Source organism: Pleurodeles waltl, chromosome 4_1, assembly GCF_031143425.1.
Source record: "Pleurodeles waltl isolate 20211129_DDA chromosome 4_1, aPleWal1.hap1.20221129, whole genome shotgun sequence".
Classification (NCBI taxonomy): domain Eukaryota; kingdom Metazoa; phylum Chordata; class Amphibia; order Caudata; family Salamandridae; genus Pleurodeles; species Pleurodeles waltl.
In genome coordinates, this window is record NC_090442.1 from 293398549 (window position 1) to 293470637 (window position 72089).

A 72089-nucleotide genomic window follows, 5' to 3' on the forward strand; every position below is an offset into this window, starting at 1 on the left:
AGAATGCAGGGGACTAAGTACCTCCACGCTATGAGAAGCTGTCAGTCCAATTCCTGGCTAGCTCACAGTGCCTCACCCAAAACCCTAACTTTACCCAGGTAGAAGGTGAATATGGCACCATAAACATGACACTGTGACTCCGAAGGAAGTTGGGGAAACAGATCTCACCCTTCCGTTGAATTACTCATGAACACCCAGGCAAAAACACAAGAGGGATACAAGATAAGTTTTCAATACATTTATTGAAACAATTGTTATCTTATATAGAAAGAATGAGCTGTTATAATTAGGGAGATGAAACAGAGCACTGTTACCAGTATTATGAACATTGTAAGGATAGTAATCAATCCAACCATTATGAGTGATTTCTAGATATTCCTACATAACCCTGAGTCTAGACTGAGAGCATAGTGTCTTTGCCCAATCTAAGGTGTTAGCCTTGAAACTGTGTCAGGTATCAACCTGTAGTGTGGATGTAGTGTACTGTAAATGACAATACTTTTGGGAGGCTTGAAGATTAATTAGCACCAGCAGAACTGCATGTTGAACACAGCATTCGTCCCAGGATTGTCACAGCTGGAGTGCCCCTTTCGGGTCAATGCACTATTTATATAATAAAAAACACACTGTGATAAAATCACAGCTCTGATGCAATGCTATGTCTAGATTTTAGAAGCTGTCTCCTGAACGAGCAACACAAACACTAAGATATAGTTTACTGTGCTCCTACTCTTGAACAGAATGTACTGATTATATATCGAGCAAAGGCTAACTAAAACAAGCAACTCATACAATGTATTCCTAGAATAATATCATGCACCAAAGTGAGTAAAATGTCACTGCTAAAAGTTATGCAACCAAAACATGTAAAATGTAAAATATAAAACAAAGCTAAAGAGGGAACTAACAAGGGCCCAAGAAGGCCTCACTACAACTTGGCAGGTAATTGATTCTTTTAAAGATATTGCAAGTTGATCACTAAACTAGGTTGTGGTAGCGTTTTGTTTAACCAAGATGTACAAATTCTAGTCAGTGCACTACAACAAGGATCACACTCTCCATGCTATGATAACGTCATAACACATTTTGTTGGAAAAGGAAACTTCATTTTCATGGACTCAGTATTTTATACTGACTTGTAGTGAAATTATTTCTGACTATGAATTTGAGTTTGTTTATTGAATTTGATGCATCCATTTTAATTTTGATTACTTTGACTCACATGAAAGTGTGGATTTGAGTCACCATCCTGCAGTTGGGAACCATTTATGAATATATAAATATCCAGTTCTTGTTGTGTCTCCCAACCTTCCATACTTGAGCAGTGCCTTGTTGCATCTAGAGTTAGCTGCCAAGATCGACACACAGGTGGAAACAGGTGGCTCTGAGGCAAATAATTTAGCCCTAACCTAATTGAAGTTCTTCATGTACTTCCTCAACTGTCAATGCTATAGGCAAAGGGAATCATGGACACCCAAACAGAATATACTGATTTCTCTGGGGAATCTAATACAAATGTAGGAGAGAAGTACAAGTAATGACTGTTCCAGAAGTAATGCTGAATTCCTACAAAACTAAGGCCCTCATTACAACAATGGCGGGTGGCAACCGCTGCCCGCCAAGTTGTAACCGCCGTGCCGCCGCCAATGCAGCCGCACTCCCGTGGTGCTCATTATGACATCCCCGCTGGGCCGGCGGGGGGAAACAGAGTTTCCGCCCGCTGGCCCAGCGGGGATGTGGGCCGCAACATGGGAGCCGGCTCCAAATGGAGCCGGTGGTGTTGCGGCCGTGCGATGGGTGCAGTTGCACCTGTCGCGCTTTTCACTGTCTGCAGAGCAGACAGTGAAAAGCCGCATGGGGCCCTGTCAAGGGGCCCCTGCACTGCCCATGCCAGTGGCATGGGCAGTGCAGGGGCCCCCAGGGGCCCGCGACTCCCCGTACCGCCAGCCTTTTCCTGGCGGTTCAAACTGACAGGAAAAGGCTGGCGGTAGGGGGACTTGTAATCCCCTTGGCAGCGCTGCAAGCAGCACTGCCCTGGCGGATTACTACCGCCGGGGCCATTGTGGCAGGTCGTAATGACCCTGGAAGCACCGCCAGCCTGTTGGCGGTGCTTCCGTCATTTCAGCCCTGGCGGTCCTGTACCGCCAGGGTTGAAATGACCCCCCAAGTGTGTTAGCGACAATGAGACCTTTGTCTACACCATGAAATTAAATATTGGTTCTTCTCTGTAATTAAAGATGGTATTGTACTAAAATATTCTCTATATATTGCACTTTTTTCTTCAAAATTTCATATTATGTTTGACATCTTGGCGCTGTATTCACTGAACTTATATGTGTTATTACTTATGCTATGAACAAGACAAGGAATTTGAAATTGTACAATAAAATATAATCAGTGAGCTCTAATGCTATTCCTCTCTTCAACAGAAAAACAGGGTTCTTGTGAAATACGCAATGTGGAAGACCTGTTTACACAGAAACATCAACCTACTTCATCTTCAATGATACTTATTATTATAAAATCCTCCTGTCTTTCTAATTCTAAGAACAAAGGCCTAAAAAGATCCACAATCTCCAGACAAGAAAACATCTTTTGTTTAAATGTAGATTCTTCTAGACGAGATAAAGGCCTTACAATTATATATGGCAGAAAAAAATAAAATACTACCATACTTTGATGATAAATGGTCCATTATTAAGAATAGTGACAGAGTTGAACAAAGAATGAGTGGCGTACATAGTGAAGTGATGAAAATTGTGAAACTACAAAAAAGAAGTTGATTATCTAAAAGAATAAGCAGTAGACTTGGAGAATAAAAATAGAAGAAACAATTGTCAAATGTATGGCCTTGCAGAAGAAGCAGAAGGCTGTTATTTCATTGCCTTTTCCAACTTCTTTTTGCCAAAGCTACTCAATGTTTCAGACACTACTTCTGTGAATATTTCAAGAGTTCATACATTAAGTCTGAAATCATAGCTGTATCATTTTCAAATCTAAACCTGAGAGGAGTTATTGTTTAGCTCTTGGAATATGCAAAGTTGATTAAAGTCCTTGATGCAGCAAAAAAAGGCCAGCTTTCTTGGCCAGGCCATAAATTGTTCTTTGTGCAAAATGCTGTGAAAATAACAGCTGACAAACATGAACAGTTCCATAATATGAAACCTTAATTGTGAGCTTTAAATATGATATTTGGTATTATCCACCTATGGTGTTTCAAAGTGACCTATAATGACAAAAACACAACCTACGGGGATCCATCCATGTTGATTACATTTCTTTTTGACTGTAAAGGAAAAGTGATAGAAACCTCTACATCTACTGTTAGTTGAATATTGATTATTTACGTAGTTAGATATATCTTATAATTGTACATTATAGTTTGACTCTTACCTAAAAATGAAATAATAATAATAATAGTTTAATCGTCTATTTATTATTTTGGCACTATTTCTATCACATATTTCTTTTTTTTGTCATGTTCAGGTCCTCGTGATTGTTGGGTGTAGGCATGTCCTCTTCATTTGTGGTCTCCCTGCCCCAAGTCCCTTCATGTCTTATTTGGGTATAGTTTGTAGTCACAATATTTATGACAAATATATGTTTCTGTATTTAGGATGTTTATCTTGCTATGTTACTCTATCATATTTTTCTCGTGTAGCTTCTGTAGATGCTTACTTTTTTCTAAAATTCAGGGTTATTTCATGGAATAGTAAATGTTTAAGTAATTCTATGAAGAGGTAGAAAGTTATAGCTCATCTCAGAAGCTTAAAGTGGATATAGGTATTTTTTACAAGAAACAATACGACTAGTCTTTAAAATTAAAAAGAGGTCAGGTTGGAGAAATATTTTCATCATAAAAAGAAGAATGGTACTGTAACTTTATGTAACAAATGTTAAGATGTTTCACTGCTTTCTTAGGTAACAGATACTGAGGATAGATGGATTGTAGTCAAATTGTTGATAAACAAAATACCAAGTGCTATTTGCAATGTATGCAGCTCTACTCATTCTGATATTTCATTTTAGCCTTCTAAGAAATTATTAGAATGTCAAGAAGATTACCTATCATTTGTGGGGATTGGCACCAATTCTTTAAACTATTCTTAGGCAGTAATTTGAAAGTTAGATGTATTCCCAGTAAATCTCAGAAAAAAATTACATTTGCTTTAACTCAAACCTTTTTCATAGATGCATGGAGACATTCAAATCCTCCAAATCCCACAATTAGAGAATGTACTTTTCATTTACCCATACACCACACCTAATCCAGAATCGGTTATATATTTTTAAATAATAGATTTTCATAAGCAGTGATACATGGTAAGTTTGAGGCAATTTTTTATATTAGACCACGCACGAGTGATGATGCATGTAGATTTTATCTCTTATCAAAAAAGCAAAGGTTGATTCACATTTAAAAATACTATACTACAGATCCTTTATCACTAATAAATTCCATGATTTTGCAATAGAATATTTTTAATGGCAATATTTCTCCATTTTGTGATACATACAATGTAGCCTCTCAGGGTTTTGGAATTAACTTTGTAACTACCAAAAATAAGAAAACATAGGTACACACAACAGATATTTTAGAAAATACGAAACACTTATAACATACATTTAGGGTTTAAAGTCTGAAGAATCTTTGAATGAATTGACTAAAACTAAGTTTAAATATAATAAAATGTTCACGTAGTTGCTTCCACTTACTTATTGAGAAGTAATTCAACATTTTATAGAGTTCAAAATAAAGCAGGAAAAGTACTGGCTAATTACTTGAGGGTCAGAAAAGAACATTATAAAATTGAATCACTGATACAGATGGCATTCAAGTTGCAGATATTTTAAAACAATTTACAACTTTTTAGGAGAAATTACATTCTTTCGGTATTTCCCCTAATCAGGATACTTCTAAACATTTAAATTCTATTTAGAAACACTCTTACACTAATGTTAATATCTGTAAGTTAGATAAATACATCTCATGTGATAAAAAGAATACTTATAGGCTTGTTTAAAAAAGGTAAGTATCCAGGCCCAGACAGCTTCACAGTTTAAGTCCACACACACTTGTTCTAAAATTCTAATGCCAAATTATTAAATTTCTCAATTATTTAAATATTTTTGGTTAAGCATACATATCTTTTCAGGAGGCTATAATCTGTCTTATTCCCATAGAAGGGGTGCCTCAAAATTATGCAAGAAAGATAGACCACAATCTACAGTGAAACGTAATTTGAAAATAATTGCTAAATTATTAGCTCTGTGCTTGGACCTTCACCTACCAAACAACATTGGAAGGGAACAATCAGGTTTTGTTAAAAGAAGAATATCTTCAGATAACTCTAGATTAGTGCTCTCCAAACTTTTAATAACCACATCCCAGTTTTTAGAACATTTTTTTGACCCACCTAGCTTTAATGGGCACAAGGCACCACACAGTCATTCACAGACAGGACATTTTCCATTGAAATGGCCACTAAATTAGCACAGACACACACTTTTACTGATAAAACTATATTGCACACTAATAATGTGTGGACATTAGGATACAGTAAAAAATGATCATTTGTGCATCACCAAGTGGTGTCTTGATTTGTTTTGATCCTAATAAAGTCTTTGCTTCCATCACATTTCAGAATTACACAAAACATGCTTAATTTTTGCTTTCCTAACTGCTCAATGTGTACAGTTCATTTACAGGTAATAACATGTCGTTTATTACAAAAAATGACATCCTGCAGCCTTCCCTTCAATGTTCTCTGTACCCCAGCATGATTGTCACATAATGTACTTTTCCTTATCGGACTGCAAAGGCAGAGGAGTTTGTAAACACCAATTCCCATGTTAAATTAATAAGAAGCAATTTGCCAGAAGACATAGCCTGACTTTTGGCCTCTGTCTTTGAAATGCAGAAAATGTGACAAGATAAATTCCACAATTTTAAGGCACCTTTATTTTTTGTTGATCTTACATGGCCCATCAAAAATCGGCTTGTGACCCACCAGAGGGCCATGACCCACAGTTTGGGAAACACTGCTCTAGATCATAATGTAATATTTTATGCAAATCTGTTAGATGCTCAGTTCTTTTCCCAGCTATCACTTTAAATGCAGAAAAATCAAATGACAGAATGAACTGCAATTTTATATTTCAAGCATTATGCCATGACTTTGGTTCCAAATGTATTAGATTAATTTGTTAATATATCACACCCATAATAAAGCTACTTTTTAAAACAAAGAAATTCTTCTGATTTCTGATATGTTTTTTCTATGTAGAGGGGTAAGCAAGGTTGTATCTTGTCATCTCTTTTTTTATTCGAGGTATTATGGCATTTCCTTCTAAAGTACGGCAAAATACAACTATACAAGGTTTTTATTATGAGCAAAATCAGTTGAATGTATGTGCAATACCTGTGGATGCTATTCCCTTTTTTATGTCTAATCCTAAGAGTTTCCTCCCAGAATTTTTAGAAGACGTTAATACATTTTATGATCTATCTGCTGAGAAGTATGACATTTTACCATTAAACACAATTTGTTCATATTTTTGTCTTTTGAAGCTGCAGGTTTCTTGTGAAATCTATCAAAATCAAATTTTTAGGGATACAGTTTACTTATAATATAAAAGAAACAGTTGAATTAATTTTGAAGTTATTTTGGATTGAATGTATGATTTGTATTGCACTATTTTGATCTTGGTGGGGTAGTTTAGGGTCTAATAAAATTATGCTAGTACCCTCTTGTATGTCTCATCTCTGATTCCAATACACATTCCTTTAATAAAAAAATTAAATCTGCTTTGAATGTCTGTAGCTCAATCAAGCAAAACAGTGGTGGTGTTAACGTTCCAATTGTTCAGGCATACTATAAATATTTTTTATTAGACAACTGTCTTATTGAATGCCAAAGAAGAAGAATGTTTTTTCCTTGATGAGCGTATACTGAGAAACCTTATTCACCCTTTCTCTTTTGAGCAGTTTCTTGTGCCTTAATGCAAACTATCTCATGGAAGCTTTCATATTCTTACGTATATAGAGTGTATTCAAATGAAGAGGAGATTCTTTATTCCATTATGTGGTATAGCAAAATTAACCTTAAAAATAAGTTACTTTTTTTGTTAAAATTATTGAAAGAAGAAGGGAATTAGTTGTTGTGTCAATTTGTTGAAAATAATAATTCGTTTTTTTCTGATTGTCAAACTAAATATTCACTTGCTATTCATTTTGAAAATAGATACTATTATCTGAAATCCATTATTTTATCTCTCATTCATAATAGTCATGATAATGAATAGAATATAACCTCATTTGTGCTTTTATGCTTTAAAGTGTCTATTATATGTAGACTATTATCTAATAATTCAACAACTAGATTTAAATCGTCCATCAAACTACTTTGGGGAAAATATTTTATTGTGGAATGGTAAATAGGATTTTGGTACAACTTATGACTAAGAATTTTAAAAAAATCTGAAGCAGGTAACATAGATCAGTCCTTTTACATACAGAATAGATTATTATCAATGCCTACTTCAAAGTCTAAATTCTTTCACAATGTTTCCATAAATTGTTAGTTGTATAATTCTATTGAAAGTGATTATTTTACAAGCTTTTAGCTGTCTTAATAACCATAGGTTCTGGGTAAAGGTCTGTAAAAAAATAACCAACATTGTACATGTTCTGGCTCTTTGAACTAACAAAATGCTGTGTAGAACTATTAATACGGTTACACAAAGCTCATAAATGATTACTGTTCATATAGTTCAAGCAATAAAAAGGCATAATACTATATTAAAAAGAGATCACAATCACCTGACAAAGGGGCCTATTACCAAAGGTAAATATGTCTATGAACCTAAGTTTATGATCAAATTCATCTCTTATATTCCAGCCAGAAATTTACAAAGTGATTTCTGGTAGACTAAAACATATTTGTGGGTGTGGAGATCTCCCCTTTAAACACAGATATCTCTACGGCTGTGAATCCCTCTCAATGGGTGGGAAATTGGAAATTCCAAGGCTTGGCTTACCTTGGAAGTTTGGCAGCACACACAAATTTGTCCACTCATGAGAGAATCAAATATTTAGTCCAGCACAGCACTGGTATTAGCTGTGAACCGTTATTTGAATGACAAACTAAATGCATCAGACCCAGATTTGCTCAGGGTACAGCAAAGTCCTTACTCTCTGGGGAACAATATTTTCCCTATAGAGGGAAAAACTAAATGTAAAAAGTGTATTTGTGTGGGAGTCCTAGTCCTCCTATATGAGTTGTCAACTATGGATAATTTCATGCAGCAGGATCCCACAAGGAAAGAAACATGACTTTTCCTTTGATACACCAATAATGCAAACAGGATGATAAAAATGAAACCTTTCTGGGTTCAAAACAGCAAAGGAAAGTGTCAGGGGATGGGAAATGGAAAGTGCTGGGGTGGCGACTCTCACTGGGGATGGCTATCAAGTGACATCGACTTTTGAACCATTGTTGTAGCGGGAGTGCCTTCCCTATGCTGTGAAACAGCCCCACTATTGTTTATGTTTTGTAGAACCTTCAGAGAAAACAATGTGCAAATTTGGAAGTTGCCAGAATGAACATCTTGAGCACTTATGTTGGATGGCAGAATTGTTAAACACTGAATTGGCACAGTGATATATTAGCACAGCGATATAAACTGTTTCTAAAAAATAGCACTTTTTAGCACATGTGGATAGCTCTAAGCTAATCCAATTCTTAAAAATTCAGCTAGAGAAACAGATAAGTGCCTTAAAAAGTATCAGTTCTCCACCTAAAGACAGGGAATTAAGCAGAGTACCTAGATTTTGGTTTGAAAGCAAATTACGGTGCACCCTGTATTCCCATGGAACTAGGGTAATGAAAGACATATAAAGATTGTAGTTCCAGAAAAATCTATTTGATGCAGTTGCACTGCGCTGTCATGAGAAGCACCTACTCTTTAATAGGAATTATCACTGTGCTGTATACATATGCATATTTAAGTACAACTAATGTCAAATTATGTCATTAGTGCTACTTAGTGCTGGTGGACTGTTGCCTGCCATATTAGGAGTCATTTGAGGATTCTGCCCATTTCTGGGTGGAAGTCTGACTCCGAAGAGGTGGTTGCATCGCCAGCGCCGCCAGGCCAGCAAGACTCTGCCTGCTGTACTACAAGCCGTAATACGGCTTGGCGGAGTCCTGCTGACGTAGTGGTGCTGGCAGTGCAAGACCGCCAGGACCCATCCCCTCCTCGTCGACCTCCTTGACGGAGAAGGTAAGTGGTCGTCCAAAAGGAGGGACGTCTGTGAGTGTGGGTGCGTAGGTGCGTAGGGTGGCGGAGTGTGAGTGCCTGGATGCGGAGGAGTGATTGGGGTGGTGAATGAGTGCGTGTATGCAACTGAATGTGAATGTTTGCGTGTATGTGCGTTTGTATGGGGGTGTCTGAGTGCGTATGTGCAAGTGAGTGGGGGTGTGTGTCCACATGTTTGCGAGTGAGTGGGGGTGTCTGTGTGGACGTATGTGAATGCATGCTTGCATGAAGGGCTGGGGTTGTTTGTAGGTGTGCCGATGGGCGGAGGTTGTGTGCATGTGTGTGGACGAGTGGGGATGCATGTGCCGGCGACAGGAATGGGGATTCCTGTCACCGGGTGTGTGACAGCCAGGGTTTTCGAAGCAGGGTGACCGCCACGGAAATCCTGGGGGTCTGCAGCACTGTAATCTGGCCGGCAGGCTGAGACCTACTGCCAGGTTGGAGATGCATACCGCTGGCTGCATCGGTGAGACCCCACCCGCGGGCCAGCAGGCACTGTGGAGATTTGGCATCTGCCAAGCCTTATAATGAGGGTCAAAGTTTTTTTTTTAAGTATCATGTTGGGTCTTGTTTTGGATGGAAAGTTTCGGGGTATCTGTCAAGCAGGGGCCGAGAGAAAGGGGGGAGTCAAAAAAAGTGCATTTCCCATAGAGATTTTTGACGTGACTGCAGCCCGAACTGCTAGATGGAATTACACCAAATTTGGCAGAAAGTTGGCTCTTGGTCCAGAAAGTGCCTTTTTTATTTGGTGTAAATCCATAAAGTATTCTGAGCTATTAAAAGAAAAGCAAATTTGCATATCTAAAGGTGCCAACACTTCTCAAGTCCTCCCAGTCGTGTGCAGAGATTTTATTGGATGCCAACACTTCAACCAGGAAATGTTGGCAGCCATTTTGGGATTCCCAAACAAAACGATAAAAAAAAGAAAAGGGGGCAGGGTAGGAATAGCCTTGGTCCAATGTTCCCCCAGGACCCTGACAGGGGCTAAAAAGCATTGTCTTCCTGTGGGCATGTTTTGTTATTAAAAATGAGGAGGGGTGCACGGGGCCCACTTCTTAGGGCTCTAAAAAGCCCTGGGACCACCACCCCTCCGGAGAAAATTGAAAATGGCATAAATATGTGGGGGGAGTGCAAGGACCTCCCCTGGGCCCTGTGGACCACCACCTCCCCAGGGCTACACAATAAAATGAATAGGGGGAGCCCTGAGGTAACTATAACTTGCGCCCTCGCCATGCACTGCTAATTACCCCACATATTACATCCCTCATGACATTTTCGATGACATCATTGATAATATCCCTGTAATATTTGCAGTAACATTATTGATCAGGACACTGTGCATGGTTGGGGCACTAGTTATAGTTAGTTTTGGGCATGAGCTATAGTTTCTATAACAGCTGAGTTTCTATGGTTTTATACATTTGAAATGTGAGCTTAACTGTCACGTCCCTCTAACCTTTGTTTTTTAAGTAAAATTAAGTTTATATATATATATATACATATATATATATATATATATCCCAACACACAGTTCTCCATATAGGGAACCCCAGACCCATGCAGGACGGCCTTGGCATCCGAGAACAGAGAATCTCAGTAATATACCACAGCACATACTTCTCCTCCCAAGAAAAGAAGAACGCCAATTCCAATTCCAAAGTTTCACAGGTCTTTATTCCACAAATATAACATGCAACAGATTGCTCCACTCTTGACGCATTTTGGCTCCAGGTGAGCCTTGATCATAGGTGAGTCTCTCTAATTTTACATGACCACATTATTTTAAAGACGCTGGTCATAGTTTTCGTTAAGCTGCGCATTGAGAACAGGTACAACAGTAACTCATGTTAAAGCAGCATAATGTCAGGGACCCTGACCCGCCTGCTTTCACTGTGAAAGGATGGGATTTTCCAAAATTGAAAACTAAGTAAATCATGGCAAGGGATGCAAGATGGAATATTTACATTCCGGTTGCTGAATCCAGAGGATTGATGGCGCATCTGAGAATTAAAGGCACTTATGGCAGGTTTGCGATGTTGGATGATCAGTGCATTGAGAATTGTTTGATTTGAAAGTGTACGATTGCAGTGCTAGTACATCAGTTTGAAATTGACATTATTCTTCTTTTACCTGCCACCTCCCCAGGGCTTGATTGTATTTGAATGTGGGGAGCTGTTTGGTCCCCCGCAGTCCTGGAACCACCACCTCCCCTGGGCTTCCTTCTATTTCAGAGCGGGGGCCACACAGGCCCCCTGTAACCCTGGTGACCACCACTTCCCTGGGGCAAACATGAAAAAAAAACTCTTTGGGGCTAAATTCAGAGTTCGAGGGGGCAGCGCGTCCCCTTCAAGGAGCCAATGAGGGCCCTGGGGACCACTACCCCCAGGGCTGGCTCCTGCAATGTCTCGGGGTGTCCATCCCCAGGACATAGCTGTTTGCTTTTGCTAGTGAGAGCTGTCAAACAGCTCTAACTTGCAAAACACAGAGTTTTCATCTGCCTTACCTGCATTCGAATATGTGTGCGGGGAATACAGATAAAAACATTGCTCCTGCAAGCAGGGAGTTGCTACTAATGCAATGCAGGCTCCTACAGGAATGTGGGGAGCCAGTCAGGACCGCAGGGCCTTCAGGCTCCCCCAGCGGCCCTGTCACTCTTTCTCTCTCGCTTCCATTCCATAGTGGGATGGAGAGAGAGAGAGAGAGAGAGAGAGAGAGAGAGAGAGAGAGAGAGAGAGAGAGAGAGAGAGAGAGAGAGGGAGAGAGAGAGAGAGAGAGAGAGAGAGAGAGAGAGAGAGAGAGAGAGAGAGAGAGAGAGAGAGAGAGACTGTCATTGCAATGGTCTTTCCATGCAATGACTGCAAAGCATTTAACTAGCAAGATGTTTGGGGTGACCAGAACAGATACAAAGCAGAACAGAGTCACTTCTGGCCTAATGGTCAAGGTATTGTACTGTCACCCAGCAGGCTGAAGGTTCAAATCCTAGTATTGCTTGGCAGTTTGTTTATTTATTTAATAGTGTTTTGACTGTTGAAGCTTTCTAGTGATGGAACATATATTTTTCTTTCCAATCACATGTGTGGGTTGACTATCATAGGTATGTCTGGAAGCATCAAAATAAGGTGTCACCTATGGCATAAAGGTTAGGGTCACAGACCCTCACACTCAAAGTTGATGGGTCTACTCCAGGTGTGTCCCTGATCATTTTCCCACTTTAATTTCTTTTAAACTTCAAAATTGTAAAGGTTCATACTGAAAGGTGATCTCACTCTTTTTAATTTTCAAATACATTTTTCTTTTCAATTTGTCCAGAAATATATCATTCTAAGTGTAGAATTCATCAAAGCCTAAACAATTCTCTATCTCACTGCCTCTCACTCTTTCTCTCTTAATTTCTCTTTTTCAATCTTTCTCCCACTCAGACACCCACTCAGACCCTTGTGCAGCCACTCACAGACTCACTCAGACTCTCACATACCCACTCACAGACCCACTGAAACCCTCAAGCACCTACTCACAGACCCACACAGCCACTGATAAAACCACTAAGACACTGATGCACCCACTCTCACACCCACTCTCATACACCCTCACACCTATTCTCACACCCAGAGAGACAGGCCACAGCGTGGGGTTGGGTGGTTAGGGAGGTTGGCCACAGGGTCTGGACTTAGCCTTGCAACCAACCCCTACCACTCACGGTGCAAGGCCACGTTGGGAGCAAGGTTGGGTGCTTATATGAGATTGGTATCAGGCCCTGCAGCCATCCGCCACTGCGCATAGCCAAAGGCCATGCATGGCGTGGTTGGATTAACATATAGTAATGAAAGTTACTATACATTAAAAAACCATAGAAATTCACTGAAAAAAACAAAGGTTACAGGACGCTATAGTTAGGAAATATAATTTAAAAAAAATTCAAATAAAAAGCAAAGGTTACAGGGACATTATAGTTAGGCTCACATTTTAAAGGTTCAAAACCATAGAAATTGACCTGTTATAGTTGGAGTTATCTCAAGTAACTATAACTCGTGCCCTAAGGTAACATAGCTTGTGCCCTCGTCATGCACTGCTAAATACCAAACAAATTATGGCACTCATGACACCTTAGATAACATCCTTGATAATGTCAATGTAATGTTTGAAGTAAAATTTTTGATGAAAAAACTGTGCATGTTGGGGGCGCAAGTTATAGTTACCTTAGGGCACGGGTTATAGTTACTTGAGATAACTATGGGCCTCATTGCGACCCTGGCGGTACAAGACCGCCAGGGCCAGGGGGCAACGGAAGCACCGCCAACAGCCGCGTTAAAGCCGCGGTCAGAAAAGGGAATCCGGCGGTTTCCCACCGGATTTCCCCTGCTTGGGCAGAACCTCCATGGCGGCGCTGCCAGCAGCGCCGCCATGGAGATTCCGACCCCCTTCCCGCCATCCTGTTCCTGGCGGTTTTTACCGTCAGGAACAGGATGGCGGGAACGGGTGTCGTGGGGCCCCTGGGGGCCCCTGCACTGCCCATGCCGCTGGCATGAGCAGTGCAGGGGCCCCCTAACAGGGCCCCAGGGAGATTTTCACTGTCTGCATTGCAGACAGTGAAAATCGCGACGGGTGCAACTGCACCCGTCGCACCCCTGCAACACCGCCGGCTCCATTCGGAGCCGGCCTCTGTGTTGCAGGGCCTTTCCCGCTGGGCCGGCGGGCGCTCCCTTGGCGGGCGCCCGCCGGCCCAGCGGGAAAGTCAGAATGGCCTCCGCGGTCTTCTGACCGCGGAGCGGCCATTTGGCGGTTCCCGCCAGGCGGGCGGCTTCTGCCGCCCGCCAAGGTCAGAATGACCCTCTATGACTTTAACAGGTGAATTTCTCTGATTTTATACTTTCAAAATGTGAGCCTAAATATAAAGTCACCGTAACCTTGTTTTTTTAAGGAAAGATATAGATATATGTATATATAGAAGCGTTTTTTGTTTTGCCAATAACTTTGACATCACTTGACGAATCTTCATGATGAATCTTCATGAAATTTTCAAAACTTATACTTCCGTCGGTTAAGGTGCTGTTTTGAAAGTTACGGGGTGATCTGTCAAGTGGTGACTAGAAAAAGGGGGATCCCAAAACACGCTTTTTCAATATTTTTTCAAAGGGATTTTGAAAATGGCTGCAGCAAAAACAGCTGGACGGAATTATACCAAATTTACCAGAAAGTTAGTTCTTGGTCCAGAAATCACAGTTTGTGATTTGGTTTAAATTTGCTCAATGGTTTTAGAGATATTAAAGGGCAAAATATATACATGTATCTAGGGATGTGGATCCTCCGTGGATCCAACTATTCCTGCGCTGATATCTGATTGGCTGCAAACACTTCAGCATTAGAAGTGTTGGCAGCCATCTTGGAACTTGGCTTCAGCTTAGTCCCAAAAAAACAGATAAAAAAGAAAAGGGGCCTGGGTATGGACACCCTGAGGCCCCAGCCTTGGTGTAGGGATCCCAGGGGACCCCACCAGGGCTAAAAAGCATTTTTCTAAAATCTTGGAAAAATCCATTGATCAATCAGTGGATTTTACCAAGTTTTTTTTGTTTTTTTAAAGGGCTGTCACCCACCCATTTTATTTATTTTGCCCTCAGGTGGCCCAGGTCCTGTGGCATTGGGGGCTTAAAAAAGGAGGGGGGCACATGGGGCCTTCCCTTCTAGGGCTTGTATTAGCTCTGGGGACCACCACCTCCGCGGTGATGATACTGAAATATGTGAGGGGGCCACGCGACCCCCCAGTGATCACCACCTCCCAGGGGCAAAACAGTAATTTCCAATGGGAGAGGTCCATACGGCCTCCCCCACAGCCCTAGGTATGCCACCTCCCCCAGCAGAACTGGGGACGACCACCTCCTCTGGGTGGGAATAAAATAATGAAGAGGGTCCATCGCGGACCACCACCTCCCCGGAGCTAAACTTAACATTGGAGGGGGGTCATGCAACCCCCTTTGGGGAGCCAATAATGACCCTGGGGACTGCCATCCGTAAGGGCCGGCTCCTGCTATGTTCCAGGGTGCCTACCCACAGGATATAGTTGTTTGCTTTGACTTGGCAGGGGGCTTGCCAGCTCCCACTAAGTCAGAACAAACACTCTGCTTCCAGCAGGAAAGAGTTGCCAAAGTGCTCTCGCCCACATCTCTTTCCCTGCCCGCTGTGATGTGGGCAGGAAAAGAGATAAAATGATGGCTCTTGCACACAGAAAGCTGCATGTTTAGCAGTTCCCTGTGTGCAAGAGCAATGCCTGATCCTGCAGGAGGCGGAGAGCTGGCTGGGACTGCGGGAGCCTTGAGGTTCCCCCTACGGTCCCATTGTACACTGGGTGCCTTGGGGAGCACCCAGGAGATATGGCTCAGCCATAAGCAAATGGAGGAGGGGGCCCTCCTCCCTGGCCAACTTTGGCCCCCAGGGACCCCATCCCCAGGGGCCTGGCCATGTTATCATAGCAGAAGTGCACGTTTAAGGGCCTGATTACAACCTTGGTGGAGGGGATTACTCCATTACAAAAGTGATGAATATCCCACCCGCCGTATTATAAGTTCCATTCTATCCTAAGGAACTGGTAATACGGCAGACGGGATATTCGTCATGTTTGTGACCGAGTAATCCCCTCCGCCAAGGTCGTACTAGGCCCATAGTTACCTTAGGCAGCGAATTATAGTTACTTTAAATAACTAACTATAACTGTTGAATTTCTCTAGTTTTGTATCAGTAAATTCAGAACCTAACTATAACGTCCCTGTAACCTTTTAACCTTTGTTTTTTTAAGTGAAAATAATATATATATATATATATATATATATATATATATATAAATATATATATATATATATATATATATATATATATATATATATATATATATATATAATTATAGCAACGCACGTTAGGACCAGCACGGATTCTCCATTTTACATTACACATTTCAGTTTGCAATTTTTTCTGATGATGACTTATTACACGGTTTTATAGTTATATTAAGAAGACACTGTACATGCAGCCTATTCCATGTACACATTGCCTCCATGCAGGCTGAGCACCCCATCCAAGGCTCGGCACACAGACAGCGATGCCCTTGTATCATGATTGTCCATTGGAGACAGCTTCAAAGCTACAAAAAAATCATTGCATCAGCCCTGCACCTCTGGCACAGTGTGATATGACCCGTGCTTTCATTATCTTAACTGCCTCTGTGCTACATTCAGCAGAGGAGCACTTCTGCTGGGATTATCCTGGAACGCGGTGCACTGTGACCGAGATGCAACCCTGCTGACTCTGACCTCCTTCCTACAAAGGATGATAGCCTGCACTGCATCAGACTTGCTTCCTAGTTCCCAATACATCATACCCAGGTATGAGGCTATCCCAATCAATCTGGCAGAGGGTGCTCCCACCTATGATCTCAAAAGTGTAGGTAGTAACAGATAGGTGCATAACAATGCAGTAACATTATTATGGTTGAATTCTTTAACTTTTCAAACATTCTTATAGTGCTGGTTACCATGCTTTGTTTTCTATGCCTAATGATCACAGCTCATGTGTTCTATACAAGAATATGATTGTTTCAACAAATGTTTGAAAATATGTTTTCGTATTTTCCTTGTGTCTTACCTTGGGCATGCAAAGTAACAATAAAAGGGTAGCTCAGTTTCCACTGTTTCCTAGGGAATCCAAGCAGGCATGTTCGAGGTTGCTGATTACAGCTGGTCCTCTGGTAAGTTTAGGGGTTCAGTTGAGGCACAGTGAGCTACCTAGGAAGGGTTTCCGCATTTCCAGATGGTATAGATGGACTGAGTCCCTATACCCTGAAGATTATGTTGCCCTGATACAGAGTCCTACTTAATTCGTAGGAATCGTATAATATATATATTTATATCTCCACACAAGCTAATGAAACAGATTCCATTCCAAAACATGTGAGTTTTGCACCTACAAAATGTGGTTTTCCCTTACATAAGTATCCCCAAGCATAAGTTTAAAACTGCTGGATAAAAATGCCCTGCATTTTAAAAGGCATGAATATCTTATGAATAACTTTCTGTCATTTGGTGCCTTTTCTCCTTGGTCAGTTGATCCTATGTCCATGGTTCAACAATGGGCAATATCCCTAAAGTATCAAAAGCTCTGGATAATTACAGAGAATTCTGTGCAGACAATGGAAAATACAAAAAATGTGCATCTGTCAATGAAATGCCGATTAGATGATGAAGTTAGTAAGTTTTGGGAGAAAAAGCAAAAAAAGAAAAAACAAGTAGCACAGCAGGAGAGATAGTGATGCATTATACTTAAGTGGACAGACTTTGCACCTTTCCACTTTCACTGATTTCTTCTCCAGCCTGTGATGCAAAATGAGGTTTTCACCCTCAAACGCCAATAGCTGGCAATGTCCAGGGGGTATCATGTGAACTCCAGGCACCCTATGCTATGGTGTCAGTAAATAAACATTCCCTAATCTTACTAAGTAGTTGACAAGAAATATATAGCCTCAGGGCCGGCTTTAGCGCTGGTGGGGCCCTGTGTGACAGTGTTTTTTGGTGACTTCCTACCCCATGACCACCTCCTCAAATTCACTCACTAACTACCAGCCGGCAAATGTGTCCCCATTTCTTCATAGCCCCCCTTTTATATACATTAATTTGTTTTAAAGTGCTTGTAAATGCTGCCCATACTAATCCACTCAGCTATCCACATAAAATATAGTTCTGTTCATTGCAGCAGGCACATTAACCCTCTACACTACTTTATGAGGAGTCAAAGCTGCAGCTAGATAAAACTCCCATCTTTCTTTCTAGCAGGAACATTAATCACAAGAGGTATCTTGACATTTTAATTGTTTTCTGAAGGCTGGGCGTACAAGGAATTTTTCAGCACGTGCTCTTGAATCACAAGTTTAGTAAGTTATTGCTAAAAACAGTGCCGCCCTGAGGTCAAAAAAAGTGCAGCCTTGAGGTCAGCGCCCCACAATCCAGGTCAGCACCTGGCGCGGCCGCACCACTTGCACCACCCTAAAGTCTTGCCTAAGGGGAGGGGTTCAATTTCCAGACACCCCCAGTCTTGCCTACGGGCTGGAAATGCTAAGCTTGCTTGCCCTGAGGTATGGGGGAATGTCCAAACTAAAGCTCCCTTCACATTATCGAAGACCAATGAATATTTTATTACATCCCTTACTACACTTAAATGTGAGGGTATTCTGTGTCCTTTGACCTCATTTGCATTGCTCAAGTACAGAACAGAATTTCATTATAGAGTTGGTGTTGCCCAAGAGTGGGTGGTAATTATTTTAGCCAGACCCATCAATACATTTGTGAAGTGTTGGTAAATGGATTAAATACCTCTTTGGTTACCCAAGGGTGGGGAGGAGAATCTTCCGCAAAGGCGGGCTGGGGAGGGGTTTAAAAAAAAGACAAAAATACAAGGAACTGCATTGGAATATCTAAAAGTCTATTCAGTCCCATTGTTCTATTTTATAAAATGGCACCAGAGCTACTAGCAGTTAGCCCACTCTTTAATCAACTGCACCACATTATGGGCTACTGAGGTCACAGATGTATTTTCACCCTGTGTCTATTTGCAAATAAGGTCGATGGTCTGGCTCTCCCATGTGCCTCTGCAGTTATGGGCGATGGTGAAGCATGGCAATTCACAGCTGCCCCTGCAGCTGTTTTGAAAATTCAAACATGGTGCAGGACAGCTGGTAGCTGTACCACTTGGCTTGTAGGATTAGAAAAACTTTACATCACACACGCTTCATACAAAGTCGATGAAACAAATATGCGTAAATCTCTATAAAATGTTACACAAGACACTGGGGAGTACAAGGTGTAGGATCACATCATCCATACTTATAGGCAATATATTTTAAAAGTGTTTGGTCTGGTAAAACATACCATAGTGGTTGGGGCTGGCTTTACTACTAAGAAAGTAGTTCTATTCAAACACATTTTAGCAATATTAGGCTAATGAAAGGCTGGGGGGAAAAGCATAACATTCTAACAGACACCATGCAGTTTGCATGCAGCTCTTTGATGACAGTTCATAGGTTACTGTGCTATATTAGGTTTGTAACGCATGAACTGCAGGTAAAGAAAGGACCTCTTTGACAAAACCAGTAACCCACCGAGCTAGCCACATAAAATACCGTTATGTGATCTGCATTGTACATGTTCTTTGCAGCAGGCATATTAACCCCGTGCTGTACTTTGTGATGAGTTAAAGCTATCACTAGACAAAACGGCATCACTCTCCAGCAGGAACATTAATCACCAGCGTTAGCTCGACATGTTTATTGTTGACGACATGTTTATTGTTGATGAGAAGCTGCTAGACACCCAGGGAACTCAGTAGCAAGTACCTTTTAAACCCATGAGGTACTTGTAAGCCCAGCACCCTTCCCCACACACAGCCCAGTACCAGGGGGGCACACTGGTCGCACTGGCCTACACTGGCCCTGTGTAGTATCCAGCAACTTATAGCCCCCTCTTGGAAAATGTGCAATTTAGTTTTCAGCAAGGCGAGGTGGCTTAAACTACCTCCCTAAAGCCCAAAAAGCTAAGTGGATAAATAAAGTTATACCCTGACGGTAAGTAATCCTATGGGTGGTAAAACACACTTAAGATATGCATATCTATAAAAAACAATAACTGTCCTTGAACAACTAAAATAAAGAGAGGTTAAAGTTGATGGGTGTGTAATATTGGCAACAGCACAATAACTGGGAAGTCATGAAATTCCCCAGTTAAAATATTACCTTAACATTAAGTGACACCCATTTGCTACACACTTAACCCTAACTACCTAAGACATATACTTTTCTAACATCTAACATGTTTCCAGAAACACTCACACATTTTTGTAACATACATAACAAATTACATCTATCAGTAAAACACATTACAAGAAACCCGTCTCGCGGGGCAATAAAGCACGTAGGGGCTACTGGGCCCTAACTGTGGTGGTTCAGGTTATTTGCTGCTAATATCCTGGGGGGAAGTATCCTACAATGGCTCTGCAAGTTGGGCTAAGTACAACCCTTCTGCTCTTGACTCTCATGGTTGGAAGGATGAGCAGTCAAAGGCTTCTATGGCAGGTACTGTGAGCATCAAAGATTTAGAACTCGATCAACCAAAAGAACCAATAAATCACAGGCCAGACCGGTGTTTCTCTTTTTAGAAAAAAAATGGTGTTTAATATTAGAGGGGTATGAAAACCTCACAATTAGATAGGTATCAGAGGTAAGGTTAAACAGTTTCACCCCCAGGTTTATACTGAAATGCTGCACCAGTCCTCGTGCCCCCTCACTGCTCTATGGTGTCTCCTTAGTGTCTAGGGCAATCCCTCCCATAAGCGGAACCAAGGAAAAATAGGCAGAGGCTCAAGTTTCACTAAGCAGTTGCTCAGGTCAACTGGTGAGTCAGTTTGCATAGTTCTTTAGCTCAAAAGTTTTACTGATAAGGATAAATCCATGTTGTAGTTTGGATTTGCTCACATTTACAGTAGCTCAGCATTGTTAATTTTCCTGTATTTCGTTTTTTGAAAAGCGTTTTTTCATTTTCTGCATTGTGTATTTCAGCCCCTGTGCCCTTCTGTATTCTGCTCTTCGTTTTGTGACAGATTGTTGTGCTCGCCTGTTTTTCCAGCCGACTCTCACCGGTCTCCTTTGCACTGCCACTGCGTCCTCTGAGGCCCCGCCCCCTCGTGCACCCATTGGCCCTTCCCACCCACCTCCCAGCTGCTACACCCACCCACCTCACCCTCTTAATTGTGGCCACTGCGCAGATGCGCGCAGCGGGCGCGCCACTGGTGCACCGGAGGTGCGCCAGAGGCAAGCCCATCTGCGCCCATCCGCACCTGGCCCGGGCCCAGAGCCAGTCCCCCTGGCCCCTTCTGCCCTGACCCCCGAGGCAGCATTACTCCTCCACCAAACTCCACGCCCTCAACCCAGGACAGCACCCCGCCTGCGCCTAAGCCAACCCCAAGCACACACACGGACCTTTCACATGTCACGCATGCCTCTTCTCCTGCCCCCCACAGACACCAACAACACTAACACGCTCCACAACAACACTAACACGCTCCACACCAACACTAACACGCTCCACAACAACACTGACATGCTTCTCAACAACACTAACATGAACCACAACAACAACAGCCCCCGCAATCACCTTCACTGCATACTCCTAAACACCCGCTCCGTCCACAAGTATGCCATCGAGCTCTGGGACTTGATCACAACACACTCCCCTGACATCGCCTTCCTCACGGAAACTTGGATGAACCCCTCATCAGAACCCGACATAGCCATAGCCATCCCAGAAGGCTACAAAATCTCTCGTAGAGACCGTATAAACAAACCAGGGGGAGATATCGCCATCATACATAAAAGCACCATCAAGATCACCACCAACACCCACAACACCCTAGACAGCGCAGAACACCTACACTTCTTAGTTCACATAAACGCCAAAACCACCCTCAGAGGAACCCTCATCTACAGACCACCAGGACCCCGCCCCCCTTTCTGTGACGCCATCGCTAATACCATCACCCCCCACGCCCTCACCTCCACAGACTACATCCTCCTTGGTGACCTCAACTTTCACCTGGAAAACACCCACGACCACAACTCCACAACCCTGCTAGAAAACCTCACGAACCTAGGACTCAAACAACTGGTCACCTCACCCACTCACTCTGCAGGACACACGCTGGATGCAATTTTCACCTCCAGCAACCACATAACATTCACACACACCACCGAACTCCACTGGACCGACCACCGCTGCGTCCACTTCTCCTTCATGAAACCCCCCACCCACCACCGACAACACACCACATCCTACCGAATGTGGGACAAGATCCCCATAGAACACCTGAACGCCAAGCCCACACAAGCTCCACCCCCCTCACCAACGACCTCAACACCGCTGCTCACAACCTCACACAATGGCTAACAACCTGTGCAGACTCCCTCACCCCACTGAAAAGTAACAACAACACCCACAACATCAAGACCGCCCCCTGGTTCACCACTGAACTCCAAGCCTCCAAGCGTGAATGCCGCAAAACTGAGAAAGCTTGGCGCCAAGAGCCCTCCATGAACAACTTCTCCACCCTCAAAACCACCATACGCAAACACCACCAACTCATCCGGACCACCAAAAGGGCTTACTACAAAGAACGCATAGATAGTAACTCACATAACAGCAAGGAACTCTTTGCCATCATCAAAGAGCTCACCAAACCCAAATCCTGCACCATCGATCCCTCTCACACACAAAACCTTTGCAAGTCCCTCTCCAACTACTTTCACCTCAAAATTCTAGACATACACAACAGCCTCACACCATCTGCACCCACCAACACCACCGACAAGACCAACAACACCACACCCCCCTACTCCAACCAACTTCACACCTGGACCCCTACCGACGATGCAGAAATCGAAAAAACCATGAACTCCATCCTCTCAGGCTCCCCCACAGACCCCTGCCCCCACCACATCTTCAACAAGGACAGCCCATCATCGCTCCCCAGCTCCGCGCCGTAATCAACAGCTCCTTCTATGCCGCCACCTTCCCAGACACCTGGAAGCATGCCGAAGTCACCACACTCCTCAAAAAACTGAAAGCCGACCCGGAAGACCTCACCAACTACCGCCCCATTTCTCTTCTCCCCTTTCCCGCCAAGGTCGCCGAGAAGATAGTGAATGCCCGTCTGTCTCACTTCCTAGTGGAAAACAATGCACTTGATGCCTCGCAGTCTGGATTTTGCAAGAACCACAGCACTAAGACCGCCCTCATCGCCTGCACTGATGACATCAGAACCAGAGTTGACAAGGGTGAGACTGTCACACTCATCCTCCTGGACCTCTCTGCAGCCTTCAGCACTGTTTGCCACCAAATCCTCTGCGCATGCCTTTTCGACACAAGAATCTGACACAAGGCCCTGGACTGGCTCACCTCCTTCCTGGCCGAAAGAACCCAGAAAGTCCGCCTCCCTCCCTTTCAATTCCCAGCAACCAAGATCATCTGCAGGGTTCCCCCAAGGGTCCTCCCTCACCCCTACCCTCGTCAACATTTACATGGCCCCGCTCGCCAACATCCTCCGCCCCCACGGAATCACCATCATCTCGTACGCAGACGACACCCAGCTCGTCATTAGCTACGTGCTACTGAGGTCACAGATGTAATTTCACCCTGTGCCTATTTGCTAATAAGGTCGATGGTCTGGCTTCCCCATGTGCCTCTGCAGTTATGGGCGATGGTGGAGCATGGCAATTCACAGCTGCCCCTGGAGCTGTTTTGAAAATTCAAACAGGGTGCCAGGACAGGTGGTAGCTGTACCACTTGGCTTGGAGGATTAGAAAAACTTTACATCACACACGCTTCATACAAAGTCGATGAATCAAATATGTGTAAATCGCTAGAAAATGTTACACAAGACACTGGGGAGTACAAGGTGTAGGATCACATCATCCATACTTATAGGCAATATATTTTAAGAGTGTTTGGTCTGGTAAAACATACCATAGTGGTTGGGGCTGGCTTTACTACTAAGAAAGTAGTTCTATTCAAACACATTTTAGCAATATTAGGTTAATGAGAGGCTGGGGGAAAAGGCATAACATTCTAACAGACACCATGCAGTTTGCATGCAGCTCTTTGATGACAGTTCATAGGTTACTGTGCTATATTAGGTTTGTAACACATGAACTGCAGGTAAAGAAAGGACCTCTTTGACAAAACCAGTAACCCACTGAGCTAGCCACATAAAATACAGTTATGTGATCTGCATTGTACATGTTCTTTGCAGCAGGCATATTAACCCTGTGCTGTACTTTGTGATGAGTTAAAGCTATCACTAGACAAAACGGCATCACTCTCCAGCAGGAACATTAATCACCAGCGTTAGCTCGACATGTTTATTGTTGACGACATGTTTATTGTTGATGAGAAGCTGCTAGACACCCAGGGAACTCAGTAGCAAGTACCTTTTAAACCCATGAGGTATTTGTAAGCCCAGCACCCTTCCCCACACACAGCCCAGCACCAGGGGGGCACACTGGTCGCACTGGCCTACACTGGCCCTGTGTAGTATCCAGCAACTTATAGCCCCCTCTTGGAAAATGTGCAATTTAGTTTTCAGCAAGGCGAGGTGGCTTTAACTACCTCCCTAAAGCCCAAAAAGCTAAGTGGACAAATAAAGTTATACCCTGACGGTAAGTAATCCTATGGGTGGTAAAACACACTTAAGATATGCATATCTATAAAAAACAATAACTGTCCTTGAACAACTAAAATAAAGAGAGGTTAAAGTTGACGGGTGTGTAATATTGGCAACAGCACAAAAACTGGGAAGACATGAAATTCCCCAGTTAAAATTTTACCTTAACATTAAGTGACACCCATTTGCTACACACTTAACCCTAACTACCTACGACATATACTTTTCTAACATCAAACATGTTTCCAGAAACACTCACACATTTTTGTAACATACATAACAAATTACATCTATCAGTAAAACACATTACAAGAAACCTGTCTCGCAGGGCAATAAAGCACGTAGGGGCTACTGGGCCCTAACTGTGGTGGTTCAGGTTATTTGCTGCTAATATCCTGGAGGGAAGTATCCTACAATGGCTCTGCAAGTTGGGCTAAGTACAACCCTTCTGCTCTTGACTCTCATGGTTGGAAGGATGAGCAGTCAAAGGCATCTATGGCAGGTACTGTGAGCATCAAAGATTTAGAACTCGATCAACCAAAAGAACCAATAAATCACAGGCCAGACCGGTGTTTCTCTTTTTAGAAAAAAAATGGTGTTTAATATTAGAGGGGTATGAAAACCTCACAATTAGATAGGTATCAGAGGTAAGGTTAAACAGTTTCACCCCCAGGTTTATACTGAAATGCTGCACCAGTCCTCGTGCCCCCTCACTGCTCTATGGTGTCTCCTTAGTGTCTAGGGCAATCCCTCCCATAAGCGGAACCAAGGAAAAAGTAGGCAGAGGCTCAAGTTTCACTAAGCAGTTGCCCAGGTCAACTGGTGAGTCAGTTTGCATAGTTCTTTAGCTCAAAAGTTTTACTGATAAGGATAAATCCATGTTGTAGTTTAGATTTGCTCACATTTACAGTAGCTCAGCATTGTTAATTTTCCTGTATTTCATTTTTTAAAAGCGTTTTTTCATTTTCTGCATTGTGTATTTCAGCCCCTGTGCCCTTCTGTATTCCGCTCTTCGTTTTGTGACCGATTGTTGTGCTTGCCTGTTTTTCCAGCCGACTCTCACCGGTCTCCTTTGCCCTGCCACTGCGTCCCCTGAGGCCCCGCCCCCTCGTGCACCCATTGGTCCTTCCCTCCCACCTCCCAGCTGCTCCACCCACTCACCTCCCCCTCTTAATTGTGGCCACTGCGCAGTTGCGCGCAGCGGGCGCGCCACTGGTGCACCGGAGGTGCGCCAGAGGCAAGCCCATCTGCGCCCATCCGCACCTGGCCCGGACCCAGAGCCAGTCCCCCTGGCCCCTGCTGCCCTGACACCCGAGGCAGCATTACTCCTCCACCAAACTCCACGCCCTCAACCCAGGACAGCACCCCGCCTGCCCTTAAGCCAACCCCAAGCACACACACGGACCTTTCACATGTCACGCATGCCGCTTCTCCTGCCCCCACAGACACCAACAACACTAACACGCTCCACAACAACACTAACACGCTCCACACCAACACTAACACGCTCCACAACAACACTAACATGCTTCTCAACAACACTAACATGAACCACAACAACAACAGCCCCCGCAATCACCTTCACTGCATACTCCTAAACACCCGCTCCGTCTACAAGCATGCCATCGAGCTCTGGGACTTGATCACAACACACTCCCCTGACATCGCCTTCCTCACGGAAACTTGGACGAACCCCTCATCAGAACCCGACATAGCCATAGCCATCCCATAAGGCTACAAAATCTCTCGTAGAGACCGTATAAACAAACCAGGAGGAGGCATCGCCATCATACATAAAAGCACCATCAAGATCACCACCAACACCCACAACACCCTAGACAGCGCAGAACACCTGCACTTCTTAGTTCACATAAACACCAACACCACGCTCAGAGGAACCCTCATTTACAGACCACCAGGACCCCGCCCCCCTTTCTGTGACGCCATCACTAATACCATCACCCCCCACAGACTACATCCTCCTTGGTGACCTCAACTTTCACCTGGAAAACACCCACGACCACAACTCCACAACCCTGCTAGAAAACCTCACGAACCTAGGACTCAAACAACTGGTCACCTTACCCACTCATTCTGCAGGACACACGCTGGATGCAATTTTCACCTCCAGCAACCACATAACATTCACACACACCACCGAACTCCACTGGACCGACCACCGCTGCGTCCACTTCTCCTTCATGAAACCCCCCACCCACCACCGACAACACCACCTCCTACCGAATGTGGGACAAGATCCCCATAGAACACCTGAACGCCAAGCTCACACAAGCTCCACCCCCCTCACCAACGACCCCAACACCGCTGCTCACAACCTCACACAATGGCTAACAACCTGTGCAGACTCCCTCACCCCACTGAAAAGTAACAACAACACCCACAACATTAAGACCGCCCCCGGTTCACCACTGAACTCCAAGCCTCCAAGCGTGAATGCCGCAAAACTGAGAAAGCTTGGCGCCAAGAGCCCTCCATGAACAACTTCTCCACCCTCAAAACCACCATACGCAAACACCACCAACTCACCCGGACCACCAAAAGGGCTTACTACAAAGAACGCATAGATAGTAACTCACATAACAGCAAGGAACTCTTTGCCATCATCAAAGAGCTCACCAAACCCAAATCCTGCACCATCGATCCCTCTCACACACAAAACCTTTGCAACTCCCTCTCCAACTACTTTCACCTCAAAATTCTAGACATACACAACAGCCTCACACCATCTGCACCCACCAACACCATCGACAAGACCAACAACACCACACCCCCCCACTCCAACCAACTTCACACCTGGACCCATACCGAAGATGAAGAAACCGAAAAAACCATGAACTCCATCCTCTCAGGCTCCCCCACAGACCCCTGCCCCCACCACATCTTCAACAAGGCCAGCCCATCATCGCTCCCCAGCTCTGCGCCGTAATCAACAGCTCCTTCTATGCCGCCACCTTCCCAGATACCTGGAAGCATGCCGAAGTCACCACACTCCTCAAAAAACTGAAAGCCGACCCCGGAAGACCTCACCAACTACCGCCCCATTTCTCTTCTCCCCTTTCCCGCCAAGGTCGCCGAGAAGATAGTGAATGCCCGTCTGTCTCACTTCCTAGTGGAAAACAACGCACTTGACGCCTCCCAGTCTGGATTTTGCAAGAACCACGCACTAAGACCGCCCTCATTGCCTGCACTGATGACATCAGAACCAGAGTTGACAAGGGTGAGACCTTCACACTCATCCTCCTGGACCTCTCTGCAGCCTTCAGCACTGTTTGCCACCAAATCCTCTGCGCATGCCTTTTCGACACAGGAATCTGACACAAGGCCCTGGACTGGCTCACCTCCTTCCTAGCCGAAAGGACCCAGAAAGTCTGCCTCCCTCCCATCCAGTCCCCAGCAACCAAGATCATCTGCAGGGGTCCCCCAAGGGTCTTCCCTCACCCCTACCCTCTTCAACATTTACATGGCCCCGCTCGCCAACATCCTCCGCCCCCACGGAATCACCATTATCTCGTATGCAGACGACACCCAGCTCGTCATCTCCCTCACCAAGAACCCTTCCACCGCGAAGACAAACCTTCAACCCGGACTCCTCGACAACGCCAAATGGATGACAGCAAGTCACCTCAAACTCAGCTCCAACAAAACAGAAATCATCATCTTCGGCCCCGGACAGTATGGGACGACTCCTGGTGGCCCACCGCTCTAGGACCACCCCCAACACCCTCCACCCACGCTTGCAACCTCGGCATCATCTTAGACTCATCTCTCTCCATGGCCCAGCAAATCAACACCATAACCCACAAATCCCTCCACAACACTGGACCAGCCTACCTCAATGAACGAGTGAACTTCCACGCACCCACTCGTCTCCTCCGCTCTGCTGACCTCACCCTCGCCACAATCCCCCGCATCCAACGCATCACCTCCGGAGGCAGATCCCTCTCCTACCTCACCTCCAAGACCTGGAACTCCCTCAACAGCAACCTACGCAAGACCCAGGACCACCTGACATTCAGAAAACACTTCAAGACATGGCTTTTTGAGCAGTAATCAGCATCTTTCCCCCTTCCCCCCCCACGGAGCCTTGCGACCCTACCTGGTGAGTAGCGCGCTTAATACATTTTTTGATTGATTGATTGATTGATTGAAGGCCACCCATCACTGTTACCTGCTTGGCAAAGGACTCAGTCTGGTGCCACTGTCTGGTGTGTGGGTCAGTGTACTTGATGCGCCTTCAGTAGTGTCTCTTCATCCATTCCAGGGGTCCCCACTTCTTTCTCTTTCTTGTGGACCTCTCCAGGCATTGTTTGGCAGGCAAGACTGGTGAGGGCAGCCTTTAGGAGATGTGGCCTCCGGTCTGGGCATCCTTGGTAAGTGAGGCCTCCAGGCTCTGTGTCCCTTGAAGGTATATCCTCTGGAATGGGGTAGACTTCCCACCTTGGCAGAAACTGATCCCTTGGGGTTCTGTCACATGTTGGCAGTAGCAGCACCAGTTATCTGGCTATAGACTTGATGTTTGATACTAGGTTATGCAATTACCCTGCATTGTGCAGTTCATACATAGAACGGTGCACAGTGAAACTAGATCATCTCTTGTCGTACAAGTCGATCCTGGCGATGCTCCCACCGGGTAGTCAGAATCCTTTTGGTGACACACATTGGGTTCAGTCTCTCCATCTGCAGTGCCAGGCACAGGCAGTCTCCTTTCATTTTCAGAGTGGGCAGGCAGGCTTCTAGGTGGAAGGGAGACCCTCTGTCAGGTGTCTAGCAGGGAACTACCAGGATGACTGGTCAGAGGACTAGCTAGGTGACACTGGGACATAAGTGGATACTGGTTTGTGTGTGGACTCTGAATACAAACAAAAGAGCACCAGAAGGCTGGTAGGGAAGCAGGATAGAAGCAGAGGACTGAAGCGTGTTGGTCTACAGAGAAAACACAAGTACATGCTACAGGAATATAAAGCAGGGAAATAATGGACAACCCATCAGAAATGATAGTTTGTCTGTTTATCAGAAATGAATTCTCTGTGAGGTGAAAAGATCTTATACAAAAGCAAGGAGCAGATTAATATCACATAGATCAGGGAGACACCCAGCAGCTCCTATGGAGAAAGTGCACTGGGGGTTCTACTGTGCTAAAGGCACACGCATTGGAATCTAACTGGCACCCTTGAAAGCAATAAAAATTTGGATAACAATACAAGACAGAACCACAGGGAACAGAACAAGGAACATCAGAACAGCCAAAGCAAGACTGGAATCAGGGTCGGGAACAGGACTAAAATTCTGAGAACCAGGCTATGAAAGTTCTGCACTCAAACAAGGCAAATCAGAAATATGTAGAGCACAGTAACACAAGGAGTCTGCATATAATAGGGCAGATCAAGAAGAGTACAGGCAGGAGACTATGAACTATGGTCAACACTGGAACAGATGTGCAGGAAAGCAAGGAACAGAAACAGGAGACTATGAACTATGGCTAGCACAGAAACAGAGATGCAGGAAAATTAGAGACAGAAAGAGATAGCCGAAATCAGGAAAATAGGTACAGGGGGAAAAGAAACTGAATCAAAGGCCAAGCCTGTAGTAACAGGAGCAGGGACAAAAAGCAAAAGGGGAATCAACAGATGTCAGTTACAAGCCGGTGCACTCTGCTCTCACAAGGCTGAAATAGCTAAATGGTCAGGGTCGGAGCACAGGTGTAGGGAGAGAAACAGGTGCAAATGGATGAAGCAGATACAGGGAATCAGAACCACCAATGAAGGGAAGGCTGAACGGATGCTTGTAGGAAGAAAGACCAAGGAAATAAGGACACACAAGACAGGGAATAGGAAACCTGGAAAGGAGTGTGGATCAGAGCAAACATAGAGGCGAGGCCAGAATACAGACATAAAGAGTTCAAAATAACCATAGGATCTAGGAACAAGTCTAGCAACCAAGAAACCACCACCAGGATGTAATCTAGGAAGGGTCTGAAAACAAAGGGAACTGCAAGGACCATGATGCATCAGGGCAATGAAATGGAAGTCTGACTGGAATACAAAATGTATCTGGCAAGACTAGGTGTAGAAGTATAAAACCTCATATGTAGCGTTGCCTAGTGGCAGGAAGGCAGAATCCTGACACTCACACCTTCTGCAGCAAGTTGCAAACTTCAGGCAATTTTCCCTCAGACCTCAGAAATTGGCTGTCATGCAGGCACTTGGTCTGGTCTCACAGCAGCGTTTCAAGTACTCTGTGGCTCACTACCTTCCTTGGTGAGGAAGAACGTGGAACTGGAGCAAGGTGAAGTGGTTTGGGTCCAATTTCCATACTCATTTTCCAGACAAAGGATGTGGATCTACTGTCTCCTGCCCTGGAACCAGTTTGAGGTAGTTCCCTTTCAAATGTAATTTTCAGGCTGTAATGCAGGCATAACATTTGTGCAAGGTGATGGCTCTCACAGCAGGAAGTGACGATGCTGGCTCCACGAAGGTCAATCCAAAACATGGGCACAGTGAAATGTGAAAACTGTGCATCAGACTGCCATCAGCTTTCTTGAACTAGCAATTAGCGACAGATAAACTCTGCTTGGATTATAGTACAGGTGATTGCAAATGTCCTAATTGGTTTGGTTACCCAACTGCATTCTTGGCAACTAAAAGTGCTCACTGGTTTTATTGTGACTCAATTAATCATCCACCATGGTTGCTGACTGAAAAATCTTTTTGTTCAAAAACATTCACCAAAGTGGCACATTCTTGTGCCATAACATATGCATGCATGCCCCCTGGACTTACCAAAGTTACCCAAAGGCTAATCAGGGTCCAAGACAACTACAATTGCATGGCTGAAGTCTTGCAACCACAATAACCATGCAACAACTCAGTGACCTCGCCATCCTCACAGCTGTGCCACATGCAACAAACCTCAATTAATTTGCAGCCAACAATACTATCTCTTTGTAAAGTATTTTCCCATATTTCACACACAAGTTTATGCACATACCTATTTTGCACATACATGATGCCCCAACAATTTGAGATGATGCCACTAAAATCCAGCCATCTAAGATACAAAAGTGAAATATCCCGGATTAGTTGACATGGAAATACCCATGTCACAATGGACACATTTCAACAATGTACAGATCAAAAAGTGACACCTGTGCCAATAGAGTCAAGGAGGTAGTATCAATGGCACTGAGATGTGCCTCACATGTGTCATTGAAAGGAACAATATTGACATCAGGTCCAATATGTCAGGGAGTGATGTCTCCAGAATACACACAACAATGAATCAGTCAGCCCCAGGATAGTCACCACAAATGTCTGACACCCATTACAGTGACATCTGGGTGTGTATGTGGTACAAATCTGTATCTTGCATGTTGGAGAAACACAGAACTTGCAAGGAACAATAGAAGGGCCCCAACCTGTTGTCCAATGAGAAACAACATCACTATCCACATCCTAGATGTGCCAACTCTGGTATCTGTCTGTGAATGAATGCCTGAACCCTGTCAGGATACTTCAATTCGATTGATTCAGTCCCGACCCGAGCTACTCACAACGAATATTAATCCTTCGTGCTGAGTACCCCGGAGGGGCAAAGGGGAATGGGATGGTAGAGAGACTGCCACAGAGATGATGAACGCCAGTACTCAGTCTGCCTCTTCACATCTAAGATTGGATACAGCACCTGCAAGAGTCACAGTCGCAATTACTAGGGACATACAACATCAGTTTTTCACTTTCTACTCTCAACACTTAATTCTCTTTAATTCTATTATTTCTTCACTCACCCTGAGTTCTCTGTAGCCTTGCTTCTCTCTATAAATGATAGCTCTTCTTAAAAAAAATGCTTATTACTGATTCTGGAAGAACTTCTCAACCTTTGTTAGAGATTGGTTTTATGTTGCTATATATATATATATATAGTTGGTGATAATGCATTCTTCAAATCAGCTGATGTTATTTAATTTCTCCTGTCTTATTGTGACTTCTGTCAATACTTGTATTTGTAAATGCTTGTTTATTAAAGTTTGTTTCTCCTTTCTTACTTCGACATTTGTTGATAACTTGTATTTGTAAATGCTTGTTTAGTACAGTTAGTTTCTCCTTCCTTACTTCGACATCTGTCGATAACTTGTAGTTGTAAATGCTTGTTTATTTAAGTTTGTTTCTCTTTTAAACTCTATTTTGGTTTATTACCATTCAATTTGTAAATGCTTATTTGTTAACAATTCGTTTCTCCTTTAAACTTGGCCTTTGTTTATAACCTTGACATTTGTAGATACTTGCTCTTTTAAAGTTTGTTTTTTCTTTGACTTTAATATCTTAAACAAGAACCTTGTAAACATAAGGTTAATTCATACATTAACTCTGTAGCCTTGCCGACTTCCACGGGAACGGTCTACTATCAAACTCTTCGAATAAACCTTGACAATATTTATCCGTTTTCTGTAATATAATCTTCAAATGTAATTTTACATCACAGGAGTTTCTGTTCTGAAGCGCGCTCTCTCTCCACACAGCTGATTCCTGTCAGACCTCAGTTGAAGTGCAAGGCTTCCAGCTGGAGAGCTCGTAACCTAGCAACCAACCGATTGCAAGACTAGAACTGTAACTAACCTTCAGGACTCACAGCGGCCATCTTGGATCTTCTCTTCTTGATTCTTCCTTTGAAATAAGCGCAAGATTACTCTGCAAACCTTCTTCCAGTTTGGGCTTTGCTGTCTCCACTGAGGATATCTCTTTGCTTTTCTCATGCACTTCTTTGATTTGAGTTGGCAAGTTTGTGTGGTCATGACAGTACTCCCCCTCAAGGAACAGTTCTCCAATTTAGGTTTGCTTGGGTAGGTTCTATGAAAGTTTCTCACTAATCTTGAAGCATGTACATACTCGTGCGGATCCCAGGATCGTTCCTCTGGACCATAACCTTTCTAATCAATTAGATAATAAAGCTGGCCATTACGGATTTTGGAATCTAAGATTTGATTGACCTCATACTCTTCTGCAGAGCTAATCTGGATAGGAATTGGAGGGGAGTTTTGACGTAAATTTGGAGGACTGTTCTTTAACAAGGAGACATGGAAAACAGGATGTATCTTTAGATGAGCTGGCAACTGCAATTTAACTGCCACTGGATTGATCATCTTGTAAACTTTGAGTGGGCCTATAAATCGTGGCTGAAATTTGCGATTTCCTTTGAGACGTAAATGACGAGTGGATAACCAAACTTTGTCTCCTTTCGAATAAATGGGGCTCTCTCTTCTTTTTCTATCAGCCTGAGTCTTATATGAGTCTTTTGCTTGAATTATGTTTTTTCTAGCCCTAACTAACGTGGTCTGCAAATCCCTCACCATCTCTTCTACTGCAGGCACTGAATCATCTTCTTTACCCAACATTACATTAGGATGTCTACCATGGTTCAGATAAAAGGGGGTGAACCCAGTGGTGGAATGAACAGCATTATTGTAAGCAAATTCAGCTGCCCACAACAACTCGGGCCATTCCTTCTCTTTATCGAATAAATTGAGTCTTAAATACTGTTCTAACTCTTGATTCACTCTCTCTGTTTGCCCATCGGTTTCAGGAGGGTAACTGGTAGAGTAACGAGAATCAATTCCTAATCTTTTACTAAAGGCCTTCCAAAAGCGAGAAACAAATTGGGATCCCCTGTCTGAAACTAGAATTTTTGGGATACCATGGGCGCGTACTATGTGTTGTGTAAACAACTGTGCAACCTGTGGGGCTCGAGGGATTTCTTTCAAAGGAATGAAATGCGCCATTTTAGTGAAAGTGTCTACAAAAACTAGGATAATGTTAAAACCTTGGCTACTAGGGAGGTCCACTATAAGATCCATAGTAACAGTATGCCAGGCATAGGGTGCAGTGGGCAAAGGTCTTAACAGACCTTGTGAAGCTGTTCTATTTGATTTCCCTCTTTGACATTTGTCACAAGTTGACACATAGGGGGTCATTCTGACCCTGACGGGCGGCGGAGGCCGCCCGCCAGAGTTCCCCCCTCCGAAATACCGCTCCGCGGTCGAAAGACCGCAGAGGGTATTCTAAGTTTTTCCCTGGGCTGGCGGGCGGTCGCCAAAAGACCGCCCGCCAGCCCAGGGAAAAACTCCCTTCCCACGTGGATGCCGGCTCGTAATCGAGCCGGCGGAGTGGGAAGGTGCGACGGGTGCTGTTGCACCCGTCGCGTATTTCACTGTCTGCCAAGCAGACAGTGAAATACTTGTAGGGGCCCTCTTACGGGGGCCCCTGCAGTGCCCATGCCGATGGCATGGGCACTGCAGGGGCCCCCAGGGGCCCCGCGACCCCCCTACCGCCATCCGGTTCCCGGCGGGCGGACCGCCGGGAACTGGATGGCGGTAGGGGGGGTCGGAATCCCCTCGGCGGCGCAGCTAGCTGCGCCGCCTTGGAGGATTCCAAAGGGCGGCGGTACACTGGCGGGAGACCGCCAGTGTTGCCGGTCCGACCGCGGCTTTACCGCCGCGGTCGGAATGCCCTTGGGAGCACCGCCGGCCTGTCGGCGGTGCTCCCGCGGTCCTCCAACCCGGCGGTCATTGACCGCCAGGGTTGGAATGACCCCCATATTGTCTTATCTGAGTTTTCATTTTTGGCTACCAAAATTCTCGTTGTATTAGATTTTGAGTCTTTTGAATTCCTTTGTGTCCAGCCAATTGATCGTCATGATAAGCCTGAAGAATTTTTTCTTGCAGCTCCACAGTCGGAACATACAGTGCACCTTTAAAGTATGGCAAACCTTTTTTGATTTCTCTTCCTTGGCCTTCTTTGGACCACTTCAGCATTCCTTGGAATGTTAAGTTTTCTTGAATTTCTTTGGTTAAATTTTCATACAATATGGCAGATATGAACTTCTCTTGTGGAATAATCAATTATTTTTCTGGAGGCTCTTTAACTGCACCGGTATCAATTCGAGATAGAGCATCTGCCTTCCCATTTACTTTTCCTGGTCTGAAAGTGATAACACAATCAAAGTCTGCAAAATATAGGGACCAACGCAGTTGTCTAGCTGTTAGAGTTCGAGCTGATTTTAAAAACTGTAAATTTCGGTGGTCCGTGTAAACGGTCACTTTATGCTTAGCTCCCAAAATGTAATGCCTCCACTCACGAAAAGTTTCTTTGACTGCCAATAGCTCCTTATCCGCAATTGAATAATTTATCTCTGGTGGTGTTAATTTTCGAGAGAAATAGGCCCCTGGATGTAATTGACCTGTATCTTTATGACGCTGGGAAAGGATACCTCCTATGGCAACATCTGAAGCATCTGCCTCCACATAATATGGCTCATCTGGATTGGGGTGGAGCAAGATTGGAGCTGAGACGAAGGAATTCTTCAAAAAATTAAAAGCATTTTCAGCTTCTTTTGTCCACTCAAACTTCACTCCTTTCTTCAACAATCGAGTAATGGGTGTAACTGTTTGAGAAAAATTGGATATGAATCTTCGATAAAAATTAGCGAACCCCAAGAAACTCTGGATCTCTTTGACATTGCAAGGAGAAGGCCAATGTTGCACTGTCTTTATCTTGGCAGGATCCATACTAACTCCTTCTGGTGACAAAATGAATCCTAAGAACTCAACTCGCTCCACATGAAATGCACACTTCTCCAATTTTACATAGAGATGGTTTTCTTGCAACCTTGTGAGGATGGATCGAACATGGGAAATGTGCTCCTGTAGATTGTCGGAAAAGATTAAAATGTCATCTATATAAACCACGGCAATCCGGTCGAAGAATTCTCTTAATATATCATTAACGAAATGCTGGAAGGCAGCGGGAGCATTGCATAACCCTTAAGGCATCACTTGATATTCAAATAATCCGTATCGAGTCCGAAAAGCGGTTTTCCATTCATCCCCTGAAGCCACTCGAATCAAATGATATGCTCCTCGCAGGTCCAATTTGGTGTAGATTCTAGCATTCTTTCCTTGATCTAATAAAACTGACACTAAAGGCAGTGGGTATCGATTCTTGATGGTAACCTGATTGAGGGCTCGATAATCAATGCAAGTTCGAAGACTCCCATCCATCTTTGGTATGAAAAATAGTGGGGATGACACTGGAGATTCAGAAGGACGAATAAAACCATTAGCAAGATATTGATCCAAATACTCCTTTAAGTGTTGATTCTCTGCTTCGGTCAATGCGTATATTCTGCTACATGGCAATATCGCACCTGGCTCCAGTTCAATTTTGCAGTCGTAGGGTCGATGTGGTGGCAATTTCTCAGCCTCCTTTTCATCAAAAACGGCGACTAAATCCTCATATTCTTTTTGGATTTCTGCTGTCTTTAGTGCACAGATCATTGAAGAGTGTGATGATAAACAGGCCGCTTGGGACTTGGTGGACACTTCCACTCCATCATGAAAGCAATTCTCTTTGCAGTAAGAGGAATTCATCTTGATCGTTCTTTTGCTCCAATCAATTTGTGGATTATGTTCTGTAAGCCAGGGCAGACCCAAAATGAGTTGAAATTGTGGAGCATCTATCAAATTAAAGATTATCTGCTCCTGATGTCCACCAAAACCTTGCATCTGAATTGGTTCGGTCTCATGGGAAATGGGTCCTGAAGAAAGATTGGTTACATCCACAGCTCTTACTACTTCCAAAGTAGATTTCTTGATAAATCGAATACCCATTTTATGAGCGTATTTGATATCACAGAAGTTGCCCGTAGCTCCAGAGTCTATCATAACTGAGATCCCTTGAATTTCCTTCTCAAGGGTCTTAACTGATACTGTTTGTACCAAATGTGGCGCTGCGGTTTGTAAGGTATGCGCCACTCGTTGATCTAAAGGAGTTGTCTTGGGTTCTGCTTTCTTCAGGGCAACTCCCTCTACTGATGAAGCTGGCCTTTTCCCAACTGAAGAGCTTTGGGTTTCTTGGGACAGTTTTTAACAAAATGCTCAGATGCACCGCAATATAAACATAGTTAATTCACTCTTCTTTTCTCTTTTTCTTCCTTAGATAAAGGACCTCGGATGGAACCAATTTGCATTGGTTCTTCTATCGTTATCCCTTCTCCGGCTCTCGTATGATCATTTCTTACACGATCAATTCTCAGGGGAAATGGTCGATACTCTCTTCTCTTTTCTGCTCTTCGTTCAGTTAACCGGTGGTCAATCTGTAACAGAAGATCAATTAACTCCGAAATTTCGGTGGGTCTATTTGGAACTTGTGCTAAGGCATCTTTCAATTCATCTCTCAGTCCACGATAAAATATGGCGGCTCTTTTTGACTCCGGCCAGGCAGTCTATACAATGAGTTTATTGAAATGAGCCAGATAGGCTACTAGATCTTTATTACCTTGCCTGATTTCCAGTAGTTCATTGTCAGTGGCTTTAGCTGCAGTTCGCTGATCAAATATTCTTAAGAACTCTTCCTTGAAATTTTGGAAATTATATAAAACAGGATCATTTCTGGAAATTATTTGCATGGACCATGCGGCCGCATCTCCTGTCAGATAAGACAATATAAATGCCACTTTGGACTGGTCTTCGGAAAAAATGACTGGTCTACATAAAAAATGCAATGAGCATTGGGTCAGAAAAATCTGCGCCTTATTTGGATCCCCACCAAAGCGCTCGGGTTGAGCCAAAGGAATAATAGGGGAAACCGCATGAATTACTTGAGTGGATATACCTGCAGACTGTGAAGGGCTAGGGATTTGTGAAAACACAGATTCATTTGATTTAGCGGTGTTCCCTAACTCATTTATTCGCTGTTTTATTTGGACTGTTTCTTCTATGGTGTTATTTAATTGTTTCTGTAACCCTTCCAAAACGGTGGCTAATGCTTTTATATCAATTCCTTCTGCCATTCTGCTCAGGAGGAAATCTGTTTTTTTCCCTAAAATTAGGGTGATGGCACTTCAATCTGTCAGGATACTTCAATTCGATTTCCTCAGAAGCAGAAGATAACTCCTCAGTCCCGACCCGAGCTACTCACAACGAATATTAATCCTTCGTGCTGAGTACCCCGGAGGGGGAAAGGGGAATGGGATGGTAGAGAGACTGCCACAGAGATGATTAACGCCAGTACTCAGTCTGCCTCTTCACATCTAAGATTGGATACAGCACCTGCAAGAGTCACAGTCGCAATTACTAGGGACATACAACATCAGTTTTTCACTTTCTACTCTCAACACTTAATTCTCTTTAATTCTATTATTTCTTCACTCACCCTGTGTTCTCTGTAGCCTTGCTTCTCTCTATAAATGATAGCTCTTCTTAAAAAAAATGCTTATTACTGATTCTGGAAGAACTTCTCAACCTTTGTTAGAGATTGGTTTTATGTTGCTATATATATATATATAGTTGGTGATAATGCGTTCTTCAAATCAGCTGATGTTATTTAATTTCTCCTGTCTTATTGTGACTTCTGTCAATACTTGTATTTGTAAATGCTTGTTTATTAAAGTTCGTTTCTCCTTTCTTACTTCGACATTTGTTGATAACTTGTATTTGTAAATGCTTGTTTATTACAGTTAGTTTCTCCTTCCTTACTTCGACATCTGTCGATAACTTGTAGTTGTAAATGCTTGTTTATTTAAGTTTGTTTCTCTTTTAAACTCTATTTTGGTTTATTACCATTGAATTTGTAAATGCTTATTTGTTAACAGTTCGTTTCTCCTTTAAACTTGGCCTTTGTTTATAACCTTGACATTTGTAGATACTTGCTCTTTTAAAGTTCGTTTTTTCTTTGACTTGAATATCTTAAACAAGAACCTTGTAAACATAAGGTTAATTCATACATTAACTCTGTAGCCTTGCCGACTTCCACGGGATCGGTCTACTATCAAACTCTTCGAATAAACCTTGACAATATTTATCCGTTTTCTGTAATATAATCTTCAAATGTAATTTTACCTCACAGGAGTTTCTGTTCTGAAGCGCGCTCTCTCTCCACACAGCTGATTCCTGTCAGACCTCAGTTTAAGTGCAAGGCTTCCAGCTGGAGAGCTCGTAACCTAGCAACCAACCGATTGCAAGACTAGAACTGTAACTAACCTTCAGGACTCACAGCGGCCATCTTGGATCTTCTCTTCTTGATTCTTCCTTTGAAATAAGCGCAAGATTACTCTGCAAACCTTCTTCCAGTTTGGGCTTTGCTGTCTCCACAGAGGATATCTCTTTGCTTTTCTCATGCACTTCTTTGATTTGACTTGGCAAGTTTGTGTGGTCATGACAAACCCAAACACATGTGATGTCAACATCACTGCAAGTCACTCCATGATGCATAACAACATTCAGGGAACAATCCAAAAACATTAAACATGTGCAGTTTAAATGACGTTGACAACAGCAACAACACCAATACCCTCAAAAACCTCACCATAATAGGACTTAAACAACTGGTCACCTCACCTACATACATCGCTGGACATACGCTTGACGCCATTTTCTCCACCAGCAACAACATCACCTCGACAACACTTCCACACTTCATTGGACTGACCACCACTGCATCCATTTCACCATCACCTCACCGACCTTCTACCTCCGCACATTCTGAGCCCAACGCAGAAAATGGAACCAGATTACTGAGGAACAGCTCTCCAATATCCTCACCAAGTCACCCCCGCTCCTCACCGCAGATGCTAACATCTCAGCACAGAACTTCCACCAATGGATCTCCAAATCTGCCAACACCCTAGCACCTCTCCGTAAGACCTCAGCCAAACACCACCTCAAGAAGGCCAGCTGGTTCTCCCCCGCACTCCAGGACTCCAGGTGCAACTGCAGACAGCTAGAAAAAAGATGGAGGAACAGAAATTCCTCAGAAGACTTCGAGGCCATGAAAGCTGCCACCAAATCCCACCACCACCTCATCGGAGTCACCAGGAAAGCTGCCCTGCAGGACCGTATCAGCGCCACTGCTCAAAACACCAAAGAGCTCTTCGCCATGGTCAAAGAGTTTGCCAAACCCCAATCAGAAACGGCAAGCATCCTTCCATCTCAAGACCTCTGCAATAAGATAGCCAACTTCTTTCACCGGAAAATCAAAGACATATACGCCAACAATCCCCCAGATCCGACCCACCGAACCACCACAGACGCTGTACCGCTGGACCTCCCTCACCACAGACGAGACCTTCACCATCATGAGCAGCATCCACTCCAGAGTCCCTACGGACCCCAATCCTTTTCAACAAGGCCAACACCTCCATCGCACCTGAGCTCTGACACACCCTTAGCTGTTCCATAGAGACAGCCACCTTCCCAGAGGACTGGAGACACACCGAGATCTGCCCACTCTTGAAGAAACTCACAGCAGACCCCCTGGACTTCAAGAATTACTGGCCCATCTCTCTACTGCCTTTCCCAGCCAAGGTAATTGAAAAGGCCATCAACAATCAGCTCCGTAAGCACATCAAGGACAACAACATCCTGAACACCTCCCAATCAGGCTTTAGGAGCATCCACAACATGGGGACCCCCCTCCTCGCCGCCACTGATGACATCCACTCGCTTGTTGACAATGGACATGCAGCAGCCCTCATCCTACTGGAACTATCGCCCACCTTTGCCGCGGTCTAACACCGTTCCATGAAGCTGGCATCCGCAGAAAGGCCCTACAATGGATATGCTCCCACCTTACCTGTCAGAACCTACGGAGATCAGCTGCAGAGTTCCACAGGACTCCTCATTGAGCCCCACACTTCTCAACAACTACATGGGCCAGCCCGCATCCATCATCAGGAACCATGAGCTGAACATAGTCTCCCATGCTGAAGATACCCAGCTGATCATCTCACTGACCGAAAACCCCACTACTGCCATGAAGAATTTCCACAACGGGATGGAAGCCGTTGCCGCCTGGATGAAGGACAGCTGCCTCAAACTCAACTCTGACAAGACCGAGATCCTCATCCTGAGACCATCCACATCAGCCTGGGATGACTCCTAGTGGCCACCAACCCTTGGCACCCTCCCCACCCCAACAAAGCACATACACAACCTCAGCTGCAACCTGGACTCATCGCGCTCCATGACCCGCCAAGTCAACTCAGTAGCATCTTCCTGCTTTCACACACTCTGACTTCTCCGGAAGATCTACAAATGGATCCCCCAAAGTACTGCCGCAAAACCATAACCCATGCCCTGGTTACCAGCAGACTCGACTATGGCAACATCCTCTATGCCGGTACCACCCAGAAAAAACGGAAGAAACTACAGCACATCCAAAACCCCTCCGCCAGACTCATCATGGACATTCCCAGCCACAAACATATCTTCAATCACCTAAGAGACCTCCACTGGCTTCCTATCAAGACAAGAATTGACTTCAAGCTTCTTGTCCACACTTGCAAGGCCCTCCACCACCTAGAACCCACCTACCTCAACCACCGCATCACCTTCTACTCCCCCACCAGACAACTCTGCCCTGCTCAACAAGCACTAGCCACCGTACCCCACATACAGAAGACCTCAGCAAGTGGAAGATCCTTCACCTACCTCGCAGCAAAAAGCTGGTACACCCTGCACCTCAGGCAGTCACCATTGCTACCTCAATTCAGGAAGGACCTTAAACCTGGCTCTTCAACTGAAGTTCAGAGGACATTCCCCTTAGTGCCTTGAGACCCTTACGGGTAAGTAGTTGCACTTTATAAACTGTGATTTGATTTGCAGTGCACATTTTGACAAGATGCCACATCAAGCCATAGATATAGAGAGAGTAGCTCCACCATCTGGGCCTACCTGTCATGTCCCTCATTGCTACTGCAGTCCTACATGACACATGAAGGTATATGTCAGACAATAAACAATGCTGACACACTCCTGTCTGTGGCACAACATTAAATGGGGCAACATTGTAAATGTTTTCCATGCACATATATGTGAGGGAATACATACATCATCCCATCAACAAGGGTAGAACTTGCATGAAATTACAGAATAAGTATGTTTCCTAAAGAGAAAACGACACGTGCTGACTTGTAGGAACAAGGAATGTTGGCTACAGTTATGGGACATAATTCTACTAAATGGACATTCCCCAATTTTCAAGGGAAAGCAGTTTGCTACATCTGCAAACAATTAACCTTTGAACGATGTCACATCTATCCTGGGTACAAACACATCACAGACTGCAGTGAGGCACCAGCACACAGCATACACTGAAGATAACTTACTTCTGTGTGGCAGATGTCTACATACACAGATGCCCAGACACATGGGACAGGACAGTGATCCATAACCCACTTAACTTTTGTCTGTGACTTTCAGGGGAAGTGATCTGTGGATGATTAATTACACCCACTACAACAGCAAAACGTACACAAAAGATGATTGTACACAGCCATTTGTGGTCCCTGCAGAGAAAGCTGTTTGAGGATTCTCCCAGGTTTGAACCAGTTCCCAGGTTCAGAAGGCAAGACACACCAGTCAGATACACATGACATGCCAACACAAACAATCGCCCATCTACTGTGTGATACATGACTCATACCTAATCGTCAGGGGGAGCAGTCAGTACCCCCCTCAATCACCTGACAATGGGACAGGCAGTAAATTGCTGTCTACTCACCCCCTTGTGGCTGGTGTGCTGCCCTCAAAACTACATCCAGCTCGGGATACACCACCACCAGAATGCATGTCATGAGGGGGGTTATGATCCGACGGGCACCCCACCCATGTTGGGAGGACAGCCCCAGCTGGGCCTCTGTGATCTTCCGGGCCCAGCCTCTCAGGTCCTCCCACCTCTTTATCTTAGTTCCCCGGAATATGTGGTAAGGAAACTGCAGATTGTGAAGAATGCAGCAGCTAGACTCCTTACGAACTGTCCTAGACATCTGTCTGCCAAGCCGGCTCTTGCAGCACTCCATTGGCTGCCGATCAAACAGCGCATACATTTTAAATCCATGTGTATCACCCATAGAGCTCTACACAACAGAGGCCCACATTTCCTCAGAAAGCAAATCTCCATTTACGCTCCTTCGAGAAACCTGAGATCATCTTCTACTCGGCAGATTCATTTACCCCGTGTCAATAGATCATGGGGAGGAAACTCTTTCATCATTAAGGCTGCCCGTCTCTGGAATGCCCTACCTCTTGAGCTCCGCCATGAACCTTCTGAATCTCTTTTTAGGAAGAGGTTGAAAACCATTCTCTTCAGTCGCTAGCCTATCCTTCCTGCTCTTCTCAAGTACTTTCCTGTACCTTCAGCGCTGAGATGCCCTAGGGTAGCTACGCGCTCTATAAATGCATAATAACTCAAAACTAAAAAACTATGGCCCTCATTCTGACCTTGGCGGGCGGCGGAGGCCGCCCGCCAAAGTCCCGCCGTCAGGTTACCGTTCCGCGGTCGAAAGACCGCGGCGGTAATTCTGACTTTCCCGCTGGGCTGGCAGGCGGTCTCCTTCAGACCGCCAGCCAGCCCAGCGGGAAAGAGGCTTCCACGATGAAGCCGGCTCGGAATCGAGCCGGCGGAGTGGAAGCTGTGCGACGGGTGCAGTTGCACCCGTCGCGTATTTCACTGTCTGCGCAGCAGACAGTGAAATACATTTAGGGGCCCTCTTACGGGGGCCCCTGCAATGCCCATGCCAGTGGCATGGGCACTGCAGGGGCCCCCAGGGGCCCCGCGACCCCCCCTACCGCCATCCGGATCTCGGCGGTCCGACCGCCGGGATCTGGATGGCGGTAGGGGGGGTCAGAATCCCCGCGGCGGTGCAGCAAGCTGCGCCGCAGCGGAGGATTCAATGGGGCCGCGGTACACTGGCGGGACCCCGCCAGTGGTGCCGGTCCGACCGCGGCTTTACCGCCGCGGTCGGAATCCCCATTGAAGCACCGCCGGCTTGTCGGCGGTGCTCCCGCGGTCCTCCGCCCTGGCGGTCAAAGACCGCCAGGGTCAGAATGAGGGCCTATATGACCAAACAAATGAGTCACGTATCATAGGTTCCAAGGATTCATCACACTGTCTGCACTGTAGAACTACCTTTTATGCAATAAGCCTGCACAGAACAATTATGACCTGGGTGTTGATGTCAACAGGGCTCTGGGAGTAAGGGACCTGTCAGGGGTGAGAGACACACATTGACAGTGATGCCAAATACACATTATTCATAGATCATTGGCTCCCCACTAAAACCATTTACATACTCATCAGAGAAAGAGCCTCAATAAACTGCATTTTATCACAGTGCCTAGATTGGTTCACTTAACAAGATATAAAGGGATACAGGGAGTGGGCACAATGGGCCAGATGTAGGTAGCGAAAAAATAGCGAGTCGGAAATTGCGATTCAATGCGAATCACAATTTCCGACTCGCAAAATGGGATCCAATAAAAAAAGTGACACCAAATTGCGACTCGCAAATGATGTTGCACCGCATTTTGCGAGTCCGCTTCTAGTGAGGTCGCTTTTTGCGACTTCGCTAAAAGTGAACTCGCAATTTGCGAGTCAGGTGTCGCAAATTGCGACTGGCCCGCAAATTGCCTGCAGGTGCAGCATAACAGTTGGAAAATACACTTCCTGGCTCTTGCTGATGACATCAGCACCAGGAAGTAATCAAATAGACCTGGGAGGAGGGAGGACCACACCCTTTCCAAACTGTAGTGCAACACCCAGGAGAGAGGAGCTGCTGCTACTATGGAGGACACAGGCAGTGCAGGGAGAAAAAGAAAACTTAAGTTTTCTGAGAAAGTACTTGAGGTGCTAACTGAGGACTGCTGCCAGCACCATGACAAACTGTTTGGCAAAGCAGCCCTGAGTGTCCCAGACACTGAGAAAAAGAAGATCTGGCTGCAAATCCAGGACCGGATCAATGCCATTGGGGTGAGCCACCGCACCCTGGATGAAATAAAAAAAAGGTGGTATGACCTGCGCTCCAGGACAAAGGAGAGGGTGGCAGAGCGGCTCAGGGAAATGAGGAGCACAGGAGGAGGCCCATCCACCGTCCCTCCACCCACAGCCATGGAAGAAATGGTGGAGTAGACACTGGAGCCTGAGGCTGTTTCTGGAATGGGAGAATTGGACAGTTCTGCGCCAGGGACATCCAAAAGTGAGTACCTTGAAACATGCATTCACACCTACAAATGCAGTATCCACACTCTCCCAGTACACAGCAGCAGCAACAACCAGACTAGCTCCATTCAAGTCTAGCAACCACTAGAATGGTGCATTATGGGCAATGTAGTACAGTAGTCAGAATATAGGAACATTTTTATTATGAGGCATACAACAGATGTGAGAGACTGACAGTGTATTCCCTATGTCCCACAGGTCTCCCACACCACGCCTCCAGCAGCGACAACATCCAGAGAGGAGACAACAGGCCAGAGGCAGTGCAGGAGGCTACAGCAGATATTCCAGGGCCCAGCAGGACACCACCACAGTCCCCTCTGGAACAAGAGCCAGAAATGGTGGAAGCTCACACGACCCCTGGTCCCAGCCCCACAGTAAGTCTCCCAGAGCTAGCAGCACAACCACGGCGCAGACACAGACGCCGAGTTCTGGCGGTGCCCCAGGAGGAGATAGGGGAGGCAGCAATGTCTGGAGTTGAGGCATCCCTCCTTAACGGTCAGCGCCTGCAAACAAGACAATTGCGGTCAATATCAAGTGCTTTGCACAGACTGGAGAACAACATGACCCATGGCCTGGCGGATGTGAATTCGCAGTTCACTAGACTCAATGACAATGTGGGTGATCTCACTCAGGCCATCCGCCAACTAGTGACAGAACTGGTGGCTGATAGATGCAGCGCAAGGCACAGGGAGCGCCACCTAGTCGCATGCTTTGACCGCATTGCAGCGTCCATTGGGCATCTTGCTATGAACACTACTGGCCTGTCAAGACGGACCGTGAGTCTACAGGTCGAACTTACCCACTTTGCTGGGGATGTGGCACAGGGAATAGCCTGCATCAGCCACGCAGTGGACATGTTGGAAGCCAGGCAGTTGGCAAGGGGCACAGGTGAGACCCCTCAGGACAGTGAGGAGGGGTCCACAATCAGCAGTGTGTCTGCAAGTGACTCACGTGTGCTGAGGAGTGCAAGTGCACGTCAGGGGTCATCAGACCCACCTGGGATGAGCCATGCTGGGCGAACAAGGAGGAGGGTGTAGGCCATGAGACAGCATGACTCATGAGACACATGATGTCAATATGTCCTCCTAAAAATTGGACATGTACAGCACCTTACAGACAGCAGTTTTCTTTCAACATTTAGTACACAAATAAAAAGCTTTTGTTTGTTTCACTACACAACTGGGCTCTGTTTGTGTGACATCAGTGAGTGTGGTGACAGTTGCCACGTACCTGCCAAAGTATTGGGTTGCAATGTGGTCCCATCTCTGTCTGCCTTGATTTGCAATGCTTCTATCCCCAGGCTGGCGATGTGGTAGCTCTTGCTCCTCATCCTCCGAATCTGTGTCTTCAGGGGTGAGATGTAGCCCACGTCTGGTGGCAATGTTGTGTAGGATTGCGCATGCGCCAACAATCTTGAATGCTGTTACTGGGGCATACTGGAGCGCACCTCCACTTCTGTGGAGGCATCGGAATCTTGCCTTTAACAGTCCAAAGGTCCTCTCAATGACAGTTCTGGTACGCCGATGTGCATTGTCATATCGCCTCTCATTCTCATTGCCAGGTGTTAGATATGGGGTAAGTATCCATGGTCTTAGCGCATATGCACTGTCACCTGTTTGGCAAAAATAAGCAATGTTAGCTGGGCATGGATGGTTTCTACAGTGACCTGTATGTATGGCTTCAGGGTGTATTCAGCAATACCTAATAGATATCCGTCTCCAAACTCCCCACGCTCTAGGCGTTGGTGTATCCCACTGAGCCTGAATATGTATGAATCGTGTGTACTCCCTGGAAATTTGGCTACAATGTCAGTGATGACATTATGGGCGCCGCATACCACCTGGATGTTCAGTGAATGGGTACATTTCCTATTGCGGAACACATATTCCAGATTTGCAGGAGGGCAGATTTGTATATGTGTTCCGTCTACACACCCTATTACATGAGGGAAGTTGGCAATTCTGTTGAAGTCCAACTTGGTGCTGTTAATTTCTGCCTCATTCCTGGGTAGGTATATGTATCTGGACATGTGTGTGAGTATGGCATCTAGGAAACATCTGAAGAATCGTGAGAGTGCACTTTGGGATACCCCACCCGCCACAGCAATCAATCAATCAATCAATCACTGCATTTGTAAAGCGTGCTACATACCCGCGAGGGTCTCAAGGCGCTGGGGGGGGTGCTACTGGTCGAAGAGCCAGGTCTTGAGGAGTCTTCTGAAGGCCAGCAGGTCCTGGGTCTGTCGTAGGATGGTGGGGAGAGTGTTCCAGGTCTTGGCGGCGAGGTAGGAGAAGGATCTGCCGCCGGCAGTGGTTTTTCGGATGCGGGGGACTGTGGCGAAGGCGAGGTCGGCTGAGCGGAGGCTTCGGGTGGGGGTGTGGAAGCTGAGTCGGTTGTTGAGGTAGGTGGGTCCGGTGTTGTGCAGTGCTTTGTGTGCGTGGATCAGGAGCTTGAAGGTGATCCTTTTGTTGACGGGGAGCCAGTGCAGGCCTCTCAGGTGGAGTGTGATGTGGCTGCGGCGGGGACATCGAGGATGAGTCGGGCCGAGGCGTTCTGGATGCATTGGAGTCGTCTCAGGAGCTTGTTTGTAGTTCCTGAGTAGAGGGCGTTCCGGTAGTCGATTCTGTTGGTGATGAGGGCCTGGGTAACGTTTTTTCTCGTGTCGAGGGGGATCCATTTGAAGATCCTGCAGAGCATACAGAGGGTGTTGAAGCAGGATGCGGAGACGGCGTTGACTTGCCTGGTCATGGAGAGAGTGGAGTCGAGGATGACCCCCAGGTTGCGTGCGTGATCAATGGGTTCTGGGGCTGTGCCTAGTAACGTGGGCCACCAAGAGTCGTCCCAGGCTGATGGGGTGGGTCCGAGAATGAGGACCTCAGTCTAGTCTGAGTTCAGCTTCAGTCTGTTGTCCTTCATCCAGTCGGCTACGGCCTTCATTCCTCGGTGGAGGTTAGCTTTGGCGGTGTGGGGATCTTCGGTGAGGGATATGATCAGCTGGGTGTCGTCGGTGTAGGAGATGATGTTGAGGTTGTGTTGTCATGCGACGTGGGCGAGGGGGGCCATGTAGATATTGAACAGTGTCGGGCTGAGGGAGGATCCCTGTGGGACGCCGCAGATGATCTCGGTGGTTTTAGAGCGGAAGGGTGGGAGGCGGACGCTCTGGGTTCTGCCGGAGAGGAAGGATGTGGTCCAAGCCAGGGCCTTCTCTTGGATACCGGCGTCATGGAGGCGTGCTGATAGGGTGCGGTGGCAGACCGTGTCAAAGGCTGCTGATAGGTCCAGGAGGATGAGGGCGGATGTTTCTCCTTTGTCCATCAGGGTCCGGATGTCGTCAGTGGCGGCGATGAGGGCGGTCTCGGTGCTGTGGTTACTGCGAAAACCGGATTGGGAAGGGTCCAGGATGTTGTTAACTTCGATGTAGCGGGTCAGCTGTTTGTTGACAATCTTCTCGGTCACTTTTGCCGGGAAAGGGAGCAGGGAGATGGGCCGGAAGTTCTTGAGGTCCTTGGGGTCCGCCTTGGGCTTCTTCAGAAGGGTGTTGATCTCGACGTGCTTCCAGCTTTCTGGGAAGGTTGCTGTCTCGAAGGAACAGTTGATTGTTTTCCGGAGGTGGGGTGCGATGGTTGCGCTGGCTTTGTTGAAGACGTGGTGAGGGCAGGGGTCCGATGGGGATCCGGAGTGGATGGAGTTCATGGTTTTGATGGTGTCTTCGTCGCTGACGCTGGACCAGACGGTCAGGCGACTGGTGCAAGTGGTAGTCGCAGGGGTGGTGGACTCGGTGGTGGGTGCGGGGGGGGTCGGAGTTGAAGCTGTCGTGGATGTCGGTGATCTTGCGGTGGAAGAAGGTGGCCAGGGAGTCGCACAGGTCTTGAGATGGCGGGATGTCGTTGGTGTTGGAGCTGGGGTTGGAGAGTTCTTTCACAATGCTGAAGAGCTCTTTGGTGTTGTGTGCGTGGTCGTCTAGGCGGTCCTTGAAGGTGGTCTTCTTGGCGGTCCTGATGAGTTGGTGGTGTCTGCGGGTGGCGCTCTTGAGGGCTGTGTAGTTATCTGGTGTTCAGTCGTGGAGCCATTTCTTCTCCAGCTTCCGACAGGTGTGCTTGGAGATCCGGAGGTCCTTGGTGAACCAGGCGGCTTTCTTGTTGGTGTGGTTGGTTGTAGAGGTCTTGAGAGGGGGGCGAGGGTGTTGGCGCAGTCGTTGATCCACTGTGTGAGGTTGGTCGCAGCGGTGTCTGGGTCGGTGGGGTCGGTGTGTGGTCTCAGGGCGAGGGCGGTAGTCAGTTGGTCCTCGGTGACCTTGCCCCAGCAGCGGCATGGTAGCTGTTGGGTGCAGTGGTGTGTGGTGGGTTTTCTGAAGGTGAACTGGACGCATCTGTGGTCGGTCCAGTGTGGTTCGGTGGTGTGGTTGAAGGAGACGTGGGGGCTTGCGGAGAAGATGGGGTCCAGCGGGTGTCCAGCGGCGTGAGTAGGCGTCGTTACGAGCTGTTTGAGTCCGAGGTTGGCGAGGTTGTCGATGAGGGCGGTGGAGTTGGCGTCGTTGTTGTTCTCGAGGTGGAAGTTCAGGTCCCTGAGGAGGATGTAGTCCGTGGAAGCGAGGGCGTGGGTGCTGATGACCCCCTGATAGCTACCCGAGGCCAAGAGGTGCAGTGAGCATAGCACTTGCACATGTGTGGGGATGGCGCTGCCGCGCATTGTCTGTCATTGAAGCTGCGGATTGAGTAGTTCAATTAATTCTAATATTGCTGCACTGCTGAGTCTACATTTGTCATATATCTCCTCCTCAGTTTGTTGGAAAAGTGTCTGCCTGGTTCTGTATATTCTCTCCTGTCTCTGGCTCCTCCTCCTCCTCTGCTGGGCGGCGTGGACTCTCCTCCTCCTTGCTATCACATACAGTTCAGCCATTTTGAGTAACCCAGATGCCTTCTGGGTCTCCTTTGATACTTTGGTTCTGGTTACCACCTGCTCTGACTTAGTGGTAATTTGGGTGAGCAAAATGGGCTTTTTGCGACTAGTCGCAATTTACGAGTGGCTTTTTCATATGGTTTGCGACTCGCAAATTGCGACTTCCTCTTTGCGGGTCGCACAATGAGGTCGCAATTTTTGCGAGTCAGTAATGGCTTGCATCGCAATTTGCACTTCGGAAATGTGATTTTTGCATCCCATTTCCGATTTTGCGGAGTCGCAAATTGCGAATCTGGCCATTTGCGACTCGCAAAACTTTGATACATCTGGCCCAATGTCACAATTGCATAGTCAAAATGACTCAACATCAGCTTAGACTTGGACCCATACTGTGAGATACATTTGACAGGCCCTGGTCTCAGCAGGCTGAGCAGACAGAACCTACATGGAACTCCATTTCCATCACTTCCATGCATAACAGTACGTCATGTAGCCAACAACAATTTGGGATGTGTTATGCATGTCGCAAGCTGAAGGGCAGAGTGAGTCAGGATATGCCTTTAAAATAACAGTTTAGTAAGGCCAGATGTGGTTTGAAATCTCAGTAGCAACATACATATAGCTCACTTGACACACACCTGACACATCTAACATGCATACACGGCTCATGCTGTCATGAAAATACATGTGGTATCCCATTGACAAAGTCCATGTTTCAAGTGATGTATGGGGATGGCTGTGATATTACCTCAACTAGTTTTCTGCTTCCAACATAAGGTACAACAGGGTACACTCAAAACAGACACACACATCAAAGTCTAAGAACTCAACATCTGGCACTGAACACAGTTACATGCACATTGGCTCTCCCATTGATGCCACGCCGACTCCACATCCATGGCCTTGACTTTACATTCTGGCACACATGGTCACAATCTAGCCTGTGATGAGGGAAAATGTGGTAAAGTACAGTGAAAAAAGTGGACATGAGGTACTTACCTGCTCCTCTGGTGCACCATAAAGCTGTCCATCAGCTCTCCATCAGCCTCTCCAGCTCCTCCAGGGAGAAGGCAGGGGCTGTATCACCTGTTGGACATGGCATGAATGCTTCCAGAAGCGATTCACAACAGCTCAGGTCATGGAGGTCTTGCTGGCAGCAGTATCAGGAGTCAAGTGAGGGATTTTTCAGAACATGGTGGTCACATCTGCCACATACACAGCTGTCACCACTGGGGGACACAGCCACTAGCCTGACACCGCCACTGGCAATAATGTTAAGTTATGGCTGTGTCCGCAGCTGTAACCATGACGACTTCTGCCGCTGGTTGAGGGAGGTTCCTAATGTCCAGTGGAGAAGGTCAGGAAGTCGCCATTTTAGAGTCATGAAATGTGGTATATGGCTAAGAAAAATGTGTCAAAACTCAGACAATGTTGTTAATACCAATGATAAGTGCTTGTCTTGTCCTGTCATGTGGGTCCTTCGACTTGGACACCATTTTAGTACATTGCTTGGCGCATATGACAACTTGATTTGTTGCATAGCCCCTCCCCCCAAAGGTAATTTAAGTCCTGGGACATCAAGTCACAGTCAGAGTGGCAAGTATCATGCACAAATTGTTGCTGTTCAGATAGATGATGTGTACACATTTGTGGCAAAGCAAGGGGGAAACATGTTGATTCTGTGTCATTAACAGGGTGATGTGTGCTGTGTATCATGTCTTCAACTTATGACATGCCTTGTCACAGTTTGTCATTGACATGCGTAATGTATGTTGCAAGGGACAAATTGAGTGATGGCTAAATGCATTACTTGTCCTACATAGGTACCCAGGGAAAGGAAGGATCAGACATCTTCCTGCCTACAGTCCACTGCCACACCTTCAGGCCACGGAAGAAAGACATATTATCCAGATCTACCGTCTGAATGGGCAAACAATCATGAATCTCTGTCATCAGTTGAAGCCAGATATGATGTCTGCCAGTGGTCATCCAAAGAGCATGCCACCCATTACACAAGTCATGGCAGTGTTGCACTTCTTGGCCACAGGGTCCTTCCAAAATACAGTGGCCCTATCTGCTGGGATGTCCCAGCCTATGTTCAGTCTTTTATTGAAAGATGTACTCCCACAATGCTAAAACACCTGGACGGCTGCATCCCGTTCCCTCAATGTGAGGGTTTCCCCCATGTGAAGGCTGACTTCTATGGTTTGTCACACATCCCATGGGTTTTGGGAGCCATTGATGGTACACATGTTGCCTTAGTTCCACCACATGGCAATGAACATGTCTATCGTAACAGGCAGTACTTCCATTCCATCAATGTCCAAGTTGTTTGTCCGGCGGACCTCTACATTTCACATGTCTACCCGTTATCCGGGTTCAATCTATGATGCCTTCATCATGCAGAACAGCGCAATTCCATAGCTGATGTCACAACTGTACCCAGAGAGGGCCTGGTTGGTTGGTATGTCAGATATGTCATGTTTCTTTATATGAATGTCAGCTGCAAACGTTTGGATGAGAGAAACTCATAGTTGCACATATGTCCCATTCCATTACAGGGGACTCTGCTTACCCAAAACATCCATGGTTGTTGACACTGGTGAGGAACCCAACTATGCCAGGGGAATTCTGCTTTAACTATGCCCATGTAAGAACAGGACATGTCGTGGAGCGGTCTTTTGGGCTCCTGAAACCAGATTTAGGTGTCTAAACAAGACAGGTGGAGCACTCCTCTACTCACCGAAAAAGTATGTAAGATCAATGTGGCCTGCTGTATGCTCCGCAACATTTCCCTGAAGAGAGATATCACATATAGCAAGCAGAACCACCGGATGAGAATCTTGAAATGCCAAATGAGGATGGCAGTGATGAAGAGGAAGGTGGAGACTTGCGGGCAGATCTCATCAATCACTACTTCACTTGAGTGTAAATATGCAATGTTGTGTGATTACTGTGAGTGTATGGTGAACTGTAGGGGTCAGGATGTGTTGAGTAGGGTATTGTTTTCCAATAGACAGGGGATCTCATGTTATGCAGTATACAGCCAAGGTTTGCTTGCTAAGTCAGACTTTGAAATGTTACTACCTTGATGATCTGCTTTGTTTGTGTCAGTCTCATTGCAATGTGAGTGGATCTACTGAAGTTTCATCTGAGGTTTGTGTCCCTTCACCAGGACATTCTCATGCGGGCATTTCAGGGTTGTGACAATGGCAGGTAGCTGGTGCTATTCTGACATGTGAAGTGGACATGGATTGAGGCAGGTAATGTTGGTCACAGATATGGGGAGTATGAGTCCGTACCAAACCAGCTTGGACAGTGGGTGGATGAAATTCGGAAGTGCACAATACACTTAATTGGTGTGGTAAGTTGGTCCAATTGTCTCATATGTGTGATCATATGGCCTTGAAACGTGTCCTCCATTACAATCCATGCATCCTCCCTTCACATGTGTTGACAATGATCCTGTATGAACTTTGTCTAGAAGTTGATGTGTTTCATCATTGCAGGTGACAGTGCCTATGCCACAAAACTGACATAGGATTGTGTCATGCCAGCAGATGCTTGCTCATTGTAATAGAATGGACCTATGATCAGAGACTGTTGTTCTGCCCTCTGTCTGTTCCATGACGTACATTAATTTGGCATACATGGTTTTGGTATGTGATAAGGCTCTAGCTAGTGACAACGTACACTAATGTGTTAGCCTATTATACAGGACAATATGTGACAAAGCCCTTTGTTCTGTGGTCTGGGGGACAGTACCTTTTTGATATCAAGCCTGACTCATGATAGTTCTGCTATTCTTGGCTATGGCAGTCCAGACATTTTAACAGCCTATGTGCCATACTGTGCAATAAGAGGTTTTGTGTGACCAAAAACGTGTGTCATTGTGTTGCTAATTGTCCTCATCATGACACTACCTGAGACATATTCCTCCTTCCATTACCATCTTATGTCTTCCTCAGAGCATCACATGGGTTTACAATTCAACCTTTCAAAATGTTGAGAAAATGGTAGGAGACAGTAGTTTTGTGACATATTGTTTATTTACATATGAACAGAACATAATTGTGAGACTCAACAAAAAAGTAAAGTGAAGTGATCAGTCATGGTGGACGAAATCAAATTAGTAGCTGCCACAACAGTTGAAGTCCAAAGTCCAGTGTCCTACTACTATGGAAATGGAAAGTGGTCAGAGAACAGTCAACAGAGTGGCACACAAAGGAGTTCACTCAGGAAGAGGTCATTGGTTGATGTCTTGCCATCCGCACCTCCTGGAGCCTTGGGTGGACGTCCCTGTTTGTGAGGGGATTTGCTGCTACAGAGGCAGGAGTGTCTGAGGCAGGTCCTTCCCCTGACAGGGCCTACGTTCCAGTGGCTGCCACAGATGTTGAAGGGGGCTGGTGTTGCTCACGGTGCCTGATCAGGGTACTACTGATCTCCCTGAATAGAGAGGCCAGGATGGTGTTGGTGGCCTCCCACTTTTCCAGAGGTCCCTCATGGAAGTACCTCTGGAGCTGATTCATCTCCCAGAGTTCCCCAAGTACCTGGTCCATCACACCTTGGGATTGTTGGTGGGTTCCAAAGACTTGGCTGATGGTGTCCTAGCGAGGACCATCCCTAGCAGCCTCGTGCCACAGACCCACACCATCCCTCCCACGCACCCTACTCCCAGGTGCCTGCACCGTTGGTGCAGCTTGCTGCCTACCACTGGTTCCAGGACCATCATTGTCGGACTCAGAATCCTGGACTGGGGGGCACAAGATGGTTGTCACAGTCCTTGGGACACAGGTTTGGGAGCGACTGGCTGCCTGAGATGTTGAAGCAACAGGGATGGAAGGAGTTGATGTGGTCTCGGTGAGGCTCACTGGTGTCATCTGACCAGGTTGCCCGGATGGGCCAAAAACCTTCCTCAAAGTCCAGATGTCCAGGACAGCTGTCCTCACAGAGGGCTTCATCCATGGGGGTAGTGGCAGTCTCTTCAGTGGTCTTGGTATTCGCAGTGGTAGCTAGACCTGTTTATGTGAGAAATACAATATTAAAGGCTGCATTGTGACACCTACCTCCAATAGTAAACAGTGACATTTGGCTAAGCCATGTACAGTTTGGATTTGCATATTCCCCTTATGTGACAGGTACACATGCTATCGGTTGTATGGATCTGACATTTGGGTAACATACCAATTCCATTTCAGTCAACTAGCTTCAAAATGTCTGAGTTTATTAGCACTTGGAAGGATGGCAATAGACTAATTTATTGCCAGCTGTGCAGGCACAACAGTGGCTGGGCAGGATGTGCTATAGGTCATTTGAAGACCTAGTTGACTGTTATGCAGGTAGAACCAGAAACTTGTTGTATATGTGATAGTTGTCATCATTTGGTCAGTGTATTGTGAATGTGTCTGCCACCATTCCCATTCATATGATGCATCTTGGGGCCTTTGATCTGTCTCAATTTTTCTTTTTCCACACAAGTTGAGCCGTCCTTCCTGTCCACAAAATGTTTATCTTGACATAGCTACTCAAGATGGATCTAGGTGTTTAGCTACATACCAGAGTGTACCATGATCTCTATCTTGGTCCCTCCCAGGTGCGTGAACTCTATTTGTGAGTTCACAGACAGAAGCACGATGTCATATGGACACTGGCCAGGTTATTGCAGTTGCAGGAACTGGCCCTCCCGGGATCTACAGTCATGTTACTCCAAGTACTACTCACAGTACACAGATGCCATCCTCTCAGGTGAGTGCAGTTCAAAGGCTGAGTAGAGGAAGATGGGTCATTGGAGCAGAGGATACTGTTGTAGCTGAGTGGAATGACAATAGCAGGACCTCCTGGCCTTCTCAGTCCTGTCAGTGCCTGTCCTACCCACACACTATACAGATGTCATCCAATATACATTCCAATGAGGAGTTGACAAACAACGTAACTTTGAGTAGAATACACTGTTCTGGTTTTAGTAATGGTGGAACAGTGTCTGCTGGAAATTGTAGTGCTGTCAATCCCTGTACTACACACACTATACAGAGATGTTGGTGTCCCAGGTGGTTCTAGTTCCCATACAGAAGTCTATGGACAGGTGGACACTGGGCTGCCGAGTGAGTTGACACTGAAGTTGGCAAAAGCTGATCAGTGAGCATGCATGACAATACATTTTGTTGATTTTTTGTTGTTGTGAGTTACCCGACTCCACACCCCTAGGTTTTCCTGTCAAGCCCACAGGATGCAGGAAGACCAAGACCTTCTCCTCCCAGGATGTGAGTTGTAAGGGCGGAGGTGGGGGACTACCGCCAATCTTCTGGACATGCAGCTGATGCCTGGATGTCATGGAATGGACCTTCCCCCTGAGGTCATTCCACCTTTTCCTGATGTTGTCCCTTGTGCGAGCTGAGGCCTAGAGCATTCACTCTGTCGACTACCCTTTGCCACATTTCCATTTTCCTTGTGATAGTAGTGTCCTGGACGTAGGCTCCAAAGAGATGTGGCTCTACTCTTATGATTTCACCCACTATGACTCTTAACTCATCTTCAGTGAAACAGGGGTTTTTCTGGGGTGATATGGTAGTGGTGATAAAAAAAAACTAGTAGGTGGTGGGAATAAACAGGTGACGGGTAGTAAATGGACTAGAGAGGTGCAAATAGATGTGATAGGAGTGTGTTGAGAGTGTGGGAGATGTGCTTGGTGAAAGTCAGAGGGGTGCCTATTCTACTGTATGGTTTTAACTTTTTTTGATAATGCACTCTGGCTACAGTGTGTTGTGGTGTGTGAAGGAGTGTGTTTTACAGTGTGCTTTGAAGGGGTGTCGGGTGTGGCAATGTGTGTCAACTCTGTTGTCTTCAATTCCATCCAAAGTGGTGTTGTGTATTACTTTGTTGACCTCAAACCATTGTGGTTCTGACTGCCACTGCGACTTTGTACTTGCAATAGGTTCAGTGGTTGATTGACGGGTTCTCGGTGCAAGTGGTCAGACCACCTATTTCCTGTCCTCTAAAGTAATTGCAGTGTTGTTTTTTTGGCTGGCTTTTGTCCATCCTGCCCATGTAACTCTGTATGACTGCCAATATGGCAGTGTTTTGGTGGCCACCACTATGGTGGTCTGACCGTCAAACTCGTAATCAGACCCTAAGTATGGACGTGGAAGACTTCACTACAGCTTCGACCCAAGGCTCCACAATGACTATGGTCCCTCCTCGGACACCGCCTGCAGCGTTGCCCTGCTGAACTTTACCTTCTCAGAACACTTTTTCTCAAAATTTCTTCCAAGTCCAAGGGTAAGCTGTGACCAGGCCCAATCCAAGTCTAGTATCTGAACCACACTCCACTGTGGACGGCCATATTTTTCAACTTTGACCCAGTCTTGCGCAACAAGATGTCCACAGTTGGTGCTTTGTTCTTTTAGGTACAAGTTTTTACCAAAAACTTTCAAAATTCATATATCTGGTCCTACTAATTGTATTTTTGTTCTACTGCATTAATACTTTACACATTGCCTATAAGTTAAGCCTGGCTGCTTTTTATGCCAAGCTACCCAGGGTCAAGCACACGTTAATTTAGTGACTTTCTCTGGTTCACCCTGCAAGGGACTGTGGCTGCTGCTTGATCAGGACTCACAACCCAGTCAACCAACAGGCCAACTTCTCACTGTAGGGTTTAACACTGAAAAGCAACAATTGTGGTAAACAGCCTTGCACAACATCGACAAAACATTTGTAACAATATGATGAATGACCAGCATAAAGAAAGACATACATACTGACAGCACTGTGAAGCATCAATAGGAGGTAAAACAATGGAGCTGGGCTGTGTAATGGAGACACAACGTGAAGAACCTAAGAGCAAGAGCAGCTGTCAGAAATAAGACTGTGCGCTGTCCAGGTCCCGCCCTGACCTCCAATTCGCGCATTGGCAGCATTTCAAGGGTGCCGCTATTTATCCCCTCTTGCTCCAGGCATCGCTTTCCCTGTGTTAAAGCTCATTTAGCTGCAGGGTCAGGGCATTGGTGGAAACGATGTACTTATCAGTGGCATTCTGTGAATGGACTACAACTCCCAAGATTTTAGGGGCAGCGGCCATCTTGGGGTGTGGCAGGCCTATAAAGCCCAGCCACACCCAAGCACATTGCTCACTATTTTGGAGACTTCGGTTCTGCCTGACCTCGTAGAGTCTTCTCTTCAGGAAACGAGCTGAGTTGCAGCAGTGCAGAGAGTTCGTGTTTCTAGTTGGATCCATAATAACGAGTAGGTCCTACTCGTGGCAGTAAGGTCAATCGGAGGGCTTTGCTTTGCCAGCCTCGAAAGGTGTTTCAGATGAAAAGGGCGTTTCAGTTATAAGAGAGACAAGTGCTCTAATTACAAAAAAGCGCTTCAATTACAAAAGAAAAAAAACATGAGAAAAGCGCTTCACTTACTAAAGAGAAAGGTGTGAGGAAAGCGCTTTAATTACAAAATATAAAGGCGTTTCAGTTACGAAAAAGAAAAGCGCTTTAGGTATAAAAGAGAAAAGGCAAGAAAAAAGAGGCGCTCCAGTTACAAAAGAGAAAAGTATGAATAAAGCAATTCAGTTACAAAGTAATGTATCTGTGTATATATGTATATGTATATGTATATGTATATGTATATATGTATATATATATATATATAATTCACATAGAAAAGTCTTGGAATGCAGGAACTCCACACAGCGGTCCTGGATGGGCTCCGAGAGGCCCTAATAACTGTTCCAACACTCCTTCAAGTAACAGGAGACCCAGGACACCTCCAAGGTGCAAATCAATTTATTTCAGCACACAAATCCAACGCGTTTCGGCAACAGCCTTACTCATGGATACATCATTGTTACAGTGCTCCAAGCTAAAAACCATGTAATAATAAACATAAAAAACAGACAAAATCTCAAATCCCCACCAAAGGACACAAACTGTGCCGGCCATCTTAAAGTGCATCTATAAGTAAAATTTCACAGTAGTTTGTACCATAGTCCTTTAAAAATACAATTCTAATTATTGTTCAGATCCATCAGAATCTTTAAATTAACATGATGTCATACTCCACATAATAAATAGAGTAAAATTAAATTGCCAAAATACAAAAAATGCACATAGAATAATTCATTACACTCTAAAGGCATCCATCTAGGGTAATCGATATTTTGTCTAGTAGGTGGCCGTTTAATAGAACACGTGGAGTAGGGGTGATTCATTTGATTTTTATTGATTTTTATTTTAAGGGAATAGGTGTTGGGTTCTATGAGGCTTTTACAGTAGAAGAATTTGTACGTTTACCCACTTGGGTTGATAGGTTCCACTGTGGAAGAGAGGTCGTAATTGTTACTATATCAACATGCGATCTTTCAAAAGTTTTGTGTAAGTGTACAGGTCTATTTGGATGGTATAGGATTAAATGTGAGTAATTCAAGCATAGGTAGTAATATTCAAGATTTATAAGTGATATATTGAATTTTAAATTTTGAAAATATTTATATTTAACAAACCTTTAGAGTGTAATGAATTATTCTATATGCATTTTTTGTATTTTGGCAATTGAATTTTACTCTATTTATTATGTGGAGTATGACATCATGTTAATTTAAAGATTCTGATGGATCTGATGGATCTGAACAATAATTAGAGTTGTATTTTTAAAGGACTATGGTACAAACTACTGTGAAATTTTACTTATAGATGCACTTTAAGATGGCTGCCACAGTTTGTGTCCTTTGGTGGGGATTTGAGATTTTGTCTGTTTTTTATGTTTATTATTACATGGTTTTTATCTTGGAGCACTGTAACAATGATGTATCCATGAGTAAGGCTGTTGCCGAAACGCGTTGGATTTGTGTGCTGAAATAAATTGATTTGCACCTTGGAGGTGTCCTGGGTCTCCTGTTACTTGAAGGAGTGTTGGAAGAGATATATACAGTATATATATATATATATATATATATATGCTTTAATCATTTCCTTTTCAGATCTCCTTCCCTGCAGTTCCTAACCTAATTCCCCTTCCCCCCGAGGTGGGCCTTTTTGCTCAGCAGCTTGCAGATCCTGAGGAAAGGGCACTGTGACAGCAGCCCAGCTCCCAGGTTTACCAACTAAAGTGGTGTCAGTGCAATTCAAAATTGCCAAACTGATCAAGTGACACTAATCTCTTCATCCATATGTGTTTTGATTTTATTTTCCAGTAAAGTCTCCATGTCAGCAGGTTCTGTGAAAACAATGGTCTTCCCTTGAAAAACTATCTTAAATTTGGACAGGCCTACAAATGCATGTTGGATAGATTTGTCAGTAATCCTTCTCCTAAGGGGCAATAGCCTTTTCTCCAAATGACTGTATCTCTCAAATAACTCTGAGAGATAGAGATCCTCTCTTCATGCCACAGGAATTATTTCATCTTCCTCACCTGTTCTAGAATCAGTTCAGTATGCTGATGACAAAGCTTTTTAAAGATTAATAGCTGTGGTGAGATTGAACTCATGGGTTTGAAAGAGGGAACCCTATCTTCATGTTCCAGTTCAAAGTCGTTAGGAAAGGTAATGTTGAGATAAGTCAGCATCCAAGAATCCAGGAAGGCTATCACTGAGGGGCCCCTCCTTTGACTCCTTCAAGAAGGCCAAAGATTTGAAGGTTGCTCCTTCTGTTTTGCTTTTCTGTGGAGAAGTGTGGCACAATGGTTAGAGCAGCAGACCCTGATGCAGAGATCTGGCCTGGGACCAGGGTTCAATTCCCACCTCGCTGGGCCTTGGGCTCAATTCCCTTGGACCAGATAGTTCTCGCCTCAGTGCCTAATCCAATTAATAGGTCCCACTCTGGGCAATAACTTGCTTAATCTCCACAACACTTGGATTCCTGCCTTCACCCTTGGGCTGTCCAGGAGTGGGTGCCTCACACGTAAAAGCCAGGAGGGGTTCCACAGCAGTATGCATACAGTACCTTGAGACCCTAACGGGTGAGTAGTTCGCTATACAAGTGTGAAGTTTACAGTTTTTTTTTTTAATTTACAGGACAGTGATATCATGTTTGAGGAAAGCAAATAACGCTTCTGATTTCAGAAGATTTTTTTGCATGCACATGTGGTACAATCGTCTACTGAGCTGATTCTGCCTTCCACATTCATCATTCTAATATTTAGATCCTTAAGATATTTCCAGATGCTTGCAACTTCCATTGTGATAAGTCAGTATTTCTTTTGGTGCTCTGCTCAATATTGTGCACAACAGTCAGCTTCTTTAGAATGGTCTAAAGAGTGAAAGAGTCCTCTGCTTTATCCTTCACGAGAGAGTCGAGGACTGGAGGCTTCTGTCTGGCATGTGTAAGAGTACCTTTTTGGCTCTTTCTCTTTGGAGGCTGAAGTCCTGGGAGGAAGAGACCACACAAATAAACCAGTCAAAGAAGCAAGAGGAAAAGACACAGAGATAAGGCAGGTGATTGCCAGTTGCCTGGGATGCCAATTGCTGAAATGGCGGACATGTGTGCAGCAGTTCCCCACATGATGAAATCGAGACGTCTGGCTGTCGTATAGTTAAACTACAGGAGACGACAGTAAAGTGTTGTTGATGAAAGTAGACATAGGGGCCAGGACAGCTGCTTTGCATAGTGACCTAGTGGTGCAGCTGACTTGAAATCACTCGGGAATAGAGGGCGAGTGAACACTTCCTCCAAAATTACTCAGATGAGCAAGATATTGAGCCAGTCAGAGCAAACAGTCCACATAGACAACTTTTGGGCATTAGTTGTGAGCACATATCTATAAATAAGAGTATGTCTGTGTGCAGAATGAAAAACAGAGGAAAATGTCAGCACATGATGAGGTAAATAACCATTAGCCAGGCTAGGTCCACATGTTGGCCGTCCCAGGGAAGTGGCTAGCAACTTATGACCCCGGAGCATTCGAGAAAAGGAAAGCCAGCTGCAAGCTACTGTGAGACTGCAGTAGCATAGAGAGCTGGGAGAAGACAATATCTGCCCTCCGCCAGGATATCCAGGTGACGCACAGCAACAGAGGCGTAGATGTGCAACGTGTGGGGTGGGCAGGGTGCCCAGCATGGACCCCAATTCTCCAGTTGCAAGGAATTTAAGCCGTGCTCATACTTACTCCGATGCCAGCCCTGGTGATCTGAGGATGGGTCAGGAGGATCAAAAAAATACTTTATGCCACACCTCTACGCTGCTAACCAGCTCCAACCAGCTGATTGGTACCTCTGCTGCTGTCACCCATCAAAGACCAACACCATCAACATGGTAGAACAGATAAGTAGTGGTGATATCATGGAGGGTTCATAAGGGCTCAAGGAAGGCTTGGGCTGCAAAATCTCCCCTGACTTTATTTAAATTTTAGCATTTTACTGAGAGTCAAAATCTGAAATGTCCATGATGTCAGGAATCCTTTTATGGACGTCATTAAGGGTCACTATTGATAGCAGTTTCTACCCCTAGCTTGCCCCTTGCGAGCACTGGCAATGATCTTGTGGCCCTCGAGAAGCAAAAGCAGTAACAGGAAGAAAACAAGGCTCTAATGAGCTCTGTTTCTTTCTGCTACTCCAACTGAACTGCAACACTTTCATTTATTAGACTGTACAGCACACTTCTACAAATATCTTGTTTGCCAAAGTAGACATTTTGAAGTGCAAAGCACAAATTATTTAACTAACTGTTACTTTCATTCGCAGGTATAACAAACACCTCCACAGCTGACCCAAAGCTGCAAGGTTCCGCAGTTTATTTGTGTCATTATTACAGGAAAAGCAAAGAACACTTTAAAAAGAAGAAGAACTCAGTTGCTTTAATCTAGCCCAGTGGTTCCCAACCTGTGGTCGGGGGACCCCTGGGGGTCCGCGAAGCATTCTCAGGGGGTCCGCGAGAGCCTAGAAAATTGAAAAATATTAACAAATATTGACAAATTAGGTCACCAGCTTCCGGTAATGACTCAGGCGGGGGTCCCCGGATTACCATGATGATTCAGTGGGGGTCCCTGGGTTCCATTAATGTTAAAGTGGGGGTCCACAGAAATCAAAAGGTTGGGAATCACTGATCTAGCCTACTTACGGAAACAGGGAGGACTGGATAGATCCCCACACTGTGCATGTCTTTATATGGAAGGTATGGTCTCATTCTACGTTGGGGCCAATAACCTGCCCGGAGAGTGCATTTCAGGACTAAGCAAGCAGAAGAGTCTGTTTCGCTTTCTCTGCTATCTGCAGAAGAAAAGAAATGTCAGCAAGACAAGTCTCAGAGGGCAGAATTACAAGCCCCAAGACAATCCTGATGGCGGCAGTAATGAGGAATTATCCAGGAAATAAGGATTATCACACCATATTCATCCGTTCATTAAACCTATTACCAGTACCTGAAATTTCTGGATGAAGTGCACTGGCTCAGTGAAGATACAGCTGCTCTTGTAACCCTGATTGGGCTGGTAAATGTTATTTCTTGCCCCATCATATGTTGTGGTCATTGGAGTGCAACAAACCCAGATCCTGTGACAGTGTGTCCTTGAGATGGTGGGGCATCCTGGCTAACCTCTTTCCCCAGACCACAGTCCCTTCAGCAGCTGTCAATCAATAACATATCTTAGCAACATCAATAGAAAGGCTGTGGAAAGAGGAGCAGAAGAAATAGACTTAATGAAAGCCATGGTGAAAACATGGGAGAACGGCATGAGAGGGAGACCAGGAATAAGTACAATAAAGAAGTCAGGATAGAGAAGGCAACAGAAAGGACAGGTATGAAGCTATCTAGTGCACCATGGATGATGATGAAGGAGACTGAGTGGAGATATGGGATGACAAAGGAAGTGACCGAGTGATGCAGGGGTAGGTGTGAAGCATCTAAATAAAAGAGAGAGTAGTGAGGGATGAAACAGGCAGGAGCTAGTGTGAGCTGAGATGAAAACTAGGAAAGGTGGAAGTAAGAGAGGAATTATTGAAGAAGCAGTCTAACAGACAAAGATAGAGTCTGGAAGATTGATGTTAGAGAATGTTTTATGTGGATCAGTGCTTAATTTGTAAATAAAAATGTGATGGTGCCCAAAGCTCTATTCTGAAACTCGCTGCTGATGCAATTAAATATGCAAATATGGAATACTGAGGCAGCATAATCCTGAAGCCATCCCGGGCCTCTTTAGTCTGTTAACAGCCACTCCCTGCCCCTTCAGCTCTCTCTTGCAGCTTTCTGCTTTCTCCCTTTGTGACGCTTTTCCATCTTTCTCTTCCTGTGTCATTCTTGTATGTGCCTTTTGCTCGCAGATAATGCTTGAGGCAGAAAAATAAGTGTTGGGACTCAAAAATAAGTGCTGGTGCCCTGCACCAGAAACCACTGGCTCAAATTAAGCACTGATGTGGATGAGAGGTAGGTGGGATGCTGGGGAAGCTATAGCAGTAACAATATTAGGCAGCGGAGGAAACTGCTGATCTAAGAAAAATGGGGATGGAGGTTGTAATCAGAGAGATAGTGGTGGGAGGGAAACTGGGAAAGATATAGGTGGAAGTGAGACAGGGAGGGAGAAATGTGAGCAAGAGTGATGAAGTTGAAGATGAGAGGCAAATTCTGTACCCAAATGAAAGCGAAGAGCATGCAGAAAAAAATCAAGAAAAAGAGAGATAACCGCTCAGATACAGAGATGAGAAAAGGAGATGTGATGTCGGTGAGCAATGATAATTTGAGGTGGTATTGGGAAGGAGCAGGTGATGGAACTGTGAGTTGATATAATGGAGGTTTGGTTAAGAGGTAAACTGGATAAGAGGAAAGCCCATCACAGGATGATGTAGAAAATCTATGAAAGTGATGAGTTTGACATGAAAAGGTGCATATTAGAGGAAGATAGGGATGAAAGAGGTAACAAGATAGTAGATATGGAGGTGAGAATGATCCTGAGACAGGTGTGAGAGGTAGATATGGTGAATGAAAGAGAAATGTGATAATATGGTAAAGGTACAAACGGATTCTCTATTTCATTAATTTTGCACTCATTGTAGCGCTTATACCTTTAGTTATGTATTTCCTATGACATCACCAGGATCAAAGGTCATGTGGCATCACTCACGGAAGACATCAAGGCAATGTGCAGTCACTTCCTGTGATGTCACTCGGGCTAAACAGTCATGTGATGTCACTTCCACTAATCCTGGTATTTTGGTGAATCGATTTCCATGTGTAGCTCTCTTCAATTTTCCTGTGGAAAATTACAGGTGGAAAAGGTATTTTGGGAGCGCCCTTTTTCTTGGCCTCCACTTGAAGCATCACCCCAAACTTTCCAGTAGGGAGCTGAAGTGGATGAGACCCTTTTAAGAACGTTTCGGGAAGATTCATCAATCAAGAATCAAAAAAATAAATTCCTATAGAAATATGGACCTAAATATAACTTCCCAGTGGCGACTGCCACTGGCTAATATACGTAGTCTAACACAATTCATAATGATATAAAACGTGTCTCCGCATACATCCTTCAGGATCTGACTTCCCTATACAGCTGAGGGAAAATAATAGACGGACAGGGCTATGTATTGAGCACATCTAGCAAAGTTACCATGCACACTACTGTTGAATAAGTGTAGTAAGGACCTGCATCTCTTTGACGGAGCCAAACTAGACCGAGTCTGAATTGGCAGGTTAGGATTGGTAAACAAGTTGCACTACCACAGACGAATGATTTCAAAATCACCTCTTGGCACACTATCTGCTGAAAGGGCCTCTCTCTCTTCATTCAGACATCCACTTTCTTCTCTCACACAAAGGGCAATCTTAACTCCGAGCAAACAAACACTTTCTCGCTCTTACTTATTCGGTACAAATGAGGCAAAACAGGGAATGGAAGGTGTTTTATCCTGTTATGGGCCGCGTTACCTCAGGCACTTTCATTCACTGCACCCATCCAGGGTGCAGGAAGCATCGCACGATCGCTCATTGACTGCTCCCGCTGACCTCATAGTCCTGACTCAATTTTGCACAATCGACTCTGCAACCACCAGTTGGTATTCACGTGTTCCTTACAGAGTCCACAGGTTTCCTTGTAATGCCACTCCCCTGCCAGCGATTCCACTAGAAGTGCACTACCCATTGGAAAGAGTAAAATAAAACTAACACTTTTCAGCACCATCTAAACCAAAGACGTTTTTAGGCATTGATAAAGTGGGCAAATGCCCAGGGCCCCCACCATCCGCCCCCCCAGGCCCCCACCGGAAAAAGAACCTTCTATCTAGCTCACTTCAGTGCGGTTTTTGTATCTTAATATATAACATACAATTCAATATTGTTAAGCAACGTGGGCCTTGAATTAGAAAGAAATGAGCAGTAAAAGGCAAAGTGTTTCTAAACAGGGGCCCCCAAATACGTCTTGCTAGGGGCTCCTAAAATCCTTAAGAGGACACTGATCCAAACCTCGCCAGCAGAATGTCTGGCAAGAGTTGAAGGGGTAGAGTCACACACTGTAGTTCCTCCAGTAGGCAATAGGCCACTCAGGGATAGAAAAGAAAAAAAACTAAATACCAACGAAAATGAATACATTGGGTAACTGTAAAGTAAACCTTTATACGTAGTCCTCTATTTGGCTTTTTGAAAAGTGTTTTGCCCAATCCGGAAAAGTAAATAAAGCCTGCAGATACTTAAATACTACAAGTAATAGACTTCAAGAGGCCACTTTGTTAACATGTCTATTGAAAGTATTAGCCTCTCAGCGCTCTTGCTTTCAGTAACAGCATTAGAGCAGGTACACTGACTTGAAACACAATTAGGAGACCGTTGTTTTTTTACCCCATAAAGCAAAGGAAGTGGATTAGGAGAGTTGCAATATGTTATTTGCAAGAAGGGCTCCAGGCAGGTATGTAAAATGAAGCAGCAAAATCCAATCTCAACATTGTTGAATTGTTTTTATGCCCTTGTAGATTTATTTTTTTGTTTACTTCTTAACAAGCATTGGAAAAGCTATTAGGTATTGCTTTTAAAAGGTAGATACCAGCTGCATACTTCCTCATCAAAATGTTCGAACTTTAGCAATCATAACATTGAAAATGAGTGACATTTTGTGGTCGTTTGAGGATGTCGGCTTGAGTGCTCAGGTAAGCCAGACCAAAATGTTAAACTTCAGTTTAACCCGCTCTTCTTTCTCCAGAAGTACGTTCAAGCGTCTCTTTTAACTCCTGTGTTTTGCTATACAGTTTGCAAGAGGCTACCACTGGCGAATCCAACTACCAGAATACCCTTGCCTTGTGCACAACTGCACAATGCTGCTGTGACCCGGGATATCGCTGCAAAACATGCCGTTCTTTGAACAGAGCCGGGTTGGGTGTTGTGAATCCTTGCTGCCTGCGAAGTTTATTGTGTGTGTGGGATCATCCTGCGTTTCGGTGGATTTCAGTGAATGTTAGTGCGCTAGAAATGAACCACCAGAAGTACTCCCTAGGCTACAAGCAAGCAGAGCTCTCAAGTTTTCCAGTTCCGTGTGTGTGAGCATTTCACACATCTTCTTTGAATTCTGATGCCTGTACTCTTGGTTTTATATTAGATTACTATACTACAAATCCCATCATGCAACGAAGGAATCCAGGTCTGGATGACGTGTTCATGCATGGCACCTGGACATCTGAGAGTTCTGAACGCATGAGGCGGGAGCCAGAATCAGCAGCGATCGGTGAGTGCGACAACAGTTGATTTGGAAAATGTAGATAACTCATCCGTCCTCCTTTTAACCATTTGCATAACGTGCAAGATTTTAGTCGAATGACGGCATTTTTTGTGACTAGGGCAGTTTTTTTTTTTTTTACCTAAACGCATGCCGCAAGCGAACAGGTTCAGTGTAGTGGCAGCAATGAAGGAAGCGAGGCGATTGCGTTGCATTAAATCACTCTTTATTTTCTTGCCACAAACAATAAGGCCCACGAGGAGCTGCCGGGAGCCCCACCGCCAGCCCGAGTCCGTGCGCTCCGCTTTTCGTCCTCCTCGCGCCGCCCCCGACGTCACAACCATCCTCGATCCGGATTGGCTGTGACGTCAAGAGACGACCTAACATAGAGGAAGGACTACCTTCTGCCCCCCGCGTCTCGTACATTAACTCACGTACGACATCTCCCCTTTTAACAGAAACATAAACCTATGGAACTTCAACTCATAACAAAATCTTCGAACCTCTTGGGAACTCGGATATGCCTCATTGGCCTGCTCGGAGTAATATACTGGGGTGAACCCACCCTGCCAGCGCCGGTACCCTCTTGGCCTGAACTCATTACGCTGTGACTGTCGCTCTTCGCAGGTTCGGGCCTGCTACCATTCTGTCCTTCGGCATCCGCCAAGCTGCGCCATGCTTTCTCACACCGATCTGCACTTCCATGTCCGATCCGCCCTCGCATAGAGGACGTATTCACACACTCCTCATCGCCAGTGACTACATCCCTGGCTTCATGACTTTGCCACTCATTCACATCGTCCATGCTCTCGGCCCCACACACACGACTACCTCTCATGATGATTTCCTCTTGACCAGCCTTGAGCCTGACGATGTCGTCCTTGCTTCGCCACCCCCCTCCTTCCAAACAGACTGCTCCTCTTGTCACTCCTTGCACACGTACAGGGGTTTGAAATACAGACTCTCCTTTCATCACCTTGTTAGGTTTCTTCACCAATACCCAATCCCCCTGCACTATATCTTTAGCTTTGGCTCTGTTCACGATGTCAGCATACCGCTTGTTGCTTTCCTGTTTAGCCATGATTCTTTCTTTGACTCTCAAACACTCATCAGGTACCACCTCAATTTCCTCCCTCATGTCATACCACTTATTGAATTTAGGGGTAAGCTCACTCATACATCTTCTCCCTCTCATCAAGTAGAACGGAGTGTGTCCCGTAACTTCATTGGGCGTGTTATGAAAAGTGTGCACCTTGTCCGCCAGAAACGCTTTCACATCCATGTTGGAGGCGACTGCCTGTTGCACGCCCTCCTTGAGGAACCTATTCATCCGCTCAACCTGCCCATTGCTCTTCGGGCTGTACAGCGGGGTCTTCTCCTGCTTTATCCCTAACCTGGACAGAAAATCCGTCATCTGCCTGGACACCAGCTGGGTGCCATTGTCAGACACCATGATCTTCGGCTGCCCCTCAATCGCGAAAATTTTCGTCAGTGCCTTGATCACTCGGTCAGTGGTAACCTCCCTGACGAACTTGTAGTGGATCCATTTGGAGAAGTAATCCGTGAGAACGATGAGATGTCTACAATCGTCTGGTAGCAGGGTAAATGGGCCTGCGAAATCAATGGCAATCTTGTTCCATGGGCCAGCAGGAATGTCCACCAGCTGCAGCTCCCCTTTCGCCGTCTTCCAGTGTTTGTCGGCCCTTAAACACGGTCCGCACCGATCAATGAAGCTGCTGACGTCGCTGCACATCCCTGGCCACCAGTAGTACTGCTTGAGGAGATTTTTCGTAGCGGTACTGCCCGGGTGGCCCTTATGGGCAATCCTGATTAGCTTGTCTCTCAAACCTTCCGGAGGCACAAACAGCTCGTGTCTCTTCACAAAGCCGCCCTCAATGGTGAGTTCAGAGCTAACCTGTTGGAAACTCCTGAGTGCTCCGTGCAAGTTCCGGACCGGGGGCCAATGAGCCGTCATGTGGTCCATCACCCTTCGAATAGTCGTGTCCTTCTCCTGAGCCGTCAACCACTCTTCCTCAGACATGGATCCCTCGCAAATGGCTGTTGCGTCCACCATTGCCACCACGCATTCCGTGTCATCCAGGGAACCGTCCTCCTCACCCGTGACCGGCATGCGCGATAGGCAATCCGCCCTGCAATTGAGGCCGCCCTTGATGTGTCTGATGGTGAAGTGATATTCTTGCAACCTGGACAGTAAATGTAGGAGCCTCGAGCTGGCTTTGCCATTGCCACGTCCTTCACCATCCATCATGTATATCAAGGGTTTGTGGTCAGTGACCAGTTCGAACTCCCTGCCCCACAGATAGTTCCTCAGTTTCTCCACGGCCCAGACGCACGCAAGCGTCTCCCGCTCGATGGTGCTGTAGTGCTTCTCTGTTTCGCTCAATGACCGGGATATGAATGCGACTGTGTTCTCCTTCTTCCCTTGGAATTGGCAAAACACTGCGCCGATACCCTTGGCACTGGCGTCAACTGTGATCACATTCCGGAGATCCTTGTTGTACGGCTGTAATACTGGAGCCGCGGCGATTGCCTGCTTGACGGATTCAAGGCAGCGCTTTGTTCCTGTGTCCACGTGTATTTTTCGTTCTTCCGCAGCAGTTTCCTTAGAGGCTCCACTGTGGTCGCGTATCCTTGCATGAACTTGGAATAGTATTCACTGAGTCCCAGGAACGATCGCAAGGCGTCTTTGTCTCCTGGGCAGGGGGCATCTCGTATGGCCCTCACTAAGTCATCTTTAGGCGCAATGCCATTTGGGGTAAGCACATGCCCTAAGTATTCGATCTTCCCTTCCATGAACTTGCATTTGTCCTTGGAGACCGTCATCCCCCTTTTTTTTAGCACCTCCAGCACTCTGCCTAGCAGTTCCAGGTGCCCCTCCTCATCTTCCGTGTGTATCAGAATGTCGTCCTGGAAGGCTTCAACTCCCTTCATATCGCAGAAGAGAAGGTCCATCAGCTTTTGGAAGACGCCCGAGGCCGATGCAAGGCCGAATGGAAGACGGACGTACCTGTATGCTCCAAACGGGGTAATAAAGGTGGTCAATTCCTTGGAATCCTCCGTGAGACATACCTGGTGATATGCGGACTTCAGGTCTATCAGGGTGAAGAACCTCGATCCTGATGTGGAAGATAATATCTCCTGAATGTTGGGCAGAGGATGGCAGTTCACCAGGATATTTCTGTTCAAGGATCGCAGGTCTACACACAGCCGAATGTCCCCTGTCCTCTTCTTCTTGGACACCACGATTGCGGACACCCACTCTGATGCGCCTGCCTCCTCTATTACTCCTTCTACTTTCAGCCTATCCAGAACAGCCTTCAGCTCCCCCCTGACCGAAAGGGGAATCGTTCTGACCTTGTGCTTAATTGGCATGGCACCCTCTTTCAACCGTATGGCATGCACAAATCCTCTTACACACCCTACCTTGTTTTCGAAAACGGAATCAAATTTGTCTAGAACCTCAGCTAATCCTTCATGCAAATCCTCAGGCTGCACGTAATTGACCCAATCATCCCTCAGAACTATGGGATCTTCTGCCCCAGGGACTAGCATCCCACCCAGCTTCGCCAGGTCCTTCCACCCCACAAGGCTCCTCCCTTTTTCAGCCACATATATCTTCGTTCTCACCGTGCGCCCTCGAAAGGTGAGGGAGTCCCAGAAGTACCCCCTCATCAATATGTCATGTTCCCCGAAGGCCTTTGGATTCACATCCGTCTCATGCAGTCGTACATCCTGCCATTTCAAATCAAATGTCCTATCAGAGATCAGGGTAAGAGGGGAACCAGAATCAGCCGTAAATGGCAATTCTACCGCACCAATCATGACGGAGCCAATAGGCCCCTTCACTCTTCCGTCCTCATCATAAATGGACAGCACGATGTCCGCATCCATGTCACTATCGCTCACCGAGCTCACTTTCATGCCCGT